Source organism: Cannabis sativa, chromosome X (assembly GCF_029168945.1).
Source record: "Cannabis sativa cultivar Pink pepper isolate KNU-18-1 chromosome X, ASM2916894v1, whole genome shotgun sequence".
Lineage (NCBI taxonomy): Eukaryota > Viridiplantae > Streptophyta > Magnoliopsida > Rosales > Cannabaceae > Cannabis > Cannabis sativa.
The window spans coordinates 9,608,854-9,680,942 of NC_083610.1; the positions used below are offsets into that span (position 1 = coordinate 9,608,854).

Sequence of the window (72,089 nt, forward strand, 5' to 3'; positions counted from 1 at the left end):
ACGGCGAAGTCTCGCAATGCAAACATGTTTCCCCGTCAAGAGCCTCCCTAGGCTTCGCCTACCAAGACTAAGATTTCATATGGTGAATAGTGTGTGAAAAACACTTGTGTTATTAATAGGTTGTGTTATTAATAGGTCGTGTGATTAGTGTGTTGTGTAGTTTGGATTTGGGAGCATATGTTGTGTTATTTGTGTGTTGTTTAGTTTGGATTTCTGGAGCATTTGGATTTAGACATCTGTTTTTATTAGTTCACGTTTGGAACTCGGTTATTATGTTGACGGACTTGTGTTTATTTTAGTTTTGACAATATATTAAACCATACTTAGCAAATCTTTGTACTCATACCATAACAACTCTTACAATGTACCCATACTTCAAAGTAGTTGACTGTACTTGACTGTACTTCACAGAAATTATTTAACCAGAAAACAAAGGTGACTTCTTAATTTTCTTTATTTGTTTTTTTGGTGAAGAGGTGACTTCTTCTTAATTATTTGAAGGAAATCATGTTACTTGCCTAATCTTACCAAATCTTTGTAGTCATTAAACTTTAAACCGATTTTTCCTTAAACCGTATTTTCAAAACACATGTACTATGACATTACAAATAACGACAAAGGTCACTTGTTAATTGTTTGATGTTAGTTACCAAATCTTTGTAGTCATTCAACTTTGAACTGAGTTTTGAGAACATTTAAAAAAAAGATTGAAACCATACCATATCAACTCCCATTACTCTAACCAAATGTACCATTACTCTAACCAAATGTAAATAAACAATAGCCCCCTTAAATATGGTTTTTCATAACATAGTAATGAGGAAAAATATGGAATATAGAACATTCTCATTGCGCTACTTCACATAACAAATACGAAGATGTGAATAATATACAATTTTGCAACTTCACATTGAACCCATTGACGAAATTTGCTACGTAAATTAGAAATGTAGAAAACATAAAATTTTGAGAACGTTGTGGGTACTTCATACCAAATGAAATTTTCGTCATCATCCACACGGTTCTATTAAGATCTACACAATTAAGTTAAACAAGTTTTGAGAACATAAGACATACAAAACATTTGCATTTTGGGACAACCCATATCTTCAACGCAATATAAGTTGGACAATGATGAGAAGGCAAATAAAAATGATAAAAATTAATTTTCTAATAACATTCTCATTGCGTTTCTTATCTTCTTCGAAAATCTTGATTTGGTTTCGCAATCCAGGTGTAGCATCTGTACTTCTCTTACCATGTGATTTATCGATCCAACAAAAGTAATCACATCCTCGACTTTCATCGTTCTCCTGAGTTGAAAATAACCCTATTAGTTTATCATGGCCGCCTAAGTACGGAAAACATAAATGAGAAGTACTTTTGAATCTAAAAAGACAAATCTCTTACATAGTGTGGACATCAGAAGAATCGACGACCGGGATTTGCTCTACTACTAGAAGTCCAAACATAAGCTAGATCACCACGGTAGCAATGGGGGTGTCCCCGAAGTGAATTTCTCCAAGGCGGACCACCCCATCGAACCCGCATGAGTCTTCTCCACCACCACCACCATGTGCGATGTACTATAATTTCTGAGTGAGGTGTACAAATTTTTTTTTTTTTTATAACTATGGTGGAGATAATGTGTGTCACTCACAAGTAAAGGGGGCACTGTTTATATATAGGCCGTTCCAAATGAGTTAGTGGTGGGAAAATGAATTTTTTAAATAGTTTTCTAACATTATCAATCTTGGTGCCAAAATAAACCCCAATTTCAAAACCTAATTCGTACAACATAATAGGGCATGGCTGATTGTTTCCTTGGGAAGCGTATCATGTCATGTCTCAACCGGTCCTTTCTTTTAAAATAATATTTTAGTGTTGTGTGAATTGACAAGGTCCATCAAGTGAACAGTGTACGTCCCATATTACATTACTAAATATTTGTTAAATCCATTAAATAATATTAGTAGGGATGCCAATATTAGTAAACATTAAATATTTTAATTTACGTTGATTGAAATTTAATTTTTCACAATTGTTACTCAAGTTTTGTTGTATTTGTGATAGTTTAATTATTGGTAATAGTCCAAATCGAAAAAACGATCCGCATCGCACCATTTTCCGCAAAGTGCGAGTTACGCGATTTTTAGTTTCGCGGTGCGACTGCGGTTTGAGAAATTGGAAAAACCGCATGTATGGATTGGTTAAAAAAAAAAGGGTCAAAAACTACACTACCGACACTGCAAACACCCGAATATATTATTACCACACTTAATGATATAAAAATACAAACAAATACATTTATAAAAGTCTTGATTAATATTTCTTTATAATTATTTAGTTTTTTTTAATATTATATATAAAAAAAAATAATGTTGTCTACAGTGAACATCGTGTTACTATCAGTATCTCTGTCATGAAGCCGAAAATTACATGTTGGAATATTTTTTACAAATTTACAATTCTTCACGGGGGGTTCGTTATGGTAACAATGAACATCCTGTTACTATCAGTATCTCTGACACACAGGTTAATGCGAGTCACAGTAAGTACTCAGGTTAGCATTGGTGTAGCAGAGTCACTATCCTCAGGATCAACTCACTGAACGTCCTCTCGGGCTAGGGTTCTAATGAGCGGCAGTGAACCTTTCACAGCACTCACACTGCTACAGGCGGTGTTTTCTGGTTAATGCGAGTCACAGTAAGTACTCAGGTTAGCATTGGTGTAGCAGAGTCACTATCCTCAGGATCAACTCACTGAACGTCCTCTCGGGCTAGGGTTCTAATGAGCGGCAGTCAACCTTTCGTAGCACTCACACTGTTACTGGGGTGTTTTCTGGTTAATGCGAGTCACAGTAAGTACTCAGGTTAGCATTGGTGTAGCAGAGTCACTATCCTCAGGATCAACTCACTGAACGTCCTCTCGGGCTAGGGTTCTAATGAGCGGCAGTCAACCTCTCACAGCACTCACACTGCTACAGGCGGTGTTTTTTGGTTAATGCGAGTCACATTAAGTACTCAGGTTAGCATTGGTGTAGCAGAGTCACTATCCTCAGGATCAACTCACTGAACGTCCTCTCGGGCTAGGGTTCTAATGAGCGGCAGTCAACCTTTCGTAGCACTCACACTGTTACTGGGGTGTTTTCTGGTTAATGCGAGTCACAGTAAGTACGCAGGTTAGCATTGGTGTAGCAGAGTCACTATCCACAGGATCAACTCACTGAACGTCCTCTCGGGCTAGGGTTCTAATGAGCGGCAGTCAACCTTTCACAGCACTCACACTGTTACAGGCGGTGTTTTCTGGTTAATGCGAGTCGCATTAAGTACTCAGGTTAGCATTTGCGTAGCAGAGTCACTATCCTCAGGATCAACTCACTGAACGTCCTCTCGGGCTAGGGTTCTAATGAGCGGCAGTCAACCTTTCACAGCACTCACACTGTTACAGGCGGTGTTTTCTGGTTAATGCGAGTCGCATTAAGTACTCAGGTTAGCATTTGCGTAGCAGAGTCACTATCCTCGTGGATCAACTCACCGAACGTCCTCTCGGGCTAGTGGTTCTAATGAGCGGCGGTCAACCTTTCACAAAGACTCACACACGTTACGGGCGGTGTTTTCGGTTAATGCGAGTCGCATTAAGTACTCGAAGTTAGCATTTGCGTAGCGAGTCACTATCCTCGGGATCAACTCACCGAACGTCCTCTCGGGCTAGGGTTCTAATGAGCGGCAGTCAACCTTTCGTAGCACTCACACTGTTCCTGGGGTGTTTTCTGGTTAATGCGAGTCACAGTAAGTACGCAGGTTAGCATTGGTGTAGCAGAGTCACTATCCACAGGATCAACTCACTGAACGTCCTCTCGGGCTAGGGTTCTAATGAGCGGCAGTCAACCTCTCACAGCACTCACACTGCTACAGGCGGTGTTTTCTGGTTAATGCGAGTCACAGTAAGTACTCAGGTTAGCATTGGTGTAGCAGAGTCACTATCCTCAGGATCAACTCACTGAACGTCCTCTCGGGCTAGGGTTCTAATGAGCGGCAGTCAACCTTTCACAAAGACTCACCTTTGTTACGGGCGGTGTTTTCTGGTTAATGCGAGTCGCATTAAGTACTCAGGTTAGCATTTGCGTAGCGAGTCACTATCCTCGGGATCAACTCACCGAACGTCCTCTCGGGCTAGGGTTCTAATGAGCGGCGATCAACCTTTCACAAAGACTCACCTTTGTTACAGGCGGTGTTTTCTGGTTAATGCGAGTCGCATTAAGTACTCAGGTTAGCATTTGCGTAGCAGAGTCACTATCCTCAGGATCAACTCACTGAACGTCCTCTCGGGCTAGGGTTCTAATGAGCGGCAGTCAACCTTTCACAGCACTCACACTGTTACAGGCGGTGTTTTCTGGTTAATGCGAGTCGCATTAAGTACTCAGGTTAGCATTTGCGTAGCAGAGTCACTATCCTCAGGATCAACTCACTGAACGTCCTCTCGGGCTAGGGTTCTAATGAGCGGCAGTCAACCTTTCGTAGCACTCACACTGTTACTGGGGTGTTTTCTGGTTAATGCGAGTCACAGTAAGTACTCAGGTTAGCATTGGTGTAGCAGAGTCACTATCCTCAGGATCAACTCACTGAACGTCCTCTCGGGCTAGGGTTCTAATGAGCGGCAGTCAACCTCTCACAGCACTCACACTGCTACAGGCGGTGTTTTTTGGTTAATGCGAGTCACATTAAGTACTCAGGTTAGCATTGGTGTAGCAGAGTCACTATCCTCAGGATCAACTCACTGAACGTCCTCTCGGGCTAGGGTTCTAATGAGCGGCAGTCAACCTTTCGTAGCACTCACACTGTTACTGGGGTGTTTTCTGGTTAATGCGAGTCACAGTAAGTACTCAGGTTAGCATTGGTGTAGCAGAGTCACTATCCTCAGGATCAACTCACTGAACGTCCTCTCGGGCTAGGGTTCTAATGAGCGGCAGTCAACCTTTCACAAAGACTCACACCGTTACGGGCGGTGTTTTACGGTTAATGCGAGTCGCATTAAGTACTCAGGTTAGCATTTGCGTAGCAGAGTCACTATCCTCAGGATCAACTCACTGAACGTCCTCTCGGGCTAGGGTTCTAATGAGCGGCAGTCAACCTTTCGTAGCACTCACACTGTTACTGGGGTGTGTACTCAGTTCATCATGAAGCGTACCGGATTCACTATTCTCCTGATTTTATTACTAGAGTCACTTCTTGTCTTAAAGTACTATTGTATTCATAACATTATACAGTTTTGTTATTAAATATCTATATTTATATAGTATTCAAAAAATTATTGTAATCAATGGCGGTACTATGTTGCTGGGACCATGGCCCCTCCTCACATTTTGATTTTTAAATGTATATCTATATTAATTGCTTTTTTTTTTTAAATATATATTTCTTGATAGAAAATTGACTATTTCAAAACTCAAAAGCTCATAAATGGGCCAATGATTATTTATGCTTTTATACTAAAACAATTTTGTTTAGAATTGTATCAATATCGTTCTGGTAGACGTGCTATCTATTTCGGCATCTAAAAAAGTTATGGAAAATTTTACAATACACCACTCCTTTTTAAATGAATATATTGATGCACCATATTTGTTTTAGAATCTAAATAATTTTCTAGTCAAATTTTTTCTTATGGTCGTGTACGTTATTTCTATTTAAGATATCTTGTAAAATTTTAAGAAATTTGAAAAATTTTAACACGCCGAAAAATAGGATTCAAAAAGTGTGTTGCACACGTGACTATTTTATTTTATAAGCGTGTGAAATAGATTGTTTGAACACTACTTTCTATATTGTAAATTATTCCGAATTTGTCACAATTTTATAGAATATCTTAATTAACTATAACGTAAACGAATATGAATATGAAAAAAAATTACACTTCAAATTTATTCTCAATGTGGAAATAGGTAAGGGTGCATTACTGCACCCCTTTTAAGGGGGTGCATTGTAGAATCACCCAAAAATTTTTGGTCTTTTTTTTTTTTCATAATCGCATACGATGTACTTATTTAGGACCATATATAAAATTTTCAAAAAATTTTTAATAGTTTACAGTACCGAAAATAAAGCTCAAATAGTTATTTACCACACGTATAAGAAAAAACAGTCGTATATTCAACTAAATATTTAAACCTTATTTTTTACACTATATACTATTCGAAATTTTCTAAAAATTTTCAATAATTGTAATGTACGCAATTATGGAAAAATAGTTCACTAAAAGTTGTCCTGAATGCTAAAACAAATACAACCCCTTAAGGGGTATACTATAAATTTACCCTATGCTCTCAATGTACTAAATTCTTCATATTTGTCCTACAAAAGAACAAAAAATCTTTATCCTTATGCTAAAAAAAATCAACATACTTAGGCCCCTCCTAAGACTAAGGGCTGGTTCCGCCACTGATTGTAATCTTGATTCCAACGATTGAGACGTTAATGTAATCTTACAAAAAATATTGCAATATTTACTCCAACGAATAATATTTTAATGAAATATTAAAATCGTATTTAAATAAATATTGAGTTTTCATTATTAGTAAACATCCTAATTTAATTTCTTATTCATTTGGCCACACATGTTTAATTGGACATAATATTAGGATATTTGTTGCTACATGTGATAACAATGGGAGCAACATTTACCTTATTTAAATACATAATTTTTGTTTAGCACAGTGAACCAATTCAATGTTGTCACCGAGCATGCATATTGGAATGGAAATATGTACTGATATTATAGTATATCTCAATACAACCTACATTTTTCAGTGTAAAAAACATCCTAATTAATTTATTTTGGGATACAACTAAGTTATGTACAAATTCTGTTCTATTGTGTATGTCTTTGTAACTGTAAACTTAAATTTTATTTGGAATGGAAATATGTTCACTCAATATGTGCCATTGAGTTTCACTATTTCCAATAAGTTACGAACAACACTTGCAATGTCAGATTTTAAAAAATAATTCCAAAATAAAATAAGTGGATGAGCTAGGGTTTTCAAAGTAGATGGTACACCCTAATGTTGTGACCTTATACGGATTAATGGTACAAAATTAGTGAAATAATGACATATAATTACTATCAAGTAATTAGTAATACCTTTGAAATTATTAATTATTATTTTTAAATATTATTTAATTTGAAATTTGAACTCACTTCACAATTTGGGTTGGATTTTCCAAATGTCTTTTTCCAATGCATTGACAAAGTCATCTTGATTGATAGGGTGTACAGTCTAGTCAAATCAGGTTTTAAATGAAAATATTTAATATTAATTTTACCAACACGGATTCGTAACATCTTAATGGTAATGGTAGTTGGGTGTTCACTTTTAATATTGGAAATTTGTAATGTTTAAATAAATATGTGAAAAATTGTAATGTGGTTCCCAAAAATTAATTAGCAAATATATTTGTGACGTATTTCAATGTACGGCAGAAGATGGATCTCCCATATCTCAATAAGTTCAAGTTTGAAAATAAAGTACATCAATATTTGTGCACAGTACGTCACACCGTAAATACAGTATGGTGCAATTATGTTTACTCAATATTTGAATTTAATGAGATAATTAGAAGTTGTTGTCAAATGTAAACTATAATTTCGTACATATTTAATCGTAAAATACTTATTTTAATACAGTTTCAACCATTTCCTATTTACGAGTTGTACTAAATTTGGACTACTACCCATTCTTAATAGTCCACATTCTTATATTGTTGGGAATTATTTCAAAATTGTCCAAATATTGTAATCTTCTTACCCAAGTATGGACTATTAATTTCCTCTAATTTTAATTTCTGCATACTCACTAAAAAAAACAATTGCTGTCTTATCAATATTTAATTTTACGTCTACGTCCTACAGTGTACTCACTGACGTTAAATGGAATATTTCATATGCTTTAAATAACGTACGTCAGAGATGTCACAGTGTAACGTCAAATCAAATTCAGTACATGCAGATCTCATGGGATTCCCTGATTTGAGTTAATTAAGATACTATATGCAAATACGAAACCTAGGTATATTACTTAAGGAGATTTAATATTTGTTGGGCTGTAATATACTAATATCACATTTTTGTTATTAAAATTTGGACAAGTGAAATGTTAATAAATTATTGACTACTGAAATGAGTGGATGTCATATCACATTTTTTATTTCACCATTTAAACCATGTACTTATTATTTCAAGATGGTGATGTGACATTTTTTTTTTTACTTCAAATCTGGAAATTATTATTTAAATCAAAACACCGTACGTACTATTCTTTTTAATAGAAAAATGTCACATCACATAGTACTTTTTTTATATTACTTAGATTTTGTTTGGATTTGATTCACTCTATTAACATTGGTTAACTAAATGGGTAAATTGGGATTTTTTAGATTGTCGTAAGTGGATATTACCATTGTCAAAATTTATTAACTATTAAATGGTTTAATTGGGAAAAAAAATCCATTATTAAATTACATGAACCGAATTACGTGTACATCAACCCACCAAACCACTATATAAGTAAAGGTTAGGTTTTACAAACTAAGCATTTATTTTGAAACCCCGTTTTACTATTTCCTAAATCAAATGGACCCTTACCAAAACTTCAACCCTTTTGAAACAAGTCCTCCAAAATCCCCACCGCATCCTTTCTCTTCCACAAGATCCGTAGGTACACCGTCACGGAGTCCAAGACTCCGTTCAGCCTCCATGTCAGGATGTCCAAACTGTGCAAGGCTGGAGTCTGTTCTCCACGAACACGAAAAGCTGACAAGGAAGGCTCATTCACGAGCCACGGAGGCCAAGCAGGAGTCGTACAAGGCGGCGGAACACCCGTATGCCATACAGCCCACTTCATGCAAGAAGCCAACACTTCAAGACAAAAATTAGAGGGTATCATGGATGACATTCTCGACTACACCGAGGTGTCCATACCCCACTACCCACTTCATGTAAAACAAGAATCACCAATCACTACTCCAAGAGAAACTCCTTCACGACCAAAGTCCCCGTTCAGAGACAATAGCCCTCCGTCTCAACGGAAGTTCCCTCAAGTTATAGAACTTGATTGAACATCCGTTCGGTTTCAATCGTGGTATTTTATATATATGTAGTGTACTTTTGTTACAACTCATCTCATATGGCCGTTCTATCAACTTTTTGTTAGGCCATTTAATGAGATTGAAGAACTTACCTCCATTATATATATAGTTGTGTGTAACTCTACTATATTATTTTAAGTCTATTTACTTTCTGTTTGCAGTTGTGATTTCACAATGATTCATTTCACTTTTAATTCCACAATTAATTAATGAGGAAAGTGACATTAATACTGCAAAATAAACCGAAGTACAGATTTCATAACAAATACTGATAGTACATTATAGCATCAAAATATAAAATAACATAACTTGGACACTAACAGAAAGCATCATTTACTGTTTTTTGGAGAAGTATCCACTCCTTCTTTGTCCCCAACTTCTACATCATCTCCATTTCGGTCCTCACCTTTGTCAGTCGAATCTTTCATGTTGTCCTGTTCGGGTGATTTATTTGCACCAGAGCATTCACCCTCATCAAACAGTGAGGAAACAGAATTAAGGATAGCCTCTTCATCATTATCATCATCAGAATCCCACATGCAGGGAAACTCATTAACACAAAGAAAGTTCTCTAACTTGCTGCCCATTGAAGCATTGTCCCGTCTCTCCATGTAGACATAAAGCAGAGAAAGCTTCTATGAAAGATTCATAACGAATTATTTTTATGGACGCATCAGAATTAGTGTTTTTGCTTACAGCGTCTTCGTACCTACTATAGATACCTTCATTTGGTCCATTGAAAATAACCCAGTGTGGACCTGAACTCATACTTGATATATGTAATGCTAATAACTAAATTACAAGTTAATTTCTCTATAAACTTGAGGCTGGATTGGAAAACGTCTCAAGTGTGTTATATAAGTCGTGGAGAATAACCCTACAGTACGTTTTTTAGTTAGCTGTACTCTACTGGGATGTACTCCATTGGGCACATCTGATGTGTCAAAAGAGGTGGTTAAATTTCGAATTACACGGTTAAATACACGTGTAGGCGTACGTAGTATGGTCAAATGTCAACATTATTCATCAATCCCGTTTTCCCGTAAAACCTAATGTACTACGGTCTTGTTCTAACGTACAACGACGGTTTAATTCATAAGAAGATGTAGGTGAAGGGCCCATTAATATCAGCCCAACATATATAAATGCCCAACATATATAAATGGGAGAAACTACCCATTCTACTAAAAAATGTCATCAATTCATACAAAAAAAAAACATCCTTACTTTTCAATCTTTATTCTCCAGAAATACAAAAATGTACTATTAATTTTATCCTGACGTACGAAGTGGTTTAATTCATTAAAAAAGGTTGGTAAAGGCCCATTCATATAAGCCCAACAATTTTAAATGTTACCACCAACCCATACAACTCAACAAAATATCTAAACCCAAAAATCATACAATAACATTATTTTCCAATTAATTTATTCAAAAGTAAATGTAATTGTACTATTTTACTGTTCAAAAGTACGACGAGAGTGGAATATTGAAAGGCCCATTAATATCAGCCCAACACACTTAAATGTGATCACCAACCCATATTACTCTACAATCTGAGGCATTCAACCTCATAAAATCTAATTTAAATCGACTCACCACTATCTTTCCCTTACTCTTCATCTCTAATTCTTGGATATCAATAACAATCGAACACTGTAACTCCACTCCAGTACATTAACGTCGAAGGAACAATTGGTTACTTATCAGTAAGTCCTTTTTTTTATCTTTCTCGAAAACCATTCCTTACCTATTAACTTTATCATTTAATTTGTTAATTCAAACAGATACAATATGGAGGCCGAGTCTCAAGCAGAGAACATGAATGAGGAACAAACCTACGAATGGGAAAGCATAACAACAGAGCTAAACATCACAAAACCAGTGAATGAGATTCAAATATGTGACGTCCTAGGCAAGAGTCTCGACAAACTGGGAAAATGGGAAGCATTCTACGAAATGTATGCGAAACGGATGGGTTTCGGCACAAGAAAAGATGATGTACGACGTTCTCACGGAGTCATCGTAATGCGCAGGTGGGTTTGTTGTTCCGAGGGTTACAAAAGAATCACAATAACGGAAACACAAAGAAAAAAGAGACCTCATGATGTCACTAGAACCGGATGTCAGGCAGCATTACGTATTTTACTCACACAACCGTCTAACACTTGGAAATGCAAAGAGTTCAGCACAATACACAATCACGACCTCGCTTCATCAAGTGAGGTACAATTTTTGAGATCATACCGAGTAGTGTCCGATGGCTTGCTTGCCCAAGTTAGGTCGATGAACTCAGTTGGAATTAAAACTGCCAACATAATGTCCCATGTTGCTTTGCAAAGTGGAGGTTACGAGAGAATGCCATGTCAACTTCGAGATGTCTACAACAGGGTTGCTGGTGCCAAGCGAGAAGAAAAGATAGAGACGGACTCGGAAGGAGCGTTGGGATTTCTTGATTGTCTCGCAGAGAGGGATCCAAATTTCTTCGTTGTATATCAGGTGGACGAGGAGAATCGATTGGCTAACTTATTTTGGGCAGATGGAAACTCACGTGTCGACTATGTGGCTTTTGGGGATGTACTAGGGTTTGATACCACCTACATGACAAATGAGTACAATAAGCCTCTCACTGTTCTCATTGGCGTAAACCACCATTTCAACACATGCATCTTCGGGTTCGCTCTACTCCTCCACGAGAAGCTTCCATCCTATCGTTGGCTACTTCAAAAATTTCTCGAATGCCATGGAGATAAGAAGCCAAATGTTGTAGTTACTGACCAAGATGTGGCCATGAAACAGGCCATCATGGAACACATGCCTGATGTGACACACCGTCTATGTGCTTGGCATCTCAATACAAATGCTTCCAAAAAGGTTAAAGATCCGATCTTCTTGAAAATATTTAAAGATCTAATGTACAACTACTACGAGGAGGAGGATTTCGAAGCAAGATGGTTAGACGTCGTCGAAACCCAACAACTAACAGATAATGAATGGTGCCAAACAACATTCGACACAAGAAAACAAGGCGTAAACTTATTTAAGGGGTTCATTCGTTGCAGGAATGAGAACCACACAACGTTGCGAATCGATCAACTCAGCCCTAAAAAAATTTTTAGAGAAGAATTATTGCTTGCGTGAGTTCGTCACAACCATAGATATGACAGTCTCAAAGCTCAGACACAACGAGACTGCAAATGACTTCAAAAGCAGATGCACTCGACCTCACCCACCTAATCCTACATGCTTGACCACGTACTACAACCAATGTCCGAATTCTACACAAGAACTATGTACCACAAGGTTGCCGAGCTTGATTTAGAGAATAATTATTTTGTCATAAGTGAGGAGCAAGAAGGAGAGTGGCGTATATACACCATTGGAAAGTTTCGGCATCCGAAGTCCGATACCGAGTTCATTACCGTGAAGGCCAACGAGCACTACACCTCGTAGCTGCATGCTATATGAAAGTCAGGGGTACCCTTGTAGACATTTATGGGCTACAATGAAAAGATTAAACATCAGAAGAATACCTAATACTCTTCTCATGAAGCGATGGAGCAAATCCGCGAAGACAAATCTCCACCTACATTTTAACCCCCCGGCCCAAGAACAACAACACATTTATGAGATGGCTAGGTTTGGATCTCTCAGCTCATTAACTTATAACTTGACTTTCTATGCAGCAAAAACAGAGGATTCGTACACGCGTGCAAAGGAAGAGATTGAACGGCTAACTCTAATGTTCAAGGAAGAATTTGAGATGAGTTCCAATCCAGAAGGACAGACGCCACAACCTGGAAGATATCGTAACAACCCCAACATTATTAAAGACCCTGAAGTTGTGAGAACAAAGGGTACGGGAAATCCAAGGGAAGGACCGAACGGGGAGCAGATCCCAAGAAACTCAAGACATTGTCGCATTTGTCGCTCATCAGGCCATGATTATCGGCGGTGCCCAAACCGTCAACAGAATACTGGATCTCAGGGGCAACAGTCAGCACACAATCAACCAACAAATGACTCATTCAATGAACACTCCAACGCGTATTTCCCTGAACCGCCTTCCACCACACAAGAATCATACTATGGTCATTCATATATATAACTAGCTATTTTTAACCGTTGATGTTTTAAGGTTTATGACTCTAGTTATTGCTTCAAAAACTCTACATTTATATACTTCATGTTATGTTTGCCGTGTTTAAGGTATTTATCTCAACAAATCTCAAATTTATAATTAATGAACAAATAAATTATTTTACCCAAGAAAATTCAATCTTATAAGGTCAAAAATTTCCATAGTAATTAATTTTTTTTATACACAATAATAAAAATAAAAATAATACACCAACGTAAAACTCAATATATACCAACACATAATTTCATAATTTATAACAAATTATTCTTAACAATGTACTACGAAACAAATATGAATGTACTCTGTACGTGATATTTTGTACTCGGTACGTGATATTTTGTACACTAATTTTACTAAACAGCATGCATAAACAATTAATGTACTCGGTACGTGATATTATGTACTCAACTACAATTCCAAAATTACATACATGATGTAAAATACCAAAATAACCCCACTCCGACAACATGGACCCACTGCCTACAGTATATTTGTACAATTAACTGCCACGAACAGTAAAACTGTTGTACTTTTTTTTACTTTAACTGACGTGAACAGTAATTAAATTGTACCTTTTTATTTTTTAATTAAAAATACAAATTTACAACCGGTTACCTAACCTAGAATAACCGGTTGCCAACTTAAATAAATAATTAAAAATTATAACTATTCTAACGTGGGACCTACCTGCCGTACACGGATTCCATTCCGTGTTTTGCACATTTGGGCACAAAATCGGCTGCCAATATTTTATATAAAATAAAAAAACTCCCATTTTTCTATTTCGCTCAGGGTGTATAAACACAAAATTCAGTAAGTCACTTGCATTGACTCGGTGAGTTCAGGGAGGGAACTGTAAGTTCATCACTTCTTCAGTCGGTGCTGTCCTCGATCTCCGTTGATTGCTCCGATGGCTTTTCCAGTGGTTGACGCCGGCTACCTCAAGGAGATTGACAAGGCTCGTCGTGATCTCCGTGCCCTTATTTCCGCCAGAAGCTGCGCCCCAATTATGCTCCGCTTAGCGTAACTCTCTCTTGTTGTTTGTTTCCCGTAAAAAAAAAAATCCCAAGAAGGAAATGAAGTTTTGTGTAATCACAAGTATAAGATAGAAAATTAATTTTTGTTTTTAACTATTTTTAACGAAATTTATTTGGAATTTGCAGGTGGCATGATGCTGGCACTTACGATGCGAAAACGAAAACCGGTGGACCAAATGGTTCGATTAGGACTGAAGAAGAGTATAATCACGGTTCCAATAATGGATTGAAGAAAGCTATTGATTTTTGTGGTATGCCTTCAACAATAGCTATTAGCAATACTCAACATTAAATTAACCAACTTTGATCTCAAAAAGTTATTCTGATACATGTTATAGCTCATCAATTGTAGTTCTTCATGGCTTGAATGAATGATTGTTACTTGCTTGGCTTTGGGTTATGAAAGATATGGTGTTCATGTGGTTATTAAGTAAAGTACCTACATTTTAGGCTCTTTATCATAATGCCTCATTTTCCAACCAAACAAGCCGAATTAGATTATCCATTATTTTTATTTCTTTTATTCATAACAAGCTATTGTTGTAATCATGCTATTATTTGGGAAGTTCATTTTATTAATTATTTATGCTTGTTTTCGTTTCTTATTTTGACTTGCGACTCTATCTTGTATTGTTATTTGTTGAGTAAATAAAAGGAACAGAAAGAAAGTAGAACCTATGATAAGCCCCTGGTCAGATTTGTGTACCATAGAAGGAAAGCCAACTCGGCTTTACTAGAATTGTTTTAACTTTTAAGACATTTATCCTATGTTTGGATGTTGGATTTTGGCATGGAAAGAAAATGGTAAGCAAAATGTAAGAAAAAAAAAAGTGGAAAATAAAAAATAATATATTCTCATATTTGGTATGGAAAGAAAAATTGTATGGAAAAACATTTAGTTCAACAAAATTTTTCATATCAAACATGAAAAATTGCTTTATTTTTTTTTTGTTCTCCAGACTTTTTTTCCTACATTTTTCTTACCTTTTTGTTCTCCTCACAAAAATCCAACTTCCAAACATAGCTTTAATAATTTTTTAAGTCTGTAAGCTGTATTGGGTTAGTTTTAGTAAGTTGCTGATGTGGAAGGGATTATTGTAAACCATATATGTGGGAGGAGGAGATTTTTAGGGGCTGTGAAAGAACTCTATAGAGTTATCTCGATTATTGGAGAGTCCAATCCTCTCAAATGTGAAATAGTAGAGTACAAGCCTCTCGAATGCTCGTGGATGTAATCTTCTGCTTCTTAATCAATAAAAGTCTTTGAGTAATTTGAGCAATTTGTGTATGTAGTCGGATAAGATAATACTAACTATTAAAAAGCTTATCGACCTATTTGGCATATTATGGGTTTGAGGCATGAGCTGCTTGATAATAAACATTCATATAACTGTCAAGAGTCACTTCAGTGTGGCAAGTAAGAGAATCAATTGTGGGTCATGTTTCAGATTCACGTTATGGGGGACGATTAAAATGGTTTTTATGTTTATATGTGTGTTATTGAATGGAGCTTTTCTTCACTTAATTATCTGATAAGTATTTTTTCTTTCTGATATCAGAAGAAGTGAAGTCTAAACATCCAAAAGTAACATATGCTGACCTATATCAGGTGATTTTTTGTACTTGAATCTTAGAATGATAGGAATACTTGGTATTGTGTTTTTGGTATTAGATCTCAGCCAACTTTATAGTTATTTCTGAGTGGAACAACATTGGAGTTTCTTACATGGGAGACTAACCAAATAGGGTTTTGACACTCTTACCGTTCAAGTTTATTACATGTCCAACTTGCTAGATAAGGTTTTGACACCCTTCATTTGGACAGACAAAATAAGGTTCTTTTCTCCTCCCAAAGAAACTATAAAGGAAAAGATCAGCATTAGTAAATCAGAAATTTTGCATCTTAGAAACTCTGAAAGTTCTTAGTAACAACTGAATTGACCCAACTGGTGAATTCCTTTCCAGCTTCTGGATTTTAGTGTGTAAAGATGATAAGCTTTGACTATTTTGTTCTTCTCTCAAGCCCTTATAGTTGATTACATTAAATGGAAGAAAGTTATATTCTTTATAATTCTTGGTTAAGTAGTCCAAAATGAGAAGGAACATAAATTGCACTAAGAAAAAATGGTTCTTCAAAATCATATTCTAAAACTATCTGGAATTCTTTAATCTATGGACATCTAGAAATTCATTTGGCAACTTCCTTTAAACAATTTTGTTTTTCAGCTTGCTGGTGTTGTTGCAGTCGAGGTCACCGGAGGCCCCACCATTGATTTTGTGCCCGGCAGAAAGGTATACTACTACTATTTAAGGTCATAACATTAATATAAGTCATATTATATAGTCCTTATAAAATAATTATCAAAGAAAGCTAATTTAAGTATCACTGTCTTTCATGATTTTTCATTAGGATTCAAGAATTTCTCCCAAGGAAGGGCGGCTTCCAGATGCTAAAAAAGGTGTCACACAGTTAAAGTATCATTTACAACCAAAAATCTTGAAATAGAGCTTGAACACTTGCCTATAAAGACACCCATTTCGTATATATTCTAACTGGTGTGGTAGGTCGTATCTAGTTTCTTTTTAATAGTGTCTTCTGCTTGAAAAGCAGAAGGAATTCTCACAACATCTGAAGCCATGGATTCATCTGTGGAAAGTTTTCTGTTTAAGGACAATTTATAGGATGGTATGTCAAAATGAGAACTAGACAGAAAATTTGTTTGGTCACACCACAGATATACTATAAAACCATTATCCCATCTTTTTTTTTTTTTTGTTAATGCTTTGGACAGCCATTGCTAATGTACTATAGCACCGGGAAGTCTTTAGCATAGTATGTTTTTCATATTTATACTCGACTACTACCACCTGAGATTATTTTCCCTTTTGGCGGGAATTTTATGTGACAGGGGCATCCCATCTTAAGGATATCTTTTACCGAATGGGCCTGTCGGATAAGGATATTGTTGCCCTGTCAGGCGGCCATACACTGGTATTGTTTTTCACTTCACCTATGTAGGTCTCATTTGGCATAGTTAATAATTCCTTCAATCTTTATTTTTTCAACAGGGAAGAGCACATCCGGAGAGATCTGGTTTTGATGGTCCATGGACAAATGAGCCTCTGAAGTTTGATAACTCATATTTTGCGTAAGATTCAAGTTAAACCTACAAGTCACTGTTTTAATGAAAACCCAAGTTGGGGTACAAAGCCCTAAATAGTGTTAATGATTTTTTTTTTCAAAAAAAAAAAAAACTTATTTTGTTGGTACCAGTGAGCTGTTGAAAGGAGATTCAGAGTGGTTGTTGAAACTTCCAACGGATAAAGCTCTTCTGGATGATCCCAAGTTCCGTCCTTTTGTTGAGCTGTATGCTAAGGTAAGCCGCTTTTATTGGGTCAACTTCATAGTTGATACGAAGCCCACCTAAAAAGTCTTAGCAGCTCTCTTTTTTAATTTATGTACAGTAAGATTTAAATCAAGTGTGATGTTCACTCACTCCTGAGGTGAACCATGTGATCATTTATAATAAAGCAGCTACAGCCTACACCTACACCTACACGATTATGATTATTACTTTTTGAATAAACTACATCCTCAAAATTTGACTTTTATTATTAGGATGAGGATGCATTTTTCAGAGATTATGCTGAATCACACAAGAAGCTTTCTGAGCTTGGATTTTCTACAAGTTCCTCTAGCTCCAAAGTTAATGCAACTGATAGCATAATACTGGCACAGAGTGCAGTAGGGGTTGCTGTTGCTGCGGCTGTGGTGGTCCTAAGCTACTTCTACGAAGTTCACAAAAGAATGAAATAGACTTGTCATTCCTGTAATTAATCATGTTGTGAAAAACCAAGAGCTATTATATACTTTTTCACAATTTGCTTGAGTCTCATAATGGAGCAAAAATAATCATTTGTTCCTTGAGTACTTAATCACTTTCATATAAAAAAGAAGACAATTATGTATTTATGTTAATGGTTTTCCTTGGGTGTACAGAAAAATATCTTATGACTCATAGTCATGGTAGGTAGGGTACATCTACTAAAAAAGTTTCCCTACCTAAAAAGTAATTTGATTCTTTCTTTCTTCCCTAACCCACTAAAAAAAATTGATTCTCCAAGTGTGTGCTAAGAATGTTATTTACAATTAATCAAGTTTTTAACCAAGTCATGTTCTAATTGAAGTCATAACAAAGTAAAAATTTCTAAATAAGGCAGCTTGAAGAAGATAGTAGTAGTAAGATGGTGTAAATGCCAATTGATGACACCAAACAATAAAGACTGAGATGAAGGGTGAGAAGTGTTATCTGCCAAAAAGCAAAGGGCAAAGGGGTTCAGCCAAAAATCAGAGTAGTTTTGGGTAAAGCCAAAAGTTTTGGGAGGACCACACATGGAAGACAGGCAAAGAGGTAGGTAGGAGTAGTCTTTTGTAGTACCAAACACTGTCCCCACGACTCTTCCTCGATACCTAAGCACATGATCCACACGTGTTGCTGGGCTGGACTTAGCTATTTCTTTTATATAATTGCCAATTAGAGCCATGCTCTCGTGTCCCTTAAACCTATTTACGTAACGAATTTTATTCATTTTCTTTTCTTTTTTTCAAAACTTAATAATTTTTGAAATTCCATATCACATTATTTTTCCTTATACAAAGCTTGGTAATGTTATCACTACATACATAACACTTATTAGGATAATCTCAAGTGCAAGCCAACCAACCTAACCATGTGAGAGATTTGAAATGGGAGAGCACCAATCAATGAACTTAATTGCCACATGTTAGATCCATCAATATTTGAATAAATGGGTGTATTTTTTAGGGGGGTTGGAAAAAGAAAACACAGCTTTAATACTTTCTCAAGTATAATATAGATATAAATAATTAGTGAATATTGGCATGGTTATAAAAAGAGCAATGTGAGAGAAGAAAGAATATGCAAGAAGTGGTGCAAAGACAGTGAGAAAGAGGGTGAAAAGGTAGGTGAAATACACGCACATAATTACACAAGTGGACCTCCTTGTAGCCCCCCTTTGACAACAACTTCTGCCCATGATCCTTTAACTCCTACCATCCACTTGATTTTTATGAAGAGAGAGAGAGAGAGAGAGAGAGAGAGAGAGAGAGAGAGAGAGAGAGAGAGAGAGAGAGAGAGAGAGAGAGAGAGATGGCATGTGTGTGTGTGTGGTGATGGTGGGTAACAATAATATGCAAATTGGACGGAGATAACAACAAAAAGGTGAATCAATCTCAATTCCGAAATCTCTAACCCTACTTCTGTTGCCAAAACTTGCACCACAAGACCTAACAAGAAAAAGGAAAAGAGAGAGAGAGAGAGAGAAAAGAAGGGAAAAGAAAAGTGGAAGGTGAACCAAAGCCCACAATACAACCACAACCACACTACTCATTATCTTTTATTTTATTTTTCTATCTCCCAACTTTCTTCTTTTTCTTTCATCATCATCCTGCCTTGAACCCAACTTCCAAACCTTCTAGAAACTCTCTCTCTCTCTCTCTCTCTCTCTCTTGCTTGATAGTGTATCAATCAATAAAGAAATAGAACTACCATCACTATTCTTGTGCATAAGAATAGCCAAACCACTTGTAACGTTTCTTTTCCCAAATGCCCACCACAACTAACTTACTAAAATAACATAGTTTTTTTCTTTTTAGTATTACCATACAAGCAAAGCTATGATTTTCTTATTCAAATTTAATATACCACATGTTGGTTTGAGATTGAGTTTAACCACGCCTTAAAAATTTATAAACTTTTTCACTCTTCTCATTACTCAATCAACATCCTTAGACTTATGTAAAGCCAATGTAAACTGTAATCAATGCCAAGTAAAAAAAAAAAAAAGAAACCGGTATATAATTAGGTAACTTTTACCAGTTAAGAGTGAAAAAAATAAAGAGATATTATGAACAAATTGAGGTAGACCTTTTCTCTACAAAACAGTTGATTAGGAATAATAGTTTCAAATTGACAAGGCTGATAATTGCATTCTACGTGTATATATAAAGAGATTTAAAATTAGTAATCTAAAATAACTTGGCTATATAAAGAGACTAGATAGATAAAGGGGAAAAAAGAAAAGAAAAAGAAAAAGGCAGAAATCACACCTTGTCTTGCCTGTACTTTAATATACCTTACTTTACACCTACCTGGAGGTTACCCGTAGTTAATGTCTCTTTAACTTATTATATGATTGAAGCTAATATCATCAAGTGAGAGAGGCCACCAGCCACTCCCTCTAACCTGTCTCACCAACTCGCATCTAGAAGCAATTAGGGTCACTCCTCTCTCTCTTTCTCTCTCTCTTATTTAGTCAAAAGCCTATAAAATCAGACCCCAAGTCCTCCCAAGGGCCGGCCTTAATGTTTCAGCAACACAAAAAACAAGGCCACCAGATTTCCTACCGCTCCTGCTAAAAAGAAAAACAAAGAAGAAAAAAATAAAAGAGAAAGTGTTTATTTTTTAATTTGGAAAGAAAACTAATTTTTTCAGTTCTGTATTTCTTCTTTCTCCTGCTCAATGGGAAGGTCTCCTTGTTGTGAGAAAGCTCACACAAACAAAGGAGCGTGGACTAAAGAAGAAGATGATCGACTTATTGCATACATAAGGGCTCACGGCGAGGGTTGCTGGCGTTCACTACCTAAAGCCGCCGGTCTCCTAAGGTGTGGCAAGAGTTGTAGACTTCGTTGGATTAATTACCTTAGACCTGACCTCAAACGTGGAAACTTTACAGAAGAAGAAGACGAACTCATCATCAAGCTCCATAGTCTCCTTGGAAACAAGTAAGCTTTTTTTCCTTTTTTTTTCCCCTTCTCACACGAAGAAATGATTTTGAAATTAAAAAAATTTGTTTTTCACCACTCAAATAATAATGGGTTTTGCTTGAAATTTCTGAAACAGATGGTCTTTAATAGCTGGAAGACTACCTGGAAGAACAGACAATGAGATAAAGAACTACTGGAACACCCACATAAGAAGAAAGCTTTTGAACAGAGGAATTGACCCTGCAACACACCGACCACTGAACGAGTCAGGTCAAGAGACGACTAATACTTCGACCACCACAAGCGCCACCGCAGCCACCAACACCACCGCCGGTACCAACACAACCACCACAATATCATTTGGTGCTTCTGTTGTTAAAGAAGAAGAGAAAACGACAAGTGTTCTGTTGTTAAACCCAGTTCATCAAGAACAGTGTCCTGACCTGAACCTTGAGCTAAGAATTAGCCCTCCTTATCCGCCGCATCAACAACAACAACGCCAGCAGCCTGACCAATTGAAGAGCGGCGGTGCTTCTCTCTGCTTCGCCTGTAGTTTGGGTTTGCAGAACAGTAAAGAGTGTTGCTGTACAATTTCAAGTATGGATAGCAATAACCCAAGCACCAGTGTTGGTTATGATTTCTTGGGTTTGAAATCTGGTGTTTTGGATTACAGAAGCTTGGAAATGAAATAGTAATAATTATTATTAATAATAAAATACTATCATTATTTAAAAAAAAAAAAAGGAATTTTGTTGGGGGGAGTGTTCTTATGTAGCATATAACAGAATATTGGAGAGAAATTAGAAAATGGAAAAGATTGTTAATTCATTGAAAAGCTCTCATCTCATATATTTTTATTTTATTTTTTACCTTTTCCCCTCTAATTGTATGGCTGTTTATAATAGTATAGTACCACTACCAGTACAGTTTGATTCCTATTGTTTAAATTTTTAATTTTTTTTTTTTTAAATTTGCTTACAATAGTTACAATATCGATTGTTTTTTCATTCTTTCTTTCTCTCTTGTTCTTTCAATATCATGAATCTGCAAAAGTGTAATGGAGATTGATTTTTTTTTTTTCTTTCTTTTTCTCTCTTTCTATTATTGTTGTCATCCTCAAAAGGTTTTGTTGGTACCAATATAGATACATATAAAGTAACAGTGGATAAAAAAGACTCAATACCTGAGAGAGTATAGTAGTACATACAACACAACAAGCGGGCTTGTTGGAAAATAAGAGAGAAGAAATTGATGAGTGTGTTTCTTTCATATTCCTATATAATCTCTTTCAAAAAACAAATGATGGCTTTTTTCTTTCTTTCTTATTTCTTCTTTAATATCTTTCTTTTAAAAATGTCCAAATGATTCACTTCATGAACAAAACATATCTATGGTCTTAAAAAGATTCTCCAAAAGAACTAGTCTTTATTGATTTTCTTGTATCACAAACAGTTTTTTTTTTTTAATCAAGTATTTTATCCTATGGCATACTCATTATCTTTTTCTTCTAATCTCTTGGGTTTTATTCTCTATATTTAATGAAAAGCCTTAGATTCTTTTGTAGTTTGTCTTTTGCTATAAAGGGTTGGATTAAATTTCATTTTGAGGGCAATGGATAAGCTCTAAGAGGAGGAGAAATCAGGAAAAGATGGAGTGGTGGGTAACCTATCATCTCTTCTTTAATAAAAGCAAAATGAAAATAGAAATTAAAATGAATTATTTTCTTTTAAAATAATAATAATAATTAATAATTGGAGAAACTATTTAGAAAGCGTGAAGGAACTAACAACTGTCCGTAGTACCATCCTTCTACCAAACTTCCAAGCATTAATGATCTGAACTGTGAGCCAACCTACCATACCATTTAATTTAGAATAGAAACCCTAACTAGATTTCTTTCCTCTTTTCCTTTCCCTTTTGGCCTACATCCCAATTATTTAATTTGAAGTAGCTTATGTAAATTTAAATATCAAACTGTTTTTTTTAAGACTTTGGACCACTTTCTTTCAGGGTTTTCTTCATTCAATTAACCCTACTTTTGGTTTTCACTCTCTTCACATCAAATTTTTAATGAAATTATTATCAACCCCAATAATATATTTTTATTTATTTTTTTAACAGTTTAGCACCACCTTCTTAGACAACTGCTGTTTCATTGTCATTCCTCACCTCAATGGTATCCTTTTCCTTTTTAAGGAAAATTTATTGTACTAGTTGACAATATATTTAGGATTTTTCTTTAAGTTTGAAATCATAATTAAATAAAAATTTATCTAATTAAAATCGTGAATCATGTAAATTGCCGGTGCCTAATATGAGAGCATACGTATGAATATTGAGAGACTTTTGGTAACATTTCTATTTTTCTTCATTAAAATAGTTGAGAGGAGGAATAAATTTTGTGAATTAATATTATAACTGAGGTATATATGCTCGTTGATACAATTCAATATTGAATTTTGTCCATAATAATAATAATAATAATAAAGTGAATATATTATAAAATTTAGATTTGAGATCATATATTATTGACATTTATTCAAATTATATCAGTACATAAAAGTTATTATTTTAACTGCTTTGTTTGAAAAACTAAACTGTTTTATGTGACAGGGAACACAAAAAGATAAAAGAGAAAAAGAAGGTTTGAATCATTTTTGTATTCTAAAAAGTATTTCTATATGTATGTACTCCTTTTCCAACTAATAATAATAAGGGATAATTATATTTTCTATTACAATAATATTTAATATTACTATAATAATACTACATATTAATATTTTATTTTTATGTACAAATTTTAATTATTTTTTTATTTTTATTGTTGGAGTCTATATTTATAGTAAGTTAATTATGTACATTCCTTATTTTGTATTGAAATAATATATTTTTCTATTTAATTTAAAAATTTGTCTGTATTATCTTTTCCTTTCAGATAAAATATACATGTTTACACATTTTTAATTAACTATATTTTTTAAAACAAATTGTTGGATATATTAATATATTTATCCATCATCTAACATGAGCAATAAACATATTAAATATTTAATGCAAATAAAATAATATGTTTAATTATGGAATTATTACATGAAAAATACAAATTGACACTTTATTTACAAAAATACATCTATAAGGGGTGAGAAATAATTTTATCTTTAATGAACTTTTATTTACCAAAATATCACTTACACATACCATCTTCCAGCCAATACCCTTTTGAAATCCACGTTCAAAACTCACAAAACTACCTCCCAGCCATAACCTTTGCCATCTTCTTCTTCCAACTGTCTCCTATATCAGTTTTTTCTAATATACCATCTTCTGCTTCTCCATCTTCATCGCCAAAAAAAACTTCAAAAATGGATCATAAATCAGTTGTTAATAAGGCTAGTAATGCCCAGTCATCGACGATGATGACTTCGATTTTGCTCCCCACATGGCTAAAGGTGGTCGTCGTCCAGTGAAGAAGAAGTTGAAGGTGTCTTTGCCTTAAAAAAAAATCAACTTCGACGCCCAAAAAGGAAAGAAGAAGTTAACTTCAAGACAACTGTAATACAACATTTATATCTGTTGCGAGCCAACTAACATAAAACTTAAAAAACAGCTAATAATTCCTCATATTTAATACAAACCAATATTACAACAATCGTTTTTATCTATTTAGGTCGCATATTTGACAATCTAACCCCTATTTTTATAATACTATGATATTGTAGTAGCAAAACTATTATTTAACTAAGGTGCGACTTAATTGCAACTAAAAATGTTAAATGTGAATGTGTATCTGTAAGATAATATTTGTCAGTATTTTTTTGTCATTGATCGATAATTACTTGTACCTTAATAGTAATATGTGGAGAAATAACTGTTAGCAAAATGTTTATAAAACTGTAATGCAACTGTTATGAAACATTAAAAATCAGAACAGTGTTTCCACATACGTAACTCTATCTACATGTCTCTTCGTGATTTAATATGAACAAATTCACCATTAGAAATCTAGAAAACAAAGAAAATGTACCAGGATAAATATTTTACAATATATAGTATTGATGTATTTTTTTTTATTATACTTAGGTTGGATTGTTTGGAAACTCCAGTTTAATTTTTTGAGATCAGCATTTCATGGATCTAAAAATTAAACTCAGGACATTAGTTTTATGCAAATTAATTAAACTAGAATTCTGGTTGAATTTTAGTTTCGTAGTAATTTTTTTCCACTTTTTTTCATGAATTCGAAACAGTCCCTAATTTGATTGATTACGATCGTCTTCTCAGGTAAAGTCACTAGAATTAATAGTGGTTCTCTTTTTGGTTGGGTTTCATTTCAGTTGTGTTGGGTTGTTGGGTGGTTGACCGAAGGTTGCATCACACGAATGTTTCAATCCAAGGAAACGTGGACTGTGGGTTGAAGGTGTGTGTGTAAGAGGTATTTGTGTAATTTTTTTTTATTTGGCCGGCTAATTATTATTTTTTTTTATAATACTGTTATTTTTTTTTATTAAAATTGAAAAAAAACCCTTTAGTTATCATATAAAATTTAAATATATATACTTAACCATTAATTAAACTAAATAATCAAAATCAAAATAAAAAATTTTGCAGTAGAAGAAAGAAGAAAAAAATAATTTTACTAAATTGCTCACATATATACATTTCTTTTTATTATGAAGTTTATTGTTGTTATGATAATTTTATTTCTTATAATAATTAGTAATAATAAGGAGAATTATCTCATATACTGTTTTTTTATTTTTTTTTCTTTTTCAAATTTACGGTTTGGGTTTCTAAAGTGGTTAGAGCGCTAGTTGCAATAGGGGTTTCTATGTAAAATATTGTACAATTGCAAAAAAAAAAAAAAAAAAAAAAAAAAAAAAAACTATTTTGAAGTTTAAAAATAAAAAAGCCCTAAATAATAATAATAATAATAATAATAATAAGGAGAATTACCCCGTATACTATTTTTTTAATTTTTTTTTTTCAAATTTACAATTTGAGTTTTTAAAGTGGTTCTAGCGCTATTTGCAGTAGGGGTTCTATACGATTTTTTGTTGTAATTTAGATTGCAATCTTTGATTCTGATAGGAATTTACATGTAGAATTCTATAAAAATGCAAAAAAAAAAAAAAAAAAAAAAGCTATTTTAAAGTGTAAAAATGAAAAATCCCCTAATAACAATAATAATAATAATAAACACTCATTTAGGCACCTGTTAAATAATCAAATAATCATTCTACTGACCAATGGGCTAAATGAGCATAAAAAGAATGTAAGGGCAAATCTTTTTGTTGTGAAGAGGAATCTCTATCTATATAGCTAGGGTTCTTAATTCCGAAGACAAATTGTGTAGTTATTGAAAAAAATAATAATATTAAAAAACCAAACAATCCAAAACAATTATACAATGAATATAGGGAAGATCTTGAAAATCAGAACTGAACTCAAAAGATTAGGCTCACAAAATCTCAACAGTTTCTAATCACTTAAATGCACCTTTATTTTAGACCTAAAAAAAGTGATAATATTTCAGATCCAACTGTCTACACCAAATTAATTTAATTTAAAGTTTAGAGTGTTCATGCTTTTTTGCTCATGATTTGACCAAAAATTATAGGTCAATGGGTCATAGCCACAACCGAATTTCATCTACCTCTAATTAATTGATTGTTATGTCACTGGGGTCTTACCAGAACGACCAATCTAATTGAGCCATGCTTTCTAAAACTAGACTTGTCCTAATCCATGATCCACCTAATCTTATTATATAAATAACAATAACAATAATACAAAATATTGGATTTTACCAACCTAATGTTATATTAAGTTTAGAAATAATGGGTATTTTTATTAAAGAAAAAAAAAAGAGAATTATCATGGAGGAAGACAAAATAGCTAAAAAAGAATCTCCCAAAGAAGAAAGAGATGAATTGCATTCCCAAAAAGCAATCTAAGACATAGATGGGCATGAGAAAGATAACACAATAGTGATAGCTACTTCAAAACAATATCCAAAATACAAAAGAAAAAAAAATGGCCCTTCCCAGAAATAATAAAAGGGGGTCACTTTTCAACTTTTTTTTTTTCTTTTTCAAAGGTGTTAGGTAGAGACATTAGAAGCTTCCATAAGATATTTTTTTTTTCTTCTTAATATCAAAGACAATGTTAAATAAAAGAAAGAAAATTTATAAATAATATTATTGTATATTGGTTCTCTTCTCACTCTATCAATAAGCTAATTATTGATCTAACTTAAATTGTTAAATGTTAATTGATTCAACCTCCACCAACATCACATGCAATACCCTTTGTGGTGGGTCCCTTAGATTTTCTTCTGGATCCCTATCCTTATTTAAATGACTTTATATTATAGGTTCAATGACTAAATAATTACCTTGAACTTGTATATGTTTATATATAAATATATTCTTTTGTTTGGTAGGCAACTCATCTTTCTATCCAAACTAAGTTTGGGATCAAAGTGTGCCCAATTGTATATAGATGACAAAAATGTGTTACACCAAACATTATGGCAAAAAAAATATTTGGGGTCCATCTTTGAAATTAATAACTCAAGTTAGCCTCACGAAGTTGCTTTTCCATTTATTAAATTAATTATTATTTTATTTTCTAAAAAAGAAGAAGTTTTGTTTGTTAATTGGATTTGAAGCCAGACTGCCACACACAGTCACTCACTGTACCCATTTAAACATTTTCCTTTATTTTGTTCAAGTTAGTTCATTCATTATATAAAATTATTTAAAGTAATAATATTAAAGTTCATATACAGTTCTATTCTATATCATATTCATATTAAAAGATTATTATTCAAAAAATTTGAAAGCAGGTAGATTATTACTTTCAAATTAATTCCCCAAGTACACTAAAGTAATAAACTCAATTTTTTCCTACCCAATTCAATAAAAAATTCACCAAACAAAGTTAGATGTGGTGATCATGCGATCACATGATGTTCATTACATTATTTGAGAAGGAAAATTATTTGTTTACATTTTAACCTAAATAATAATAATAAAAAAAAAAAAAAGAGAACGGAAAAAAAAAAAAAACAACAACATGAGAATCTCTGTCATATAAAATGGCAGCAGCCACATAACAAAAGAGATTAAAATAAGGTAGCTATGTTCCTATATATTGGTCCCCGGAAAAACTGCCTCAAAACAGGATCAAATTAAAGTGAGTTATCTCATAAGTTAACTACCCTACATAATGTTTGTTTTTTTTTTCAATGGAGTTAGTATATTAATTAGGGTTTTACAATTTCATCCCTGTAGCTATTTTTTGCAAATCAATTCCTTGAATATAAATATAAAAATAACATTGAATATTAGTGGTGCTTAGTACCTTTCATAAGTAGTACTTTAAAATTGGTTAGCGATATTCTCTAAAAGTTATTTTTAAATTAGATAAGACTCTCTATTTAATTACACTAATAGCGGTATGACACAAAAAAACAATACTAAATACTAATAGTACCTTTTAGTAATTCTCATATAAAAAATAACAATTAAGTCTAGGTAGTTGTTAATTATTATACTATTTACAAATTCCTAAACCTTTTAATGTTTAGTATTTTTAATTACATATTATATAGAAGAGGTCTAGTGTTTGTGCTGTATTGTACATTACCTTCCAAAAAATATACAAGGATTTTTTTTTTTTTTTTAAAAAAAAATAGTTATGAGATTCACCTAATTAATTTTGAAAAATTTTAAATAAACAAAGTTCAAAATAGTTACTTTTACAAGTGTATAAAAAATGCACTTATATAACAAATTATTTGAATTTTAATTTCTTAGAACTATAACATATTTAAAATTTTTTAAAAATTGATTGGAGACTCACTATCACTATAATATAAACACTATCATGAAAAAAAAAATTCGAAGTATATTTTTGAGAAACTGATGTATCGGTACATGTTAAGAATCATGAGGTTTCATTTAAAACCAATGGTAATGTAATGAGTATAAATCGTGGATCTTATATATTCTATTATCTTTTAACACATTAGCAATGTGAGACTCTCTAACATCCCCCTTAAGATGGTAGTTATTTTTTTGCTTAACATCTTGAACAGCTCGATCACAAGCAACTCTTTTTTTTGGCTCACTATCTTCGAATCACAAGTGACTCTTTTGACTCTACTTTTTGGATTAGTTTTTTTTGGATTTTTGGTGACTCTTTTTGGCTCACTATTCCGAATCACAAGTGGCTCTTTTTGACTTTGGTTCTGCTTTTTTTGGATCGATTTTTTTTTTTTTAGATTTGGTGGCTCTTATTGAAAGGGGATGTTAGAGATATTTATTTTTGCTCTGACACTATGTTAAGAATCATGGGATTATTCTATCTTAAAAGCAATTGATTTTGAGATAGAACCCCATGCATCTTACAATTTTAACATGGTATCAGAGAAGAAAAAAAATCCTTTAACGTCCTGATCCAAAAAAATAATAAAGACAATTAGTTTTGAGATGGAACCCCATACACCTTATCTCAATTTCTAATAGTACAACACAACAATATGTAGACCTTCACATATTACTATAGATTCATCAATACCGCCCATAAAGGCTAATAGACTGACTCGTGGACTAAGATTTATTAACACCTGAGCCATGTAAAAAATCTTTCTCTCTTAATTTCTACAAATTATCATTTCTTTAGCTCTTAAATATTTAGGTTATAAAAATTTCGATAAATAACATGAATTTTGATATTTTTATGATTTATGCTCGGTAAAGGTAAAATGCGACGATTTGACCAATAGAGTCACTAAGATATGATTGAGTATCTTGATATTAGGGAGAAAAGTTATTTTCATATTTAGAATATTGGCATTGAGCAGGATTACAAATTTTGACCATTTTATCCCTAAGATTTTAAGGTTAATTAATAGGGAAGTAATGGCATTTTTGGTATTAGCCTTAAGTGGATTTCGTCATTTCCCACTTAGTGGAATAGTTAGAAAGAAGAATTTTATTTGAGCTTAATTATATTAGGAAAAATAAAGGAAAATCAAGTTTAAGAATAATTATAATTAAGAAATCAATCACCCTTATCTCTTTGCTCTTTCTCTCAGCTACCTTAGAACCAAAGGAAGCACTGACCTTTTTCCACCTGTCAAACCATTTCAAGCTTAGTTTCAGCTAGGAATTCAAGTGTTAATTGAAGAAGAAATCCCAAGGTAAGCCCTAGCTCCTCTATTTCCTTGAATTTTAAGTTAATGTTTGGTTTTGGTGGGTAATTTTATCAATTAGCTCTGTTAGGGTTAGAGAGGTTTGGTTTTGTTTTTGTGGTGCTATTTATGATTGTTTGTGATGGTTTTGTGAGGCTTATGGTTGTTGTTGTGTTGTTTAGCTAAATTTGAGTTTATGAACTCAAACTTAGCTCAACAATGGTAGATTTGTATTTAGAGGCTTGCTGATGTGTTTAGTGCTAAAGTTATGTTCATATTGGTGTTATTAGGTATTCTGGAAGGTTTGGTGAAGTTTGAGTTGGATTTGAGTTAGAAAACTTGAGTTTTTGGTTTCTGTAGTGAAACGGTCCACTGATCTGTAGAAAAGGTGAACTGTTTTCCCAGGCAGAATCCCAGGAAATGGTAAACCATTTGGGGATCCAGTTAATCGATTGGGGTATTTTTCGGGTGCCTAGGTTTTTGTGTTTCCTTGATATTTTAGGGTATTACCATGTTGTTTATCAATAGGAAAACTTCTAGTTCTAAGTTCAAGTCTCTAAAAGTGTGTAGAGTAACACTTATTGATTTTTGTGTAAATTTAACATGTGGCCTCTGTTCAACAAGCAATATTTCCACTCAGGTTGACTAGTACACCTGAATTCAAAGCGAGGTAAGATTAGTATAAAGATATACATATGTGCATGTGGTATACATGTTAGATTATATGAATTATTACTACCAACACTAGTATGGTGGAGGTACTGAGTCTATGTGATATAGTACAAGGGGGTACGACATAGTGTTACCAACACTAGTACATGTGAGGTATTGAGTGTATGTGGTGTAACAACTAATTGTACTTATAAGTATGAACTAACCCTACCGACTCTAGCATGTTAGAGGTGTTGAGTGGATATGGTATATAGGTTAGTAGTAATTCAGGGGGTACAAACTTGTTATCCTAGTTTCTACACATGGTGACGTGGCATCCATCTAAGTGACATGCGTAGAAGATTTCATAATCTGGGCGGATAGCACACGCTCCATGATAGACTGTCTAGAGTGATTTGTTACTTATAAAAAACCAACTCGAAGAGGAAGCTGGGAATATTTGGACATAGTATGCTGTATCATCAGACTAGCAGTCAGTTTGCATACACCGATTAGAGTACATGAAAATGGATCATTATTAGAGATACGCCCTATAAATCTTCAAGTATTCAAGTCACAATTATATCCTTGATTTTGGGGGATATATTTACACCGACGGGAGAGAAAAGGAAAACTACTTAATTTCCCATTTTATTTCCCTTTATTTAGGAAAGTAATTAAGCTTTTTTATTTATTCTTATTTGTTTTGGGAAACCAAACTAATGTAATTATTTCTTATAAATAGTGGAGCCATTTCACTAAATCATTCAGTCCATAGAGCACTTAAGCTGATAAAACCATTGTAAGAGCTTCGAAGAAGATCAAGAATTTCTTGATCTCTTCTCACAAGCCAATACAACAAAAAGAGAAATAGGCTATTACCACCATCAACGGTCAAACCTCTATAACAAACTAGTACTCTTATTGCTTAATTATCATTGTTTATTATTTATAAATCACTTTAATTGACTCATTGTCATTGTCTAAAAGTGAAGTCAACATTTTAGTGCTTTCATCGAGAGCAAAAGAACACAATTATTGTTTTGAATCTTTTCAGGACATGCAAAGATGGCTGTGTCTACAAGGAGGGGTAATTAAAACGATACAACTCATCCAATGGTCAAAAATCCTAATGTGCAAACTCCTAGAAATTGAAGAGATCCAGTCAAGATGGATCCCGACCCTACTATTCCTCGGCCTCTGACAGGTCCTCAATCAACAGGATTAGGAGTGACAACCTCTCTGCTCGGGTTCACTCTAGGCATGCAAAAAACTATAACCACTAGTACTTAGGTCGAGCAAACTACCCCTAGTACTAAAAATCTATCAGTTGGAAATCCTCAAAGGACAATTGTGATGACATCAAACTGTAGAATCTACAAGCTGCTCTAAAGTAGATGAAAGAGCAACGAACACTCTTCACCGTGATCAGAAAGATACCCGAGCAGCAATAAATTTTACTTTCGAGGGGCAAAGATGCCAAATCCAAAAGTGGATGGATCAACAAATGGAGATCATGAGAGCTCAGCAAGAGGGTATCATTCTAGGCAGGATACCGTGTTGATTGGGCGGGCCTATAAAATAATTAGTCAACAATTAGTGGCGGACACTCTGATTATATAAGATCGGAGCTGAAGGAAAAATATCTACATCCTCACTGAACCTCAGTACATGCCAGAAGAACATCCAGCTAGAAACACTCAACAAACCCAAGGAAATAAGCCATCCAATCCAAGGTCACAAAGTCAAACTGTGGGCCACAGGGTAAACGAGCAAGTTTTGCCAACTCGTTACTTGGGAGGGAATGATTAGGATAACACCAACCAACTACTTAGTCCTAACCTCAAGGAAATTATGACTGTATTTGTAAGCTTATTCAATCTGAATATACACCTTCCAGCCCTTATGCCAATTTTTATGAAATCTGGATGCCTCTGGCCGGCTGCTTAAATTGGAAATTGAAATGGGACAATACAAAATTACCTATCAGGCCCATACAGCAATAAAAGGTCAGGCCTTAGCAGATTTTGTGGCTGAATGCATGGACAAGGAGATAGAAAATTCAAAAAATAATACTGAGCTAGAAAGGAACAAGGAAAAGAATTCCCACCACAAAAGGATATTGAAGGCAAACTAGTGTTGGAGATATTTCCCTTTTAACGAAGCTTTATCTTGTAAGAAAAATCAGTGATGGAGATATTTTCCTTTTGAAGGGTGGAGAGCTGCAACTTTATTTGTAGGACACATGCTTTAGATTGACTGGAGTAGGTTTGTTGCAGAGTGATCCAAACCGCGTGAGAGGACTCATGCTGAGCTAGTGAGCTAAGAATAACTTCAATCATGGTAAATCAAACCAACTGAAGAGGAGCTGGTCCTTCGGCTGCCAGATAGTGAACTCAGGGTTTGGAGCTTTGGTGACAAGAAGCGATGTTGGAGGAATACCTGTAAGAAGAATGTCATCCAAACCATGGCCAATGAAAATCAAAAGGATCCGTGATTTCCATGTAAGCAATTTTAGTCGATCGAGTTTGACCATAAGAGAAGAATATAGAGTGTTTTGGAAGGGATTCCAGGCAAAAATGGTAGAAGTAGGGGCATAAGGAGTGGTGGTGGTGGGCAGATCATTGGTGGGGTGGTGGCAGTGGTGTTGGAATCGATTTTTTTTTAGGGATCCATGAAGAGAATCATCAATGTCAATCTAATACCATGAATGAACTTACCTATGCTAAACCATCTATGAGAACAAAATAGAGAGAAAGTTCTCAAGGTTTTGCAAAAGTTAATTACTCTATTATAGAGTTGCATTATTTATATTAAGAAGCAATACAAGAATAGTTAAGAAAAGAATAGGAAACACTAAAAAGGATAGCACTAATAGATACATGCTATTTGCTTTGGTACAAATTGCAACAGAAAATTAACTGAAATAAAAGGCTACCTATTTACACCAAAAGTAGCCCTGATGACGTGGTCATCAATATTTGACACGTGGCAAGACAAATAACATTCTAGAGTTCAGTAGTCCCGAATCATAGCAAGTCAACTTGGGAGGGGTCCCTAGCCCTGCGCCCAAGTTGACTTCGAGAACTCCAAAATGGGTGTTTGGATCCCTCCAAGTTCTTTCCAACTCACTATCTTTTAGTATTTTGAACCATAAAGACATGAAGCATCCAAGTCCAAGGTTTGGGAGCTGAAAATACACGAAACAACACCACAAAAATCAACCCGGCACCTAGGGTTTCACCCAGTACCCAAGTTGACAACTGAACTAGGGTTTCAGTTTTTGGGACGGCCTTAGTGAAAATGGGTCAAAAGTTGTACTGAGACATGAACTAGACATACCACAAACATATTTGAGGCATCAAAATTACATTTAGAGAATTTTAATTTTTGAGCACCCAAAGCACTATGTGCCCGGGCACCCAGCACCCAAGTTGACAAATTGGTAACTTGGGCTACTTCCAAGCATCAAACTGAAAATCTTACTTGAGCATCTTCTTTGGCTTCATCAAAAATGGGAAAACAAGTGATTTCGAGGAATAAACAAACCAACCTAGAGGCCAAAACAAGGGACCCACGACTATATTGACACTTGGTGTTGGCCCAGCATCCAGGTTGACATTTTGTCAACTTGGGTCAATTCTGAGGAGTTTTCCAACAAGTCTTCTGGGCATATTATCCATTTTCATCAAAGATTAAGATTCACGTATTTTTGGGGAGCAATCGAAACTTCAAAGAAGCCTAAATCTGGACTCAGCGCCTAGGTCGATGTATGTGAGATGATCACACGATTGAGCTTGGTCAGATGTCCCTTGATGACTCCGCCCACACATCCTGCTATGTATGGATAATATGGACCTTTATATCAATCCTTGGGGGCTTCTCGGAGCGTAACCATCTGCCCAAGTTGGAAAACGAAAGACACGTGTCATCTAGCTAGATGCCACATCATAATGCAAAAAACAGGATAACATTGTTAACTTGGGCTGTTTCCAATCTTGCTTCCGAAAAAGTGTTTTGGGCATTCTTTCCGTCATCAGAAATAACAAAGATACAAGTAAACTTAGGGAGAAAAGGAAAACAATAAGGGCATCAAAATTGGTCCTAACACCCAGGTTGACCTAGTACTTGGCCAGTGTCCAGGTTGACAATCAACCTAGTGCGTTGGTTTTCATTACTCAAATGCAAATTCTACTTCGGGTATTCTCTCCAAAATGGTCAAAAACAAGGTAGGAGACCTCGTCTTAGAGTTCAAGAACCTTGAAAGTGTCAAAACATCATCTCAGAAGCTCTAAAAGAAACCCCTAGCACCTAGATTGACATATGGCCTTGTGCGTTGAGTTCTGCTTATCCAATTGTGATTCTGTCTCGACCATTTATTTAGTTTTTCATAGTGACTGAGAGCTATGATATGAAACCAAAAGAGTCAAATTCACAACTTCATATTTTCACTTTTATGGCAAAGTGACTTATTCGAAAATCAGGGAGTTACGAGTCTCCCGTTTCTACAAAACATCTCCGAGAACTAGTAACTAACTTCACCAAAATATGGAAATTGGCCAAAAGATGTCCAAATATAACTTAGGCATCATAAAATACATTCCTAACACGTTTTCCTACTCACCCAGCGTCCAGGTTGATGTCACATGCCAACCTTGGCACTGGATGCAAACCTGGGCATTGGGCCTAGAACAACTTTCAAGTAGCCATAACTCACTCAATATTTATCCGATTGACACGATTCAACTTGCGTTTTGAAGCTATTTTAATGATCTATCAAGTAATGTCTCACACTCTAATCATAATTCTAAAGTTATCAACTCTAAATTTTATTCTTAATGGAGTTACGAATTTAAGCTACAACTTACCCAAATCGGATCCCACGGACGCGACTCGAGCTCCAAAAATTAATGACCGATATTTGGAGTCAATTTCACTGTTAGATCATCATTAATGGTCCTTAAATGTTTTTTTTCTTCACATTTTTTAGAATATTTTATTATTATTGTAATATAACCTCATTCCATATAAAATGAGAGTTCCATTAGCTCATTTTTTACATTTAGAAAAGTACCCTTAAGGTCAGAGCATCTCTCTCAAGTTTTTCTCTCTAAAAATTAGAGCTTTCAGACTTAGCTATTTTTTTTTTTGTAATTCTCATGAGAAATAAAAACTCGAAGTAGACGTAGTTCCATTACCACTACGACATAGGGAGTGAAATATTATAAATTTTATGTATTTGTCTAAATTATTTACTTAAACTTATTATTTATTTCGCTAATCTAATGAGTTGGTGTTGACCATTTTTTAGCGTCACTACTAAGTAGTCTGGATCTTGATATTTCTTATGAGATTGAGAGGAATGAAAACATTGGAATAAGAATGAGAATATGGTAATAAGAATAGGAATGAAATGAAATTAACTTTAAAATTATTTTAAAATAAGTTTTAAATTATTTCTTACCTTGTATTGAAATTATTTTCCTTTCCATTTCAAAATAGAATAACCATTCTACTAAAATGGTAAAAAAATTATTTCATTAAAATAATATTATAATACTTTAAAATACAACAAAAATAAATAAATAAATAAATGACAAAAAAATTATTTTCTAACCACTCTATTTCATTTATTACCTCTAATAACTAAACACCACTTTAATTTATTAAAGATAACAAAGATTTAATTACAATTATCCTCAAAACAATTTTTCTTTTTGTGTGCATTTTTTTTCTTCTACAAAAGAACAATTTCATACATAACATGTTTTTTTTTTACTTTTTTTAATTTATGTGTATGGTTATTAACTTATTACTCATGTGAAAATTGGTATTAATTTATTGAGACTATAAATATTTGGGATAATAGTGGTGTGGTGTGAGAATGAAAGATAGAAGCTAAGCAAGAGAAAAAGGTGTGTGGTATGGTTATGGTATGTATGTGTCCCACACGCTACCAACTCCTCTCTTTTTGGGCGGTAGTTGGCAGCCATCCGAAGTAGGATCATGTGCGCGGTTGCGGCGATGGGCCCCACTTCACTGTCCTTTTCTCACAACACTCAGGACCCACATACACATAACATAACCCCTCCTCCCTCTTTCTTTATACTTCTACACAGCAGCAACTACTTAACTTAGCCTCATCAAAATTCAGCCAGGAAGGACCAGATGAGATGACCTTGCTTCTTCCTTCTTATCTTGATTTCAATGCAAAAGCTTCACATTTATTCTCTATATCTCTTATAATTAGGTCTCATCTCTTAGCTAATATATGTGTAATAAGTATATTGGGTTAATCTGCCTAATTCTTTTTTTTTTTCTCTCTCTCTCTCTCTCTCTCTCTCTCTCTCTCTCTCTATTTTCCACTCTCATCAGTACTAAAGAAAAAGCTTTAAATGCACCAACTTTTATTTTCATTGTTGTTGATGTTGTTTGTACGGTGAATCTTCTGACTGCATGAGTAGATGAGGTTGTCTGTTTTAACTTATAGGGTTAAATTAAAAAACAAAAGGAAAAAGTATTTATTGGGGGTGCGTAGGTTAAGAGCATAGCGCATCTTAGAAAAAGTGTAGCTGGTAGGAAATTAACAAAGTTTGGTGAGAGAGATATATTAAAAAATAAATGCATTATATAATTTCATTAAAAATTAGAAAAGTGGAAGATAAGAACAAGCACTGGATATATGATATGATAGTGTGTGTGGCTAAGATGTATGGGAGGGTTCAAGTGGTTAGGTGGTGGTCGCTTGGTTGATAGCGATGGATCCCAAAGTCATCGTCACCCTTAACCCAGTCAACTATATGTCTCTTTCACCACACTTAACCTCACTTCGTTTTTAAATTCAAATGTCTACTTCCTCTTCTTCTTCTTCTTCTCTTCTATTTTGTGTGGCAAGTATAATAATTATTATTATGGGGACCTCTCAAATTGGCTCTTGCATTTAACTATCTTAATAAAAACCTCATCTATTGGTATCCTTAATTTCTTCACTTAAATCTCCCTACCTGCCCAGCATCTCCTACCCTTTATATCTATCTACCATACTATTTAACATTTTTCGCATTTAAATCCTTCTTATCACGGGAACTGTTTTTTGTGTTTTTCCTTGTTTGACAATTTTATTTTACAATCAAATTATTGAACTTGGCACTGAAAAGTAATTATTTAACAAAATGTAATTATATGACTGGAAGCAAAATAAAAAAAATAAGAAATGATAAAAAGTATTATAGGTCAACTAAGTATTAGATTCTATATACCGTATTAACTTTATCACAAGACGAGACATCTAAAAAGTAGTATGCACCACTGATAGCTAACAATAATGCTCTTTAAAAATATATAGAAGTATAAATGGATGCTTGAATAAAACAAAGTGAAACCACTTATCTTTATCGTTTGTAGGTTTTTTATTTTATACTTCAAAATAGTTTTTTTTTGTATTTTTACGAAATTCTACATATAAACTCCTATAGTAACTAACGGAGCAACCTAAATCGCAATTAAAATCTACATAGCAACCCACATAAAAACTACAAGAGAAATTACTCGAGCAACTCAAACTATAAATTTTAAAAAAAGTTAAAAAATAGTTGTTATCCACATTTTCGTGAGCATGACACGTGGGTTTTAATCGAGGAAGGAAAAAGTGTCATAGCCTTCCAGACTCCTCGATTGGTGCTCCAAAAAGATAAAAGTACCAACTTTGCGAGAAGAGTCTCCGTGAGGAGGAGTTCCCCGACTACTAGCCACACAAAGGGTATCCGTGAGCCAACTTCTCCCTCCATTCCACGAACTAAGGCCATCGACTCCTGGGAAGAGTATGGATTTTCTTAAAATGGCCAAGACATTTCGAGACACACCAAACTGGGCTACGCCTTAACCTCGCGGAAGCCTCGCTTATACATGTCCGATAGACTTGGTGACCAGGTTTTTTTGTAACAGTAAATTTTTCTTAATGAATTTTACATTTCTTTCAAAAAAAAAAAAAAAGAGAGAGAGAGAGAGAGAGAGAGAGAGAGAGAGAGAGAGAGAGAGAGAGAGAGAGAGAGAGAGAGAGAGAGAGAGAGAGAGAGAGAGAGAGAGAGAGAGAGAGAGAGAGAGAGAAAGAGAGAGTAATTTATTAAAAGTTGAGGCGATGAGGCATTTCTCGCATTTCTCTTTGCTCTGAATATATATATAAATTTCATTTATTTTTGTCTCTTGATCTTTGACATGTACTAAATTATTTCTCTGAACTTTTAAGATCGTTAAAAATGCCCCCTGAACTATTGAGATTGTTGGATTTAATGATTTTTTGTCTAAATTCATTCAATTTTACTATTTCAGTGATTGCTTATGTACTAAATCATGCTCCAAGACTTTGATATCTACCAAATCATGTCCCCCGAATTTTGACATGTAATAAATTATGGTCATTGAACTTTCATCCATATTAGACTTTTTTACTAAAATTAGAAAAAAAAAATCCTTAAATCCAACAATCTCAATAGTTCAGGGGCATTTTTAACGACCTTCAAAGTTCAGGAGGCATAATTTAGTACATGTCAAAGTTAAGAAGGCAAAAATCCTAATTAGCCTAAAAAAAAAATAATAATTTTGTGAAGAAATGGGTTTTTTCAAAATATATATATATATATATATATATATATATATTATTGTTGATAGAGTAATTTATGTTGTGAAGAAATGGGTTTTAGAAGAATTTTGCTATGCCTAACATTTTTTTTTTTTTTGAGAAAGGCTATGCCTAACATTTGATGTGATACATTTTTATTAGTAACATACATTTTAAAATTTCACTAATCACATTAACCTAATTGTACTTTTTTTAGAATGGAAGTGTATTATGAGAGTGGATGGACCCCAACAGGTCTGTAGAAATGGATGATGTCATTTACTGGTTAAAAATCTCAGCCGTCCATGGTGGTTGTGTTTTTTATGTGGATATGTTTTGAGTTGTGAGGATATGATTCAATTTGAACACATGACATATCATGTGACGGATGTGGATCTTCTTTTATAGAAACAAACTCAGTAGAAAAATAATTTCCACCAAAAGGAAAAAAAAAAAAAAACCATATTCCTATACTTTAATGATATATAATAATTAATAAAGAAAATAGGGAGGCATGAGTGAGAAGGATAATGGTTGTTGAGTGCAACCTGATTGGTAGAAAATAAAGTCTGTGGAAGTGCCCCAGTTGAACAGATAAGTACTCACTTGGTCTAATCTTACTACATAACGGGGGATGTTGATGATGATAATGACTATAATCGATTTTGTCTCTCACGTTAGAACTAGTTTCCAATGGTACTAGAATTCATTTTGTTTTATGTCAAGTTTAAAACTTTGAGCTTAACATTTGTTCGATCATGTTCATAAATAGATATAAAGATTGTTCTTTTTCCCAGTACGTAAGATAGAAAGTGAGGAGTTACCGAGCAAGAAAAATTGAGTCATATGATGTTTACTACCTTTCTTTATTACCAAAATGTCTTATATATATTGTTGTAGATCAAGACTAAGTATCCTTGTAAAGACATGTCGATACGTTTCAACACAAGAACAAAACTTTATTCAACCACTCCCAAAAGTAATAGGAAATTCCAAGACCCTTTTAGTCTGTATGGATGTATATAAATTAAAATTTGATCAATTTACACGAGTTTTTATCATTTTGAAAATGAATAATTAATATTTTTGTTCTTTAAACTTTCATCACTAACTGATTTTGGCCCATAAAATAAACATTTTGTTAAAAATTCTTCCTAACTTTCATCATTTTGTTATGTTTGGTTTCTTTTACGTTTAAAAATTAGTACTTTTATCCTTTGAACTTTGACCAATAATAAAAGATTTTACCTCCTTTTATCAAAATAAATTAATTTTAAAATTTATTATATTCTATCTTATATTTTATTAATTAAAAAAATATTAAAATTTTTGATAAATATATTAATTTTACTTCAAAAAAAAAAAAAAATATTTTCAAACTTTATTTTATTTATCAAGAGATTTTTAAAAAATCAAACCAAAGTTATTAAGAATCTTACAAATAATTTAAATGAACTAAGATTTTTTTGAATAAAAAATTAAACTTATTTATATTTCTAAACTCATACCTTAACAAATAAAAAAATAATTTAAAATTTAGGCTAATTAGTAATTTTTCCCCTGAACTTTGACATGTAGTAAATTGTGCCCCCTGAACTTTTTTGGCCGTTAAAAATTCCCCTTAAACTATTGAGATTGTTAAATTTAAGGACTTTTGTCTAATTTTATTCAATTTTACTGTTTCAATAATTGTTTATGTACTAAAGCATGCTCTCCAGACTTTGATATCTACCAAATCATGCCCCTCAAACTTTGATATGTACTAAATCACGTTCCTTGAACTTTCATCCATGTTAGAATTTTTTACTAAAATTAGACAAAAGTCCTTAAATTTAACAATCTCAATAGTTCGAGGGGAATTTTTAACGACCAAAAAAATTCAGGGGGCACGATTTAGTACATGTCAAAGTTTAAGAAAAATTACTAATTAGCCTAAAATTTAATAATAATATAAAATTATTTTAAAAAAAATTATAAATTAAACTAATTTTTTTTTGTTTACATAAAAACTTTTCATTTTTGATAAAAACAAAAAATATTCAAGTTCGTTCCACTAAAATTTAGTTTTAAATATATTTTTACAAATTAAATTTATAATATACTTTTTTAATACCTAAAATGAATTTTCTAATAATAGATAAATAATTTTTTATATCGCGTAGTTAGTTTTAAAAATTTAATTTATTTTTTAATTTTCTTAATTATTTATAATGATTTTTCTAAAGATCTAAATTATTTTTTAAGATTTACTAAAAAAAAATATTGAATCTTTCTCGTTTTTATTTTGAGAGGGTGATTGAATAGTTGTCAAATTTAGGAAGGAAAATTGCTAATTACGTCATCATTTAAATGAAATAATGGGACGAAACCTAACAAAATCACTAAAAATCTATAAATGTAATAGTTCAGGGAATTCTTAAAAAGTCATATATTTTAAGGGTCAAAATTAATACTGTAGCAAAAAAATTACTAATTATTCTTTTGAAAAAATATGACAGAATCCATCTCTTCTTACGGGTGGGGGAAAAGGCAAACTCTCTAGCGTAATCAGCTAAGAAATTCTATGCACTTGCGAATTTGGAGCAGTTAATAGATTTGTTTCAATCAAAAAGACACAAAATCCAGTTAGTTTTGTTGAATTCTTTTTGTAATCTAGAAAGTTTTGTTGAATTCTTCTTTCAGTCTTTATAATTATAAAATAGTATTATACTTTGTTTTATTCTTTAAAAAGGACTGTGTTCTAGAAAGTTATAAACTTTTAAAATACGGGTTACAGTCAATAAAGAATCACGTGGTGGACTAAGATGAAATGAACCAACTTCCACAAACAAAGAAAAACTAGTTTATGAGTGATGACTGAGTCATGACATTACTGAAAGCACACTCTCTGAAATTTGGAACATTAATACTACTAACTAGCTAGCTACCAAGACTCGAAACTAGTTGATTCCTTTCACAATATTTCATTTTATTTTGTGACAAACAAACAAACAAAGATTATTAGAACATACCCATAAAGAAGATTTTCTAGGACTAAAATAAATTGATCCTAAACATATATAACTTGATAAAAGGCTGATCACGAAACACCTGCACTATATGGTCTATGAGTTCGATTTGTCCAACTTTGAAATGAAAACAAAAGTAAACAGACTTGTATATAATAAGGTGAGCAGAGCATCAGATGTATTAGGTGATGAATACAACAGATACAAACTTGCCAAACCGAATGTCTTCCTAAGTTCCTAGAATGTATGTCCATAGAATACCATCTACAAATGAAAGACTCTAGCATTATAAACTCCAATGTTTGCTACTATTATTACTAATTATTATATGAATGGAAAAAACTCAAAATATTACAATTATATTGCAATTTAAGATACAAAGACCAATAAAGAGAAGGAAATTTGACTACACATGCTTAAATGTGTAGCATGGTGTTATTATAGGCTACCATCTTAAACAATATTAGAGAAAAGATGCTACATCCATTTTTTAGAACAAAATTTACCCCTCAAATAATAAAACTAAACCCTTCCCATTCCCTCTCTCATTCTTGTGTCCCCCTCTCCCTCTCTACAAAGTCACACACACACACACACATCCTTGCCTTGTGTGGCGTGCTGCTCCATGGCACACCCACAATGGGGCCATTTTGTAACATGAGCATGTCTTGGTGCTTGATCATTAGTCAAGTCTTGCACCAAGCATCTCATTGGGGGTATTTTGTAATATGAGCATGCCTTGGTGCTTGATCATTAGCCAAGTCTTGCACCAAGCACCTCATTGGGGTTGAGAGTCTTTTGTTGTTTAGCTTTCTTTCTTTGTATTTCCACTCACATATGTATGGAGAGCTAAAATCATCTATGTTCCTGGAAATCCCTTAAAACCCCAATAAGCTCTTTAGAGGGGTGACCAGGTGACTTATGAAGCACCTTGTCACCAGCATGATAGGGGCCCAGCTGTGTACTCCCTTGCCCTATCAATGCCATATATTAATAAAACAATGTTTATCCATGCTTGTATGCTTCTATATGGTCTTTGTGATTCCTGTTTGTTGCCTTTGTTGGGCCATTGCGTGCCATTTGTCTATATGTTTGCTTGTGGGTTGTGTGAGATTAGTCCTTGGGGACGCTTTGTGTTTGCTTGCTCATGCTTCTTGTTTGCACTCAACATGTGCGAGGCATGTATCGTGCCTAACCTTTGAACTTGTTTGCCTGCAGGCGCGTTTAGGCTGACTTGCTAGCTCGGTGTGCCAACAAGTACTGCACGTCCCACCTATTTGGGGGTGTCCAAATAGGCGGCTCGTGACAGTTAGTATCAGAGCCAAGAGAAAGGGAAGCTTGGTAACACGACATAATGGTGAGCAACACCCAAAGAATTCAAGAGCTTGTGAAGCGCATATGGGAATTAGATGGCCTGGACGAGAGGGTCAGGGATCTAACCTCTAGCAATCAGAACTCAGAGCCAACAGCGACGCAACAACAAGTTGCCACGTTGACTCAAGACTATGCTAACTAGTTGGCCAGGGTAGCTGCAATCGAGAGGAGAGATGCTGCTATCGGATCATCAGGTGCACCTCAGATGGAGGATCGCATCAAGGCATTAGAACAAGCAACAAAAGACATGCAGGCTGCTATCACTGTGTTACAAAATGGGCAGGCATCATTACAAGACTCCCTCAATGATACGGTAGAGGATTGTAATGTGTCTGTCACAGCCATTCAGGAAGAGTTAGCAGGAATGTCGACCAAGCTAAATCTTACCATGATAGCGGCAGAGCGTGTAAATACCGGAGGGCACAGAGGTATGGAGTATGGCCGACCGAGAGCACCCGAGCCAAATGCTATGGAGGGGCGAGGGATGCCAAGGAGCTCCAAAACTTTCTGTTTGACATGGAGCAATACTTCAAGGTCGTGAGGACCGACTCTGAAGAAGCAAAGGTAGCAATAGCTACCATGTATTTGTCCGGGGACGCCAAGTTGTGGTGGAGGACGAAGTATGAAGACATTCAGAGTGGTAAATGCACCATTGACACTTGGGAAGACCTCAAGAACGAATTGAATGCCCAATTTCTGCCAGAAAATGTCGCCTACCTGGCTCGACACTAGCTAAGAGAGCTAAAGCAATTTGGGACAGTCCGAGACTATGTAAAGAAGTTCTCCGGATTGATGCTTGACATTAAGGACATGAACGAAGTCGACATACTTTTCTACTTCCTTGAAGGACTCAAGCCGTGGGCTAAACAAGAGCTGCAAAGGCAGCGGATGTCAGATCTCGCCACTGCTCAAGTTGTAGCCGAGCGGCTGACTGATTACACCTATGAAAATTCGCAGCCGAAGAAGACGAATCCCCAGACCAGCACCAACAATGCTGCGAGTAAGAAGTCAGGAAAGCAATGGCCGAGTAAAAGTGGGGGAGGGGACAAGAGGGCTCCTGAATCTAGCTCCTCCTCTAAAAGTGATGCTGCAACGGGGAAGAAGCCCCTTACGTGTTGGCTTTGCCAAGGCCCACATAGGGTGGCTGCTTGCCCCCACTAGTCCAAGTTGAGTGCCATAAAGGCATCCATTGCTCAAGAGGAGCAAGGATGTGGGGAAGATGATGAAGATGAAGACTGCGCGCACATGGGCGTCGTTCGATTGATGGCTGCTCTTAAGAAGCATGGCATTAGAGGAACGAAAGCCCTTGGGAAGGGATTGATGTTTGTGGAGGCCACTTTAAATGGTAAGCAGACCAAGAGTGTGTTGATTGACACCGGCGCAACACACAACTTCATTTTCAAAATTGAAGCTAAGAGGGTGGGTCTAAAATTGGAGAAAGATGCAGGCCGCATGAAAGCAGTCAATTCGAAGGCCATGGCCACAATTGGAGTGGCCAGGAAAGTGAATGTCAAGATTGACGGTTGGGAGGGGCAACTTGACCTTGTAGGTGTTTGCATGGATGACTTTGATGTGGTATTGGGAATGGAGTTTCTAGCTGAGAAGGGGGCCATTCCAATTCCAGCAACAGGGAATCTACTGATCATGGATGAGAATCCTTCTATGGTTCCCGCTAAATTGAGACAACCCCCAGAAGTCAAGCTACTATCAGCCCTACAACTGAAGAGGGGCCTGAAGAAGAAGAGGCCAACATTTGTCATTGCTCCCGCCGAGTACGATGAAAAAGTGGAGGAGTCCAGTCCACCTATAATTGAGAAGGTGTTAGATGAATTCAAAGATGTGATGCCGGACGAGCTCCCAAAGAGACTGCCTCCTAGGATGGGAGTTGATCACCAAATAGAGCTGGTGCCGGGTGCAAAGGCCCCAGCTAAAGCAGCATATCGAATGTCTCCCCCGAAACTTAAGGACTTGAAGAGTCAGCTAACGAAGATGTTGGAGGCAGAATTCATCAAACCATCAAAGGCACCTTTTGGTGCCCCCGTGTTGTTCCAAAAGAAGAGGGACGGGACCTTGAGACTGTGCATAGACTACCGCGCCCTCGACAAGGTGACTGTGCGAAACAGATACCGCATTCCCTTGATCGCTGATTTGTTTGACCAGCTAAGTGGAGAAAAATACTTCACGAAGTTGGACTTGAGATCATGGTACTATCAGGTTCAGATCGCAGAAGGGGATGAACCAAAGACTACTTGTGTTACTCAGTATGGGGCGTTCGAGTTTCGCGTCATGTCGTTTGGATTGACGAATGCGCCAGCCACATTCTGTACAGTCATGAACGAAGTCTTCCATGATGTCTTAGTCAAGTTCGTGGTGGTGTACCTGGATGATATCGTGGTCTACAACGCCACTTTAGAAGAGCATCAGGAACACTTGGCAATAGTGTTTCGGAAGTTGAGGAAAGAACAGTTGTATGTAAAGTGGGAGAAGTGCTCTTTTGCTCATAAAAGTATCAAGTTCCTGGGTCATGTTGTGGAACACGGGAAGATCCGTAAGGATATGGAAAAGGTGCGGGCGATCCAAGAGTGGACGACCCCAGCCAATGTGAAACAACTACGCTCGTTTCTCGGTCTAGCCAATTACTATAGAAGATTTGTGGAGGGCTATTCGAGAAGAGCAGCACCCTTAACAGAGTTGTTGAAGAAGGGTGTTACATGGACGTGGTCTGAGAAGTGCGAAGAAGTTTTTCGAAGTCTAAAAGAAGCCACGATCGAAGATCCTGTATTAGCCCTGCCTGATGTATGCAAGCCCTTTGAAATACAGACTGATGCGTCAGATTATGCTTTAGGAGGGGTACTCATGCAGGAGAGTCGCAAGCTTTCCGAAGTAGAAAGGCAGTACACTACGCAAGAGAAAGAGCTCCTGGAAGTTATTAATTGTTTACGGACGTAGAGGCATTACTTGTTGGGGTCGAAGTTTGTGGTGAAGACGGACCATACTGCTGTTAATCATTTCCTCACGCAACCAAAATTGACTCCCAAGCAGGCCAAATGGCAGGAATTCTTGGCAGAATTCGACTTCTACTTTGAGAACAAGGCCGAACGTCTCAATCAGGCAGCTGATGCCCTTAGTCGTAAAGCAGATCTGGCGGCACTGAAGGTGTTAGCGGGCATGTCAGCTAGCCAAGTGGGTACACCAATCAAGGAGCGCATCAAGGAGAACCTGGAGAAGGACCCAGTTGTAAAGAACATCATGACTCTCGCAAGAAAAGGAAAGACAACTCGGTTTTGGGTAGAGGATGACCTCTTGTGGGCCAAAGGTGGGCGTTTGTTTGTTCCGAAGGCAGGCGATCTAAGGAGGACGCTGCTGAGTGAGTGTCATGACAGGTTGTGGGCGGGTCATCAAGGGTGGCATAGGACACATGCCCTTTTGAAGCATGGGTACTATTGGCCACATATGCGGGAGGATGTGGTGGACTACACAAGGACTTGTCTCGTCTGCCAACAGGACAAAGTAGAGAGACATAAGACACAAGGGTTGTTAGAACCTTTGTCAGTCCCAATCAGACCATGGGAGAGTGTCTCGCTTGATTTCATTTCAAGTTTGTTGAAGACTGGAGACTTGAATGCGATCTTGGTGATCGTGGATAGATTTTCTAAGTATGAAACCTTCATCCCGGTGTCGAAGCAATGTCCGGCAGAAGAGACAGCTCAACTTTTCTTCAAGCATATAGTAAAGTACTGGGGAGTACCCCAGAATATAGTAAGTGACCAAGATCGAAGATTCACAGGGACCTTCTAGTCCGAATTATTTAAGCTTCTTGGGTCACAGATGAACATCTCCTCGAGCTACCATCCACAGACAGATGGGCAGACTGAAAGATTCAATGGGATGTTGGAGGAGTATTTGCAGCACTTTGTCAATGTTAACCAGAAGAATTGGCCGCAACTACTAAACGTAGCTCAATTTTGTTTCAACTCTCAGAAGAGTTCTTCATCAAACAAGAGCCCTTTTGAAGTTGTGAATGGACAGCAACCACTGTTACCCCACACAGTGGACGAATACCACGGACGGAATCTGCGGGCCTTTAATTTTACGAAAGACTGGAAGAAGAACACAGAGATTGTCCAAGCATACCTAGAGAAAGCTTCACGGAGAATGAAGAAGTGGGCAGATCAGAAACGCCAGCCGCTGGAGTTCAAGGCAGGTGACTTAGTGTTGATCAAACTGAGGCCAAAACAATTGAGATTCCGAGGGGACAAGGACATCAGACTGGTACGCAAATACGAGGGCCCTGTTCCAGTCATCTCCAAAATTGGCCTAGCATCCAACAAAGTCGAACTACCTTCATGGATGAAGATACACCCGGTACTGCTCGTCAGAAACCTCAAGCCGTATCATGAAGATCCAGAAGATCCAGCACGCAACCAATCTACCAGGGACGACATCAGCATTCAACGACGCAGCAGCAGAGAACCAGAAGAAATCCTTGCAAAAAGAACTGTTCGTGTGAAGAAAAAGAAGAGAAAAGATTACCTGGTCAAATGGAAGGGCCTTGCTGATGACGAGATCAGCTGGGAGAAGGCAGAGGACTTACAGTAGTTTATGCAGAACACTAAAGATCATGCAGCAGGTTCGTCGCGAACGCCGAACAATTAAGTGGGGGAGAATGTGGCGTGTTGCCCCATGGCACACCCACAATGGGGCCATTTGGTAACATGAGCATGCCTTGGTGCTTGATCATTAGTCAAGTCTTGCACCAAGCACCTCATTAGGGTATTTTGTAACATGAGCATGCCTTGGTGCTTGATCATTAGTCAAGTCTTGCACCAAGCACCTCATTGGGGTTGGGAGTCTTTTGTTGTTTAGCTTTCTTTCTTTGTATTTCCACTCACATATGTATGGAGAGCTAAAATCATCTATGCTCCTAGAAATCCATTAAAACCCCTATAAGCTCTTTAGGGGGGGTGACCAGGTGACTTATGAAGCACCTTGTCACCAGCATGATAGGGGCACAGCTGTGTACTCCCTTGCCCTATCAAGGCCATATATTAATAAAACGATGTTTATCCATGCTTCTTGTGTATGCTTCTATATGGTATTTGTGATGCCTGTTTGTTGCATTTGTTGGGCCATTGCGTGCCATTTGTGTATATGTTTGCTTGTGGGTTGTGTGAGATTGGTCATTGGGGACGCTTTGTGTTTGCTTGCTCATGCTTCTTCTTTGCACTCAACATGTGCGAGGCATGTATCGTGCCTAACCTTTGAACTTGTTTGCCTACAGGCGCGTTTAGGCTGACTTGCTAGCTCGGTGTGCCAGCAAGTGCCGCACGTCCCACCTATTTGGGGGTGTCTAAATAGGCGGCCCATGACACCTTGCTAGAGCACCATTTCCTAGAGTATCTCAATTGACAACCAAGTGTGTAGGAGCAACCCAAATTTCCTACCAACATAAATCTTGAAAAAAAAAACAATGGGTGTATAATTTATTTAGTGATTATTGTTAGATCTAGTTGTATTTTAGTTGTATTTATGTTGATTTGAATAGATCTACACATTTCACTCTTTTATTTTGGTTGTCTTGTACTTGAAACTTAAGCTTCTCAATTTTTTTGTTTTCTGGTTTATTTTTTGTGTTTTAGAAATATTTTGTGATATCTATTACACAATTTATGAGCAATTACACAAGTGTACGTAATCGTTTGTAGTTTTAAACTCACACAGGTGAGGTCGGTCCACAGAGAATTGTTATCAAGTACCACAAAATTAGATTTGTGTTTCTATTTGACAAATTAATAAAAAGATTGAATAATTAAGTGACTAGAAATTTAAAAAAAAAAATACAAAGAAAAGTGTAAGTAATTATGGATGAGTATTTAGGAATATGAATTCTGTTAGTTCAATTTCTCAATTGTTAATGTTAATTATTTATTCTCCCTCTTTACTTGTGATGACAGACAGTCAAAATAACCCTAACGCTTCTCAAATCATTAAAGTCCTAAGCTATATATCATCTGCTTGCATCTCAGAAGTAAATTGACATATAGCTTGCATTAAATTCAGAATCAAAAATTACATAAGCTATGTAAATACTCTTGTTTTATATCAAAACTTACGTTTATTCATTTAGAGCATTCTCAATACTCACTTTTCAAATTTTGTATTGAGATCATATATCATGCATAAAGAAGATAATCGAACACATGTAATAAGCACAAATATGAATAAATCACACAATAAGAGAAAAATTAATAATCACATTAACTAAATTGAATAGATGTCATTTAACAAACATCATATCCCTAAATTGGGATTTTAGTTCATATTCATATCCATAATAGCACTAAACAGAATTTAACATAAAAGAAAATAAAAGCAGAAGAAAGAAATTGATGGTGGAATGAATCTGGGCTGTCACTCTGCTCTTTCTGTCTTCCTTGACTGCTTGTAGGACTAAAATTCTCTTATGCCTCTCTTTTTCTCGCAGTCTATCTTTTATCCCTTCAGTTTTGATCTTTTATTAATTAGTAAATCTGATTATATTAAAATTGGTTTTATTTAGGCACAAAAGCTAACACATTACCCACTAACTAAGGGGGTCGAACTTCTATAAAAGTCCTTGTTTTCATTTACTTTTGAGTTCTAATTGTGTAACACATGACAAGCATCAGTTTAATATGACCGCTATGTTACTTAGCCAATTTCCGAGGTCTACACATAACATAGACGCCATTAGGGACGATATTGCAAAATATTGCTACTTGTCAATAAATATGGGGAAAAAAAATTAAATCAAATTGCCACCACAAAATTCAAGCCCAAACACATAAAAACCAAAAATTGAACAAATTTCCTTAATCTCAATCATATTCAACAAAACCAACACAAAATTCCAATGCAAAATCTAAAAATTAGAAGAATCACTAAAAAAATAAACTTACCAAAAACTATGAGAATCGTGGGTGGGTGGAAATGGGTCATCATGGGGTCGTGGGTCATTGTGGGTTGTCTTGGATGCTTCTCGTGGGTCATCGTCGGTCATGGGTCATCTTGGTGCTTCTCATCCTGCGTGGTGGTCAAAGCTTGTGAGAAGGGAGAGGGTTAGGGATTTTGATGCTAGGTTGGGGATTTTACAGGTTGGAATTTTGAGAGAGAGAGAGAGAGAGAGAGAGAGAGAGAGAGAGAGAGAGAGAGAGGGAATTTAGAAAGAAAAAGTGGTAGAAGTGGGTGTTTTGAATTTTAACTGTAACTTTGAGTTTAAGGGTTTTTAGAGAATATTTAGTATATGTGTTTAAAGGTGGTATATTAAGTGATTTTGTTAAGTTTTAAAATATGCTTTAGCAAATTTTCTTAAAGAGATTAGATAGATGTTACAACAATACTTTTATACTATATATATGAATATATGTATTTATAAAAGAAACGTACAAGAAGAAAATTACACCACAGATAATATATTATATGTAAGAATATGAAAAAGAGATAAAAAGAACTCTCACTTACCACTTTGAGTGTAGATTAGTTAGGATCATCATTACTTGAATAAGGCATAAACTAGCATAAGTTATTTTATTACGTATTTCGTATATTGCTTGGTTCACATATTTATTTCATGATCATATGTTTGATATATAAATTCTATTAAATCCTTATCATATTGTTATTTATAATTATAGAGTTGTCTACACAGTGAAAACTAATTATGACTATGGTATAAACTATTTTAGTCCCGTAAATTTACACTAACAGAATAATCAACGGTGTAGTTTACTTATACTTGTATAAGTAGAATATCTTTTTCAAGGTATTAATAAAGTAATCTTATATCAGATGTATTGGTTATACATGAGACTGAAATGATGTTGACAGTGGAAAAAATTATATCATATACTTACCATATTATCTTTTCTAAGTCAATGTCACTTGGCTGATCTTCGATAAGTGATCTCAATTTTGAGATGGTTAGGTTTTAGCGTAATTATGCTATTTGTGTTCTTTGACTTGTTCGTTACCCGCTTACCCGTAGGACTAGCCTATACTTATATCTTAGGAGCATAGTTGTGTAATTAAGTGGCAGAGCTAATTATAAATATAGAATCTATATCTTCTATAGACTCTTAAAAGCGAAACGATAATTACTTTAGAGTTTGACTAAATGAGTTTAAATAGTGGAGTACTCATTTTAGTAATTATATAAGTTTACTTAATTATCATTTACAAGTACCTAAGTGTTTTAAAAATAAAATAAATTGAAGCACTACAAGAAAATTACTCTATCTCAGAGGTTAAGAACCCTCGTAATAGACCTATCTCAACAGTTATCAACCAAAGAGACAGGATCATGACCAATCAGGGCAGTTAGAAAACGCCGAGAGAGGGTAAGCAATCTCGATAGTTTTACCATGAACCACCGAAATAGGTGTGGCATCTCCTCATGGGTTTGGGCAATCTTCACACCGGGAAACACCGAGATAGGTAGCAATCTTGGCAGTTACAAGATGAACTGCCAAGATAGGTATCAATCTCAACACTTTGAAACTGCCAAGATAGGTCGACTATGGGCAAAAAATAATTATAATATTTTCTTTGAAATTTTCCCTTCGTCCATTTATTGTATTGATTATATGCATGGACTACTACTATAAAATTTTAAAAGAAAAACAACAGCAGGAAAATTTTATATTTCAAACAGTATATAATAAATAAATAAACATACAATGCATTGTTCAATTCAGTACAAAAGAAATAGGAGAACAAATAGGCTATGAAATATATGTAAAGAAGCTCAAAGACGGTATGTAAAGAAAAATTAAGTTCATATATATAAAAATACAGTAGTCAAATCAATTACAACTGGTTTGGTCCTCGCTTGGATTTTTTCATATAATTTATTTTGAGAGTTGTAATTTAAACTGACAGCTCTATTATTTGTTAATTTCTCTACTTACATTATTAGATTTGAGAATTAACACAATATATCAACAAATATTTAATAGAAACATTTACATAATTTTCAACTGGGCTATCATTTACATTATTAGAAATTTCTCCATGATCATATAAGAACTTATGAAAGGTCTTAAGGGAAATTTCATTACTGTGAATCCATTATCTGAAAAATACGTTCAAGATGCCCAACCTGCATTATAAATATATAAAGCAAATGTAACTAGAATAAGAAGAAAGGAAGAATCATTATAGATAAATCACAACTCTCTATTTTATTATAATCTAATATCTGACTATCAACTTCAGACCTGCCATTGATTATACATTTATTTTGATCCTACATATTGTAGTAAGGAACAACAAGTCAATACTGCCCAATATTCCAATCACATAATGTGCCTTAGAAATATAAAGTTCAAAGAAGGGAGAACCTTATTTGCCTAAACTATTTTTTCAAAAACTTATATGGCTAGGCAAGGTTCTCAACTTTTTCTTTCATGGAACTATTTGCTCACCTTTTCCAACACCTTCAACCAAAAGTTGAACATATTCTAAGGCTGGCTCACAAATATTCTCATCAAACATTACATGCCCATATCTTGCAGCAGCATAAAAAAAATCACATTAAAGAAAAATTTCAAACATCATTGCTCATGGAAAAGTAGAAAAATGTAAAAGACAGAATGGTGTCTAATCTATCACTCTCAACTAACAACTGAATAAATATACTTATATGCTCTTATAAATCGAAATATATTTCAAGAGTCAATTCAGTTAGATGAAAGTAATACTTCAATCATGCCATCCTGATATATATTATGAGACCATAACAATAATTTGAATGTTTTGATGTGTTACAGAGCCAACAAATTAACACCAGAACAAACCCCATAACTTTGACCCTCATTTAATAAACCAATCTCTCACTCTAAACCTAATTTCTTTCTCAGCCACAAATCGCCATTCATTAGAAATTCTGAATACATAATATGAACAAAGAAGAAGATTTCATGATTCTATTCAACCAAAACATACTGTAACAAACCATAAAAAGAAAAATGAAAAATAATCATCAAAGGGAAGATTAAGTACATTCTATTTTGAGCACAACAATCAAATCAAGAACAAAATGAAAATATGTATAAAACTACATGTGAACCATTCCAATCCCAATTTTTGTAGTCTTAATTTAATGCAAATAAATAAAGCTTAAAAACAAACCCGAGTTTATGGAAAGATGCAGACGGAGCCGGAGCTGTTCTTGTGTCTCGTCGGGAGAGGAGGCAGAGCGAGATGGGCTAGTCAGGGTTTGGGGTGGTTTTGGGATTTTGGGATGCAACTGGCTATTTGAGATTTTTGAGCTTGGACGATTGAGAACGGCAAACGTCAGGCCTGGCCATGGCTGCTCGACGGGGAAGAGACACTACTACAATTTGCCTTTTTAGTGACACTATATAGTAACACGCAGAAAAGTGCATGTCACTAAAGAGTCAAGAGTGATTTTTAGCGACATGCACAATTAGACTCTAAATATTCAGTATTAGTCTCTTGTAATGTGAGTCACTTAAAATATAAAGTGTCACTAAAGACTAAAATCCAAAATTTTCTAATTTTTATTAATATAAAAAATATTAACATATAGTGACACGCCAGGCGTGAATGGATAAATATATCCCCACCCATTTAGCGTGTCACTATATCATAAATATACTTTTGTTCTTTTATTTTTATAAATATATAAATGCTAACTGTACCATTTATTGGGGATATCAAAATAAATTAAAAAAATAAAAAAAGAAGAAAAGTTTCATTCCATTTACTTAGCATCACATTTATTAATACTCTTTATAACTTTTTTTTTTTTTTTTCATTTTTCTAATTAATACCCTTAACAATTCAAAAAACAAGAAACCCTAGCCCATCTTATTCCCAGCTACCTCCCCCTCTCTTTTTCTTCCTCTCTCGATTTGGGCAGAAAGAAGGCTGCCTCCCCCTCTCTCTTTTTTCCTCTCTCGGTCTGGGCAGAAAGAAGGTGGACGACCAAGAAGATCGACGGCCAGGTGGACGACCAAGCAGATCGACGGCCAGGCGAACAACCAAATTCGGCTAGGTGATCGGATCAACGACCAAATTCTGTCCAAAAAATATATTTTCTCTCCATATATCCGATTTCTCACTCTAAAATAACCCAAATCTCGACGGTGGTGGAGAAGAACGACATGGATGGTGGCACTGATAAAGACGAATGATGGATGGTGGCGCTGATTGTAAAGCTTCACAGATTGAAATATTCTTCTCACAAATTGTAAAGCTTCTCCATTTTTATCTGGTTTTATTTTCTCTATAGCTCGATGGATGGTTGTTGGTGGTATTTCGTAGACGCTTGGTTGGCGGTTCGTGGCGGTTTGTAGTTGCCCGCAGTTGGTAGTTCGTGGACTGTAAAGATTTAGGGATTGTTGTTTTATTTTGAATGTATGTAAATGCCCTTTTTTTTTATTATTCAGAGATTTGTTTTATGTTGAAGGAAGTTATGGAACAATAGTCATTATTTGAGATTTACAGAAGCTGGAATAAATATTTAAACCTGTGGAGGATGCGTATACTATAAAAAATAAAATTATCATCTTTGGACATTGCTTCAACATTCAAAAAACTGCTGCTGTGAAATGGTGTGGGAAGATATAATTAATATAATTAATTAAATTATTTTAATAAATTTTATAATATATAATCTGAATTTAAAAAAATTAATATTTATTTTTTTTAAAAAAAAAAATAGATATAGTGACACTCTTAAAGAGTAGCTGATTCTAATAAAGTCTGATTCTAAACGCCTATAGTGACTGTAAAAGGGTTCAGTGACACATGTGAAGTGTCACTAAAAATTATTTTTCAAGTCACCCTCATTAGTGACGCGCGGTGAAGTGTCACTAAATAGTTTTAGAGATACTCAATCTGGGTCACTAAAACCTATTTTTCAAGTAATGAGAGAAAGATGGGACAGAGAAAGATTGAGGAAGAGAGATCGCGGGTGGGAAGGGGTCTCGGGGTTGGGAAGGTAAATGGGTAGAACTTCACCAAATATATTTGAGATTTACAAAGTCTATTTGATATATTATATAGCTTGATTGGTGTTAGTAGAGCTCGAACATAAATGGTCGAGATTATAATTAAAATGTTAGTATAAATTTCAATTGCTTTTAGTAGAGCTCGACCAATGTAGTCAAAAGTCTTAAAATATTAGTGTAAAACTCGACTATGTAGAGTAGAGCTCGACCATTTATGGTCGAGATGTAGTCTCTAAATTCTTGTAATGTTAGTATAAAGCTCAACTGTCTTGAGTTGAGCTCAACCGCTTGTGGGTAAAGCTTGACTATTATGTTACTCGATTGATATAATATGACCTCTTTTTATTTAAATCAGTCAATGGAAAGTTTTGAAAAATAATCAGAAACAAATGGAGAAGAAAATCAGAATCAAGTGGACAAGAAGAAATAGAATCGGATGGAGAAGAACAAGCTGAATCTAATGGAGATGAACAAGTAGAATTCGATGGAGAAGAGCAATAAGAATCTGATGGAGAAGAACAATTAGAGTCTTCATCAATGTCACGAGACAAAACACATCTGATATTTTTTGAATTTGTTCACTTTATTTTACTATTATTTTTCTTATGTTATTCAGATAATAGAAAAGATTATGTTTAATTTATTGCAGGTGGAAAAGATTTCTCAATTACTTGATGTTCCACAAAATTTAATGTATGTATATTTATAAGTCTATCCATACATGTTTTCTTAGTTGATATTTATTGCAAGCATATATGTATTATTGATTTCAAAAATTTCTTATAACAGGGGAGATTGTGCAGTGTGTGTAATTAAGTTCATTGAGTTTTTCATGGCTGGTCTTAGCTTTAAAAGCCTATCAGATGATAGAATGACATTCTACAGAAGGAAGATGACCGTAGATATTTTTGTCAACAATAGGACCATTAGTAATTTGTGTTTAGTTATTTACTAATCTTTTGTTCAATATTTACAAATCTCGACCTATACAGTTGAGCTCTACTTTACAGACAAGCAATAACTTGAATTTCGTTTAGTGTTTACAAATCTTGACCACATATAGTCGGGCTAATAACAATTGAATAATTTACTAATCTTTTATTCAATATTTTCAAATCTTGACCTATACAGTTGAGCTCTACTCTTTACAGACAAGCGATAACTTTAATTTTATTTAATGTTTACAAATCTCGACCACAAACAGTCAGACTCTACTAATGACAATTAAACTCTTTAGAAATCTCGACCATATACAGTCGAGCTCTACTCATACAGTTGAGCTATATAATTTATAATGGTCGAGCTCTACACAGTATAGTCAAACTATATAATTTAATATGGTCGAGCTTTGATATTTACTTTAGATAAAACCATATATTTTATAAATATTATAATGTCAGTTGCCACATTCTCTACTAATATAGAAAATTAATAATAGTCTTGATGATTTAATCTATTTAAAAAAATGTGTTTATAAAATATTATTGTGACATTTCATATTTACTATAGACAAAACTATATATTTTATAAATGTTATAATGACTATTGCAATATTCTCTACTAATAAATAAATTAATAATAATTTTGATGATTTAATCTATTTAAGAAAAAAATTGTGTTTCTAAAATATTATTGTGACATTTTATATTTACTTTAGACAAAACTATATATTTTATAAATGTTATAATGCTTATTGTCATATTCTCTACTAATAAAAAAAATTAATAATAATCTTGATGATTAAATCTATTTAAGAAAAAAATTGTGTTTCTAAAATATTATTGTGACATTTCATATTTACTTTAGACAAAACATATATTTTATAAATGTTATAATGTCTATTGCCACATTCTCTACTAATAAAGAAAATTGATAATAATGTTGATGATTTAATCTATTTAATAAAAAATTGTGTTTCTAAAATATTGATATTTCATATTTAATTTAGACAAAACCATATATTTTATAAATGTTATAATTTGTATTGCTACATTCTTTACATTCTATAATAATCTTGATAATTTTAATCTATTTACAAAATTGTATAATATCTATTGTGACTTCTAACCTTTACAAAATTTGATTAATAATTATGAATCTCAACCATGAATGGTTGAGCTCTACTAATTACAGTCGAGTCATATAATTATAATTTTTACTAATCTCAATCATATATAGTTGAGCTCAACTACTCTTAGTTGAGCTATTTTTTGAAAATTTAATTAATAATTACAAATTTGATTGGCTCCAATCTTCTTATACAATTTATCCAATAACATCTCAAATGTAGTGCTCAAATTATCGATAACTATATATATAACTTCCTTATTTTTTGGCGATCACTTATACGATCCCTGTTCATCCTTCCACTCTCCATCGTACTGAACATAGATTACTATTCGAGTCATTTATGTATGAAAAATATATGGTTGATATTAAAAAAAATAGCTAAAATATATTGACGTTAAAATTATAATTAACAAATTCAATTTTCAACTAATTTCAATCAAGTGTTATCAATGTGTCCATCAAAGAGTTTAACAACAATTGAGTATTAACACTATCTTGACCATGTTTGGTCGAGCTAGTTGAGCTCTATTAGAACTATCATGTCTATTGAATGTCACTCTTTTAGCAAACATCAATGATGAAAGTTTAACAATTAAAAATATAAATCAGGATCAAATCTAGTTGAGCTCTACCGTAACGTCTGTCATCTCGACTAACAACAGTCGAGCTCTACTAAAGCTGTAATCTCAACTAACATAGTCGAGCTCTACTAAAATCACCATCTCAACTGACATAGTCGATCTCAACCATTAATAGTCGAGCCCCCTGTGATTCATCTTCAACCTCGGGTTCACTTCGCAAAAACGAGTTCTTTAACTTAAAAACTACAAAATAGTAATAATATGGCTAGTATGATATTTTTATCGTTGTTTCTACCACATACATATATATATAAATCAAGAATCAAGCTAAAAAATATAATTTTTTTTATTTTTTTTATATTCAAAATAAAAAATTAAAAAAAAATAGAGTTCATTTCACTTACCTTGAATGTAATCGCTCTCTTGACAACAATGTTGATCTTATCTTTATGTAAGTGTATTATAAATTAATTTTCTAAAGATTTGAAGAGATTTCATAAGATTTTGAGAGATTTTTAAAAAAGTAGAAGAAGAGCATGAAAGCACCATGTGAGAGGAGGGAGGGTTATTTTTTTTTTTTTTTTTTTAATGATATGACTTTTCTATTTTTAATTAAAAATAAAGATAAAAAATAAAGGGTATTATTGAGATATAAAAGTTTCATTAAAAGAGAAAGTTAGTGTGGCTAAATTTTTAAAAATGAAGGTTTCTTAGTTAATAAAAAAACGTTTTAAGGTCATTTAGCTAATTATCCCAAGGAAAAAAGAATAAAATGAAGATGTTAGGCTGCTATTTTTTTTTTTCTGAATATGTTGGCTGCTAGGTTAAATGAGAGATTTTATTAATTTTTTTATATTTTTTAAAATATCATCGATCTCAACGATTATTATAAAAACTGTCGAGATAGATATCAATCTCGACGATTACACACAAAACTGTAGAGATTGGGGTGCATAGGCTCATTGATTGTTTAGATTGAAATAACGGATAATCCATAGTGTATATGTATTTGGTATATAAAGTGTTCTATGTAATCAAGAGTGCAATTCTAAATCTATAGTGGACTCAAGAGAAATTAATAAGATAATATTAACTTGAGAGCTTGGTTACATAGGCTCATGGTCCACACACTATCTGTGATAATATTACCTTGTTGACTCCATTAATTGGTTTCTCAACCAATTAAAATTCTAAACAAGAGTATATGTTATTTATGAATTTTACTAAGCAAGGTGTTCACACACAAACTTTCTTTGGTAACGTGGACATCAATATTTGACACGTATCATGAAGGATGAAGTCACAAAGTTGAGTAGACCCAAGTCATAGTAGTGAACCTGGGAGGGGACCCTAGCCCATGCGCCCAGGTTGACTCTAGGAGCTCTGCAATGGAAGTTTGGACTTCAATAACTTGAATACAACCTACTTTGTACCATGAAGACATGGAGCACCTTAATCCAAGGTCCCAAAGCTAAAATTACACGAACCTGCAACCCGAAAACCAACCTGGGTATCTAAGGTTTCCACCCAACGCCTAGGTTGACATCCCCAACTAGGGTTTTAGTTTCTAGAACTATTTAGTGCAAAGTGGCCAAAACTTGCATTGAGACATCAACTAGACATACTAGAGACATGTTTGAGGCATCACAATCAAATTCAAAGCAAGATGATTTTTGAGCTCCCAGGGCTTAGGGGTCCCCGAGCACCCAGCGCCCAGGTTGATAATCTGTCAATCTAGGCGCCTGCCAAGTGTCTGATTAAAGATTCGACTTTTGCATTGAATTCATCTTCATCAAAAACGACAAAATAGGTCCTTCTAGATTAAAAACAACAATCCCTGGGCATAAAAACTAGGGCCCAGCGCCCAAGTTGACACTTGGGACTGGCCTTGCGTCCAGGTCGAAAATTTACCTACTTGGGCCACAAAAATGGAGTTTCCCAAAATTCTTTCGAACATCATATATGTATTCATTAAATATAGAGAATCAACTATTTTTGGGGACCAAACAGAACTTACAAAGGGGAAGAAGAGGGACCTAGCGCCCAGGTTGACATATGGGACTAGACCTTGCGCCCAGGTTGACATTTTGTCAACCTGGGCTGTTTGCAATTCAATTCGGCAAAAATTTCTCTAGGCATCTTCACCGTCATAAAAAATAACGAAGATTCAAGTAAAATCGGGGAGAAAACCATAAACTTGAGTCCCTAGAAATAGGGCCAAGAGCCTAGGTTGGCCTAATGCTGGGCCCAACGCCCAAGTTGACAATTAACCTAGGATGCTGCCTTCAATTACTTAAATGTTGAATCCGATGAGACCATTGAATTCGACATGGTCAAAATGGGGAGGAGAGATTGTTGGAAATTATTTTACCAGGATCTAGATTTACTACCAAGTATGTTTCATTAACATCCTAATATGAATTCTAAAACAATGAAATAAATACATATAAAGTTTAGTAAACCTTACATTGGGTGTAGCAGAATATAATGACTCATTCCATTCAGATCTCTAGCCCTTGATTCCTTTCTGTAGCAGAGCATTTTCAAGATCTGAATCTGGATCTCTTTCTCTCCTTCCTTTGATGCTGATTCTCCTTCTTGTTGTTTGGATTCTCCTACAGTCTTACACACTATGATTGAGATACCACTTGATGTGTGTGGGCACTACTCTATCACTCAAGAATTTCGAAATTGAAGAGAGGAAAAGAGAGAGAGAGTGGTGCATGGCTTTTTCTGAAAGGAACAATATGCAAAGTCATGAGTTTCCTGAAGCCAACACTTTCTATTTATAGAATGCCAACTAGGTTTAGGTTAGAATTGTATGGCATTAAAACAATGAAAAAATAAATGGTAAAGGCTTTGCATAGTGGGCGGCCATATAAGGAAATTGGGCCTCACTTTGCAACTTTCCCATTTTGTTAATTTTCAATCTCATTTTCTCAAAAATGCCAATTTTACAACTTAACCATTTAAATACCAATTCTAATTATTTAATAACTTAAAAAATAATTATTAAATAATATTGTCATTTAATATATTTATTAATTTAGACATGTAAAGTCTCTTAATTAATAAATAAACCTAGAATCTCTTTTATTTACAATTTCGCCCTTGCTTAGTGAAAATTTATAAAGTAGACATAGTCTAACTTTAGAATTATAATTGATTAAACAAAATCAATTATCTGAGTCTTACAAGCAGTATGGTTTCAACTAGTATGGGGACCATGGGCCTATATAAACCGAGCTTCCAATAAGTCGAACCGAATTTACCAAATAAATTCCTTAACTTATTAATTCCTTATTGAATCCACACTTAGAACTTGGAATTGCACTCTTAGTCATATAGAACGTTCTATATGTTCCACGATATAGATACGCTATTAGTTATCCATTGTTATAATCATAATTTGATCAATGACCCTCTAATAGATGATCTACATTGAATAGGCACTAAGTTACCGTTACACCTTCAATGTATTTTATCCTTAAAACACTTAGCTTCGTATAAATGATATTTCAGCGAAGTGAAATGAGATCTCCACCATTTATCTCTGTTTAGCCAAGCTCGGAGGATATCATCGTTTCACTTCTAAATTCCTATAGAAGTTATAGACTCCATATTTATGTTAGCGCTCCCACTCAATTATACTATCATGTTCCCAAAATGTACGTATCACCCTGACCCAAAAGTAGGCTTAACTAACAAATCAAAGAACATGTATAATACTCTTGAGATCGAACCTAACCATATCAGGATTAAGATCATTTGATCTAGGATCAACGGGTGATATTGAATTGAATAGATATTACGGTAAATTTTAATATATCTAATCAAAGTTCAATATCGTTCCCTTCTGATGTATATTCCATACATCCGATACTGGTAAAGTTTGCCAATATCCTGGAAAGGACATAACACTTATCCAAGGTGTAAGAATACCTATCACTAATTATCATGTCAGTCTAAATCCAGTGAACTGACAAATCAGGGAATAAACTTTCGAACATATAATTAAGATTATATTTCACTGTGCTGACAACACTACAATCATTAACAAATTCATATGTTCTGGACTTAAATAGAATTCATAGATTATATACATATAATCATGAAATAAATCATGTGAACCATGCAACATAAAATGTTATTTCTGATCTTTATTAATAAGTAAATCTGATTATATTGAAATGTGTTTTATTTAGGGCACAAAACCCAACAGAGATCCCATCCTAAAGTTTAGAAGCCTAGGAAGTATCAAAAACAGAATCCTGAATGCTCAGTTTAAAGGCCCTTGCCCCCAGGTCAACAAATGGCCTGGTTCCTTGGGTTCTGCTTATCCGAATCTGATGCCGTTACAACCGTCTGTCAATTTTTTCACAAATGCAATGATCCATGAAGTCAGATCAATAAAATTCACAACTTCAATTTTGACTCATTCGGAATCCGGAAGTTCCGAGTCTTCTATTTCTACAAAATAGCAACATCTTCGAGAATGTGTGACCAGCTTCACCTGAACCTATAAAAGGACTAAGGGGTGTCAAACCATCACTTAGAAATCTCAAAAGACTTCCCTTGGACGTTTATACAATTTTACAACGTCCAGGTTGACGTCGGATGTCAGGTTGGGTGCCGAAATGTCAACCAGGGTGTTGGATGTCAACCTAGGCGCTGGGACCTGAACCGCCTTCAGTAAAACGATCATAACTCACTCAATTGTTATTCGATTGATGTGATTGAACTTGCATTAGAAGCTATTTAAGCGCCCTATCAAATCATGTCTCACACTCCAATCAAAATTTCTGAAGCTATCGTCATCAAAATCCACCCCAAGGGGGTTACGAAAATATGTTTCGGGTAACTCACAGCGGGATCTGCTAGACACCAAAAATTAGCCATCACCACCAAAAGCTAATTTTCATCATCAACGGTGGAAAACACTTTATTTGTATTTTATCTCCTACTTTTGTGGGCCTCCTTCACCTATTAAAGGAGAGCTCCCTTAGCTCATTTTTCAGATTCAAAAAACTACACATAAGGTCAAAGTTTTTCTCTCTAGAATTCGAAGCTTCCGATACTTAAATACTTGCTGTAATTACCATCTCGTGAGAAATAAAAACTCAAAATAGATGTAGCCCCATCACTATCGTGATATTAGGGGTGAACTACTATAAATCGATGTGTCTCTCATTAACTATTTTGCGAACTTTTCATTCTCACCAATCTAGCGAGCGGGTGTGGCTTAGAAGTCTAGTCCAGATTTTTAAGCCAACACAAGGGCTTATTTTCGAAGAAATATAAAGTGAGAGTTTATTTGTTAATTAAGACACTTTGGAGGGCCTAACTAATAAATATATTTAAATGGTAATTATTTATAATTATTAAATAGATAAATTAACATTTAAATAATTAGAATATAAAAATTGTAATTTTAGAAAAATTTAAGAGAGTGTCATTTAGATGGATTATTTGGCAAAATCTAAAGTCTTAAGGGCCATGAGAATTTCAGCCATGATGATATGGGCTTTTTAGGTCATAATCTTTTTCCTAAATTCTATTACATTCTAAACCTAAACTAGAGAGACTCTATAAAAAGAACATAAAAAGCTTTGATTCAGTAGACTCTTAGAACCCTTTTTTCTGCAAAATAAAAAAAAAACTGAGAAAATAAGAATAAAAAATGTCTTTCTTTTCTCTTTATAAAATTTGAATCTCTCTCCCTTTATGTGTTTGTCTGTCTGTCTGTCTCTCTCTCTCTCAAATTTGTTGCTATAGTGATTGAGAAATTTCCCACACAATTCAAGGCAATACTCAGATCAATGTGGAAGATTTTGTAGAAAGGTGTTTGGCTATTCAAAAGGAGAATCCAGGTCCAGTACTTATTACTACAAAAATGACATTTTGTTTCTGTTTTTAAGTGACATATAAAGAATTTTTATCAGTTGGTGGATCCTGCGCTATAGTTGTAGACATAAATAGTCTTATTTTTTGCTTCACTTAGTAACCGACGCTAATAGATTCTTGATTCAGCTCATAACCAAAGCAAATAGTAATGCACTGACACAAATTGGTATTTTGCTTCAGTTATGAACCGAAATAAAATAATAAAAAAAAGTTTAAAAAAATATGAACCATTGCCACCACCACATCCCATCAGACCACCATAACAACCCAACAACAAGAACAACAAACAAACAAATAAACTACAACAATAAATACCACCACCACCACAGGAACTCATTGAACCACCAAAAGCAAATTGGACCACCATCATCCCATCGCACCACCACCACAACCTGCAAAAATAAAAAAAAAAATAAGAGAGAGAGCCCGAATGAGAAATAGAGAGAAAGATTGAAATGGAAAGAGAGAGACCCAAAGAGAAAGAAATTACCTTTGAAGTGCAAGCGGGGAGCAACGGTGGTTGATGGGGGGAGTTGGGCGTGCTATGACAGTGAGATTAGTGCTTTAAGGAGCAACAACTCTGAATAAGAGATATATATATATATATAGAGAGAGAGAGAGAGTCGATGCCTGGTGGAGTTGTGCCGCTGGTCGCCGAAGAAGAGGAGCACGAGCTTAGAGAGAGAGAGAGAGAGAGAGAGAGAGAGAGAGAGAGAGAGAGAGAGAGAGAGAGAGAGAGAGAGAATGGAGGCTGAGTGCGGTAGGGTTTTAGTGGCTGTAGAGATAATATATAGGTAGGGGTTTTTAAAATGGGCTGAAGCCCACAAACCTGTGATTTTTTTTTTGTAAAGTAATTAGCGTCGGTTATGAACCAACACAAAAACCTGTTTAACCGACGATAAATGGTGCGTCTGAGAAAAATTGCAAAAAATTCGAGCTCTCAATTTTTTTTTAAAAAATTCATCTTTAGCGTTGATTTTTGTTTTAGTGTTGAAGTAAAAAAAAGACACAAATTGTTTATTATTGGCGTCAGTCAACAACCAAAGTAAAAAAGTGAGGGTTGACTTTTGTGTCAGTCAACGCATCTTGTCAAACTGGTTGACCCACACAAAAGTTAACCTGAATCGAGTTTCGGAAAATTCTAACTTACATAATTTTTAACCAACTATCATTCTAAAATAATTTCAACAACAAAATAAAATTATTTTTCATGAAAAAATTGCAATAACATCCACATTAATCCAAAAATAATACATACCATTTTAAATCTATATTTTATGAAAGTAAATAATTATGAAGGCTCTAATACAAGTTGTTAGAACTTATTTACCAAGGTCTAGATTTTCTAATCATGTATGTTGATTATACATCTATAAACTAACATCCTAAATATAAATAATTCTGAAACGATAAATAAACATGTAAAGTATAAGAAACTTTATATTGGTTGTTGCGAAAATAATATAACTCATTCCGTTAAGTACTATAACCCTTGTTACATTCTGCTGCAGAGTAATAACAAGTTTCTACTATAAAAAATGGTTTTTGTATCGGTCAACATATCTGGTCAAACTGGTTGACCGACACAAAAGTCCAATTTTTTAGTAGTGATTCATTTGCAATCTTCCTCCCGAAGAGTGACTCACTTGCAATCTTCATCCCGAAGAGTGACTAACTTGCAATCTTCTTCCTGAATAGTGACTAACTTGCAATCTTCCTCTCGAAGAGTGACCCACATGCACTTTTTCCTCCCGAAAAGGTGACTCACGAACAAGACTTCTCCCGAAGCTTGATTAACAATATCCAAGGTGTTCAACCTGCACAATTTTACCAAGAAATAATATAGAGTAACACAATAATAAAATACAAAAAACTTGTTGGACTCAAGTTCTTCACACAACAAAGAAAAGACTCTCTAACTTTGAAAAGTAATTTACAATTGATGCACCAAGAGAGCTAACCAAAACCAACGACCTAAGGATGAATATACATATATATATATATAGTTTAGAAACTCTCTAAGTCGTGGACAAACAACCAAGAGACGATCAGGTCATTAAATGAAATTCTTCCTAAAAAGAAAAGTCAAGATTTGTTTAAACAGACAGTCAGTCCATTCTAACAGATACAGTGAACCTGGATAGTTTTTCAGCAAAATTTCCATAAACAAATAAGACAACTTTGACAACATTAATACCCATAGCTATACACGGTTTCTTAGTCAAGAAATCAGATCAAAAGAAATAAAATATGAATAAGAATTTCCTTAAAAAGTAAAGGATCAAAACAAATATTTTATAAAAGAAAAACTCATATTTGATTCACAATAAGTCAAATAAGAATGTGATGTTATTTTGAAAGCCTACTCACACAAGAAAAGGAAACTACATTTTTTTAAATAATGAATAAACAAATAAAAACAATTTCGAAAATACTACAAGTATTATTTTTTGTCTATTTTATTGAATATACCATTTTACAATAACATATCTACAACTTTTTCCTGCAGTGCAATTATACTAAACTCACCCTAAATCTCCGACAACAACAAAAGACTTTGACCATAACTCATTCATACTAGTTTTGGAGAAGAAGATTACAAATTTAATTAGCATCAATTCATAAGGTTCTTATTTTCATCTACACACTTTATAACTCCACATTACAATTCGTAGTACATATGGTAGGAGATCAATACTAAAATTTAATGTGAAGTAATTTTTTTTTTTTTTTGTGAAATATATATGACCCAATTTTTATTGACGATAATATAATGTTATTAGTTAGAAGAAATTACCACGTCTTTTTTGTATAATATTTTTATATATTTTAAGTGCGTTTACTTTTGCTATGAGAAGAGAACATCATGTCTATAAATCTGTTTAATGGAACTATGAATCATTGAACTAAAATGATATAGTAACGCTGCTTTCTCAACTATTATTAACAACACGCGTATGGTTTTCCGGTTTTGTGAGACCGAATTCATTGCAATTATTGGCCACTTTCCATTTAAGTGTTGTGTCAACTTATCGAGCTTGTCGTTTGCACAAACTTCTTTATATACGATGATTAATTACTTTGTTGGTTTTTCATTATCTATTTTAACCTTTAACTAGCATTTAATTAAGGAATGAAAATATGAAAATGGAAATATGAATAAGAATGGAATAAAATAAAATTTAAAATATATATAAAAAATTAATTAATAAAAAAATCATTAAATTTTTTCTCTTGGAATGATATTTCATTCTTTTTTAAAATGGAATAGTCATTCTACTAAAATAGTAGAAAGAACATTCCATTAGAATGTCAATCTAATACTTTAAAATGCAACCATATTAAGGGTATTCAGTTGGTCAGTTAGTTAGTTTTCAATTAATTCAGTTTTTACTGTTATTGTTGTTGGTGTGTTCTGTTATGATTGTTATCTTTTCGGTTACAACTGATCTTGATCAGTTGGATTGTATCTTCATGTATAAATAATGTACTAACGGATCATTAATGAACTGAACTCTTTCACTCTATCTTTCAATCTCTTTCTTCTACCTTTCTCTCTTTCCTTCTCTGTTTTCTAGTTCTTGTTCATGCTTGTGTTTATACTTTGAACAACAATGTCAAGGAGATTCAACTCTCCTAACATGGTATCAGAGCCGTGGCCTCATCTCGTGGCTAACATGGCCAACACCGGTCTTGGAACAGGTGCCAATGGTGGAGCTACAACCGTCAATGGTGGAAATCAAATCAACAGTCAAAATCAAAATCGAAACAGAGATTCCGATGAGAATACACCAGTCTATTTTAATCACTCGATTTCCATTAAACTTACTAATCACAATTTCCTTCTTTGGAAACAACATGTGTTAGCTGCTATTCGTGGAAATTGACTGCTGAAGTTTATTCAAAATGTGGCACCTCCTCCTCAGTTTCTCAATGATACAGATCAAACTAACAGTGTGTACAATCCTGCCTTTGTCGAATGGGATGTACAGGATCAACTTCTTGTTTCTTGGCTTCTATCTTCCATGACAGAAAGCCTACTCACCAAAATGGTAGGATGGAACACGGCAAGACAGATCTGGAGCTCTCTTGAAAAGTACTTCACTCTTCGTGTTTCTTCATAGATCTTGGAGTTTCGCACCAGGCTTCAAAATCTTCGAAAAGGACCCATGTCCTTGAAGGAGTACTTACTTAAGGTGAAGCAGACTGCTGATCTATTGGCTAGTGTTGGAGAAACTCTCAATGATCGTGACCTTATCTCTGCAATATTCAAAGGATTACCCAGCGAGTATGACACGTTTATCATTTCTTCAAACACGAGAATAGAAGGCTACACTGTCGCAGAGATCAAAGCCTTACTCCTCGCCTCTGAATCGAGGATTAGAAAGACTGATCAAGAACACGATATCAGTGCTAACATGGCAAAAACTGAAGTTGATTACTCTCTCAATCCAGATCTGAATTTTGAAGCCAATATAGCTCAGTATAATCGCAACCTACGATATCCAGTGCCAAATCGTAGTAACTTCAGTAACACAAGAGGAGGATACACTGGAAATTACACTCGTGAACCTGGAGCTCAATCTCAACAACAGGGTCAACACAATCGGGGAACATCTTTCACAGGCGGAGGTGGAAGGTTCCCTGCCCCACCTTCGAAGGTTCAATGTCAACTGTGTCATCGCCTTGGTCACACAGTTATTGACTGTTACTATCAATTTGATAAAAGTTTCACAGGTGTGGCTTCCAGTTCTACACAACAGACCCAACCACAAGCTAATGTAACTCAGAATGTCAATACTCAAGTCTCGAATTGGTACCCCGACAAAGGAGCCACTAACCACTGTACTCCCGATGTTCAGAACTTGATGAATCGAATCAGTTACAATGGCCCTGACAATCTGTACGTTGGAGATGGCACAGTTCGTCCATTGAAAATATTGGTCAATCTTGGTTTATGTTAAATTCCAATCGTCTTTTAGTCTTAAATAATCTATTGCATGTCCCTAAAATTACCAAAAACCTTCTCAGAGTCTCTAAATTTGGTAGAGACAACAATGTATATTTTGAGTTTTACCCTGACTTTTGCCATGTCAAGGATCAGGTGACACACAACACTCTTCTGACTAGTGTTCACAAGAATGGCCTATATTCTTTTGAGGAATCTCAGGTCCATCTTTAGCCCTCTCAACTGATGTCAACTGGTATCGAAGGATCCTTTTAACTGCATGCCAGTGATGTTGTAGTGGTTTTTGCATGAACTGGCAAACTGAATACCCTTAACAAACCAAACAAAAGAATAGAATAAAAATGGTTTTCTTTATATTTCATTTCATTTCATTACCTCCAACCAAACACTACCTTAATTTTCAGTTAGAATGCAGCTTGTTTTGCTTGACCTTTTGGGTTGTTACTCCTTTAACCGGTGAATAAAAATTATTCCCCTTCTAACACACACACACAAAAAAAAAAAAAAGACATCTTAGTTTGCAAGCTGCCCAACTATTCATATATTTGCCTGAAAGAAAAAACAAACTACTCCTTTGATGTTTAGATGTTAAATAGTTTCAAAATGAAAGAATGACACCTTGTACAGTATTTTAGAGCCTCAATGGTGTATTTTCATTTGGTTTAGATGTTAAACATGTGATAAATTTATATTATGTAAAAAATTATACTAAATTTTTCACAAAATATGATATAAACCAAATTTAATACTTGGTAAATTTACTTTTTCTTCATCCATTTATTTAAAGTTGAGTTAAAAAATTTTATTTATAAAAAGGAGAATTTGGTCACTATAAATGAACTATTTCGATGCTTATCTATATACATAGTACTATGAATGATTTACTGTTTCTAGAGTTGTTTCCCTTTCCTTTTAAGATATTTTGTTTTAGTTGTCGACTTTGCTTTAGTGCCATGTTTCCATTAGCAATGGCATCGCAATCTGTTACGTATCTTTATACTTTATTATGCTCTTTATTAGAATTGTGTCAACCTCAATAGGAATTGTAGTGCTATGTGATGTTATGTAACTCTTATTAACTTTGAAATATTTAATTATTTATTTTAACGTTCTATAATTGGCAATCATATACGCTCATCATACTGATGCTTTTTATATCACTTCTCCTAAGAATCGTGATACACATGGCTTCTCCTAAAAGCTTTACACCATATCAAAGCCATTATCTTCCACACTTCAACTATAAAGTCCCACTTCATAGCCTCAAGATACACATTTCATCTTTGCCTCATTTCTTTCACTAAACCAACTATTTTTGTCTAATGTTCTGAATTCATTTAGTGCTTGATTAAACTAAAGTGATATGTTGCCAAGGAGTCGAACTCTACCTAGCAGGATCCATCATGGAGCTGTAAGAGACAAACAACAGTTACCTTATCTCATATATCTTGATTCTTTCTTAATAAAATCTCAAAATTATACATGTTTTTCTTATATTTGTATTTATGTCGCAGTTGGAAGAGAGGCATGATATCAGGCACTACTTACAAGTTGAACCTCAGCCTAAAGCTACTGAGGCTGGAGCAATGAATCCTCAATCCAACTATTCCAAGTGCTTTGATGATGATGGCCGCCTAAAGAGAACTGGTAAAATAGCATTACAATCTTTACTTGACTTTCAAGATTTTTGAACTCATAAAATAAACCGAACACAGTTGTGTGTAGCATTTGACATAATATTAACACTACAGACACTAATTAAATTAGCTCATTATTGTCATGATTCATGCAGGAACATTATGGACTGCATCATCACATATTATCACAGCAGTAATAGGCTCAGGAGTCCTCTCCTTGGCATGGGGAATAGCTCAGCTGGGTTGGGTCACAGGTCCAGCTGTGATGTTACTCTTCGCCATTGTAAATCTCTATACTTCCAACCTCCTTGCCCAGTGTTATAGAACTGGTGACCCTGTTACTGGCCGCAGAAATTACACATACATGGACTCTGTTAAGTCCAACTTAGGTAATATAACATATCATCTCTATAACTATATAATAGTCTCAATATTTTTATATATAACTAATATTCTAATGAGGGTATTCCATCTGGGGTTATTGCAGGAGGAAGAAGGGTAGTGATCTGCGGTTTAATTCAGTATGTTAATATGTTTGGGGTTGCAGTTGGGTACACTATTGCTGCATCTGTCAGTATGATGTGAGTAATTAACCTAGAAGCAAATTGAGTTAGTTTAATAACAGCAACTATTTTAACTGTCAAGACAGATATTGAATTCAGATTCAATTATATAAACATATTTATACTGAGACTGAGAAAACAACTTTTCTTTTTTTGTTAAGTAGTCTTTCAAACATAGTTGAGAACCTGTTCTGTCCAACTCTGTCTAAAAGACCACTTTATAAACTATAATGATCAAAATAAGACCATTTTGTAAAATAATACTATAAAGAGTTTTACTTACCAAGTACCTATCTTCACTTTGTACATTTATTACATGTTTTGTCGTGTGTTCAGGGCTATAAAGAGATCAAACTGTTTCCACAAAAGTGGAGGGAGAGATCCATGCCAC

At 34.5% G+C, this 72,089-nt stretch overlaps 4 protein-coding genes and 4 long non-coding RNA genes across 8 annotated transcripts in view; 5 read left to right on the forward strand and 3 right to left on the reverse strand.

Moving 5' to 3' along the window:
* Positions 1–817: 817 nt before the first annotated feature.
* On the reverse strand, positions 818–1,475 carry LOC133032557 (uncharacterized). The gene is made up of 2 exons (XR_009685176.1): positions 1,411–1,475; positions 818–1,313 (listed from the first exon to the last, which is right to left on the reverse strand). It is a non-coding gene; the product is annotated as an uncharacterized LOC133032557 (long non-coding RNA).
* Positions 1,476–10,940: 9,465 nt separating this feature from the next.
* On the forward strand, positions 10,941–12,287 carry LOC133032005 (protein FAR1-RELATED SEQUENCE 5-like). The gene has a single exon (XM_061105813.1). It carries the CDS (start codon positions 10,941–10,943, stop codon positions 12,285–12,287), a length of 1,347 nt encoding a protein of 448 aa, XP_060961796.1.
* Positions 12,288–14,061: 1,774 nt separating this feature from the next.
* LOC115704704 (L-ascorbate peroxidase 3) lies at positions 14,062–18,329 on the forward strand. Its single transcript, XM_030631906.2, has 9 exons — positions 14,062–14,310; positions 14,451–14,575; positions 15,884–15,933; positions 16,551–16,616; positions 16,735–16,783; positions 17,234–17,316; positions 17,394–17,473; positions 17,599–17,701; positions 17,944–18,329. Exons 1-9 carry the CDS (start codon positions 14,198–14,200, stop codon positions 18,139–18,141), a joined length of 867 nt encoding a protein of 288 aa, XP_030487766.2. The 5' UTR covers positions 14,062–14,197; the 3' UTR covers positions 18,142–18,329.
* Positions 18,330–20,382: 2,053 nt separating this feature from the next.
* Positions 20,383–22,049, forward strand: LOC115704719 (myb-related protein 308). Its single transcript, XM_030631923.2, has 2 exons — positions 20,383–21,129; positions 21,248–22,049. Exons 1-2 carry the CDS (start codon positions 20,867–20,869, stop codon positions 21,801–21,803), a joined length of 819 nt encoding a protein of 272 aa, XP_030487783.1. The 5' UTR covers positions 20,383–20,866; the 3' UTR covers positions 21,804–22,049.
* Positions 22,050–24,136: 2,087 nt separating this feature from the next.
* LOC115704725 (uncharacterized) lies at positions 24,137–39,106 on the reverse strand. The gene is made up of 2 exons (XR_004009304.2): positions 38,662–39,106; positions 24,137–24,618 (listed from the first exon to the last, which is right to left on the reverse strand). It is a non-coding gene; the product is annotated as an uncharacterized LOC115704725 (long non-coding RNA).
* On the forward strand, positions 29,890–40,374 carry LOC115704731 (uncharacterized). Its single transcript, XR_009684909.1, has 2 exons — positions 29,890–30,319; positions 39,796–40,374. It is a non-coding gene; the product is annotated as an uncharacterized LOC115704731 (long non-coding RNA).
* A 12,382-nt stretch (positions 40,375–52,756) lies between these two features.
* Positions 52,757–54,531, reverse strand: LOC133032494 (uncharacterized). Its single transcript, XR_009685126.1, has 2 exons — positions 54,128–54,531; positions 52,757–53,096 (listed from the first exon to the last, which is right to left on the reverse strand). It is a non-coding gene; the product is annotated as an uncharacterized LOC133032494 (long non-coding RNA).
* Positions 54,532–70,566: 16,035 nt separating this feature from the next.
* The window catches only part of LOC115704692 (amino acid permease 3), a 3,208-nt gene continuing 1,685 nt past the window's right edge, over positions 70,567–72,089 (forward strand). Inside the window, exons 1-5 of the mRNA XM_030631896.2 lie at positions 70,567–70,909; positions 71,013–71,145; positions 71,291–71,524; positions 71,623–71,716; positions 72,035–72,089. The exon at positions 72,035–72,089 is cut by the window's right edge and continues 160 nt beyond it. Of these exons, the coding sequence (XP_030487756.2) occupies positions 70,862–70,909; positions 71,013–71,145; positions 71,291–71,524; positions 71,623–71,716; positions 72,035–72,089 (564 nt within the window). The 5' untranslated portion in view covers positions 70,567–70,861. The remainder of the gene's footprint in view (positions 70,910–71,012; positions 71,146–71,290; positions 71,525–71,622; positions 71,717–72,034) is intronic.

What these genes read in the sequence shown, in the direction of transcription:
- LOC133032005 (XM_061105813.1), top strand. Translation starts at nt 10,941, where the DNA reads ATGGAGGCCGAGTCTCAAGCAGAGAACATGAATGAGGAACAAACCTAC.
- LOC115704704 (XM_030631906.2), top strand. Translation starts at nt 14,198, where the DNA reads ATGGCTTTTCCAGTGGTTGACGCCGGCTACCTCAAGGAGATTGACAAG. An exon ending in CCAATTATGCTCCGCTTAGC is followed by an intron (nt 14,311 to 14,450) that starts GTAACTCTCTCT and finishes TGGAATTTGCAG; the next exon opens with GTGGCATGATGCTGGCACTT. An exon ending in GCTTCCAGATGCTAAAAAAG is followed by an intron (nt 16,784 to 17,233) that starts GTGTCACACAGT and finishes TTTATGTGACAG; the next exon opens with GGGCATCCCATCTTAAGGAT.
- LOC115704719 (XM_030631923.2), top strand. Translation starts at nt 20,867, where the DNA reads ATGGGAAGGTCTCCTTGTTGTGAGAAAGCTCACACAAACAAAGGAGCG. An exon ending in CATAGTCTCCTTGGAAACAA is followed by an intron (nt 21,130 to 21,247) that starts GTAAGCTTTTTT and finishes TTTCTGAAACAG; the next exon opens with ATGGTCTTTAATAGCTGGAA.